Below are 72,089 nucleotides of genomic sequence, written 5' to 3'. Positions count from 1 at the left end.
CCTGCACGGTAAGATATTGTTAGCGTTTGAGAAAATTGACTATGTGTACCGTAGTTGGAAAATGCACTCTTTCAATTGATTGTTCTCAGTATTTGTTTACCGATTCGTTCCATTTCCGTCACAATAAAGGAAGAGGTTTTAACAGATAGCACCGGTAAAGAGACGGATGGCAGACTGGGCGGTCTCTCCATGAAAACAGTAAAGAGGCTTTCAAGCTTTCTAAACGGCAAAAATGGCAGCCAGAGCAACACGATACGTCTTGCTGAAGAGCTGTTCGGCCAGGGTCCCAATTTAATTGGTTCGTTTCGCCGAGGAAAACTAAATCCAGCAAAACAAGTATTGAAGTTATACTTCTCGTCCAAACGAGAGGATGGCGTTCCCAATCAGGATGCAGTTAGAGATCTTCTCGAGGTTTTCCAGCGTCTTAACATGGAAGAAGCCATTCGAATTGTGCAAGGTAGTTGCTGGCCACAATGTTAACATTTTTAATACGCTAGCTCCGGGTAGCCGCGGCATCTTATTCACAGAATTAAAAATAGTAGTGATTGAGGTACCATTTCTAATGTCCAGGTACTCCTAGCATGGAAGTATTATTCAAGAGTATAAGAGTGAATTGAAAATAATATCATCCTGCCTAAACACAGAGTATACATTTACCTTATTTATATTGTTCTTATTATCTCCTGGTTTTTATTTTGATATCCATTTATAAATCAGAATTAGTCTCATAAAGGACGATTACTAAGATTGTAACGATCAAAACGAAAATATTCAGACGCAAGTTAGCTCCCTTCCCTCTATATTCCTATGAAGAAAGTATTCGTCTTCTATTCATGAAATAATACAAATTGAGACCTGTAGTGAAAGTGCATGGGGGCCATGGGCGTCGCCAGGAATTTTTCTAGAGGAGGCAAAGCACTAATCAAAAGCGTTGAGAAAGTCATCGGCTGCGGACAAATCGAAAAAGGGGACATGATTTGACGCCTAGAGGTGCCGTTCATAAACGTTTGTAAAGGTATTTATGTGAAAAAAAACCCACACATTTTAGTGCTAAATATACATGAAATTAACAGGAACATATTAACTTCCAATCTTTCCTATTCTTTTTCCTTTTTTTCTTTCCCTTCTTTTTCCCCCTGTTTTTTTTTTTTGTGGGGGGGTGGCTATCCCCATCCTAGCGACGCCAATGGCCTCCCCCCCCCCCCCCCCCCCCCCCCCCACACACACACACACCTGACCCTTGCTATAAAACTAGTAAATTTGGGCCAAGAATATTTAGTCTATATTTAGTAATTTTAGTCTTGAATTGCCTTAGACTCATGCATCCCCCCTTTTATACCCCCCCCCCCCCCGTTTTCTGAAAACTAGGTCGATCGTCCCTCACAGTGCTTTAAACTAACACCTATACCTCTTTAATTAGCAGGTTTGAGACGTAAAGCGTCGACGGGTGACAGCAGAAACCTCCTTCGTCCTGCTTCGGTAAACGTCATAACATTATATTAATATGAAGGTCACTAGTTGCGCAGTTCCTTGGTTGTTGATGTGTATACAGCAACGGGGGTAGGGATCTGGATCCCTGGTCAGGCGACAACACGGAGGCAGGCTACCCGATGTTCCCCAATACTTCCCCAAAATCCTCGGGGTTAGGGTTAATGGTTAGGGCTAAGGATAGATGGTTAGGGTTAGGGCTTTAGGTTGGGGAACATAGTTATTGGGGAACATAGGCATGCACCCCTCACTTAATTCCCCTTCATTTATAACAATTTTTTTGGGGGGAAACGTTTGAAATTGATATTTGCCGTCTGGTAGACCTAGTTTCTCATTCATTGTTATAGCCAAAATTCCCTGCTAAGGCCATCGTTGATCGAAGAAATATACTAAGCTCATCTTGAATGGTTTTTCACAGCTGGAAGAAGCTGCTGCAGAGAAGTGCTTCTGGAAACTTGCAGGAAAAATGGGTCCAGAGTGGGAAATGTTGGCTTCGTTACTTGACGTCACATCTGACGAGGTATACAGGATCAAGAAGAGCAATGTAGAAAACGTCGAAAAGCAAATCGTCACCATGCTAGGGCGTTGGTGGAGTCGGTGCGGGGTCGATGGACCTAACTGGGAACATGTACTGGCGAAGACACTGAGGATGGTCGAGCGGGCTGATCTGGCTGAGCTCATAAATACTGGTACGGTATTTTGTCTGCTGTAATCATCTGTAGGTATAGCTTTACTTCTTTCTATTGTTGCATATACTATATTTTTGCGAGTGTATAAGCTAATAGGCTTTGTCTTCATTTCGGGTTATAGATGCTCCATTGTCTTCATTTTGTGTTTTAGATGCTCTATCTGCAGAAGTTGAAAACGCTGCACACGAAGAGCAAGCACAACAGGTCGGCTAAACAACGAGAAAAACGCAGTTTCGAGACCACTGTCCAACCGTCTTCTAATGGTAATCGAGATTTTGTTGCAAGCCTAAGCTGCAGTTATTACCCAACCTTATCTCTATATGATTTAACAGCAGTATACAGTTTACAGTATACAACTTGAACAAACGTAATGAATGGTTAATTCATTTTTGAAACATGTCGTATTAAAACCAATATCTACAGAATAGGAAATCTAGTGTTTTTGGACCTAGTTTAAAGTTTAAGCCTTTTGCGTAAGCTTGTGTCGTGAGAAAAGGGAGCAGTTAAGTCTGTCAAGGCCTTATGCATTGATAGTATGTGCTAGTGTTCGCATACTTTGTTATTCTCACAGGATATCAAAAAGGGTCATGGAGCATGAAGACAACGAAAAAAAAAAGTTTTCTTTATCAAAAATTATTATACAGTTTCCAGCAAACGATTATGCCTGCAAGGCACAAGTAGTTTTGGTTTATACTTATGGTGAGTAGCTATTCGGCATGCATGTGGAATTATTAGCTCGTGTGTTCAAATTCGATTAAGAAGAAGTACGCAATTAAATGAGTCGCGTAGGCCTAAGGCGAGCCATCAGATAACAGACCGTTCGGGTACCGGGTCCGGTATGCTAATTTCTTTCACCCCAATCGGTATGAAGCCAGAAGCCACCCGGTCACTGAAGCGTGACGCCCCAATCGGTCCAAACTGGTGACTCAGGGTTTCACAATAGGCAACATAAATTGAAGTCTGGCTATTGTTCTAGGATTATTCGGCCCACTGGGATTACCAGCAGCAACTTCTATGAAGCTCATCACAGTCATTGTTGCCTACTGGAGGATTAGCGCGTCGCAAATTGGTTCCTTTGTGATGAGCCAGAGCCATGATGCAGAAGCCTGGTGGAGTTAATCCAGGCCGATCGGTTCCATGCCAGGTCCCAATCCCTTCAACATACTGGGCGGGCTCAACCCCGAACGGTCCGGGGAGGGATTCTAATTTGAGGGCTCGCCTAAGCTGAAAGGTTTTGTATTGTCTGTCGCGTTGAGATCGTGTGAATGATATAGATGAACATCATGTGCATTAAAAAAAATTGCAGCAAGTTTTTAGTTTAACACAGCTATAATTTTTCTAAGAATGTGCCAAAATGAAGCTATTGATGTGACGCATTTCGGAAGAGCAATAACATGAATCGTAGCTCTTCAATAATGTTTACTATGTTTTTGTTTTGGTACTAATCGTACATGAAGTAGACACTATTCTCTGAAATTGTATGAATGAATTGCATTGCATTGTATGGTGAATTCTTGTATCTTCTATCATGGTTGATTTGTAAAATGAAGAGTCAAACAGCTGACAAAAATTTAAATTGTAGATTTCGATTGATATACTTTTATGTAATATAACAGTTATTAAAGTAATGGATATGACTTTAGTAATGCCTTTTTATCTACATTAGCAAAAAAATTTATTTGAAAAATAGTAGGGACTGTTGATTAACATATTAAAATTTAGTCTTATAACTTCAAATTACGGTACAGGCAAAAATGTCGTCACAAGTACAGGTTGAGTCCAAAAGAAACTGACCGAATTAGAAAAACAGTTAAAAAAAACTTGTGTGGCTCGCTCCATTTCATATAATAACATAAGGATAACGTAGCTGCTAATGACTACTGAATATGTCACGTCTTTTGCATACTCTATTGCCAAGTTATGTCTGTTTTAATTTTTATTTTTTAAAGATCACCAAATTCAGCTGTCCACCACTGATCACTGTCACATGAACTGATGAAAACCCGCTCAATACAATGAAACATGGACGTTTTCCCACCTCCATGAACGAATGAAAAATTGGAAAGGAAAACAGTCACAAATCGCCATCAATATTCAAGAGGAAAAAAGTTGGCTCGTTCCTCATATTCAAAGGACAAAATCTGACAGTAAAAATAACGTTTCAGCCTTGACTCACCAAATTAAAATCTCATTTGTATTTGAATGCATGTGTGTAATCTATAATTCTCACTCGGCTCAATAGCTTCCATTGGAATGGACCGTACGGTTATAAAAATAGGTTCTTTAAGTAAAACATGCATTATAACTTCTGATGGCATGGATCAATTTCAGTAATTCTTTTTTTTCCATGTGAGTGGAATACCATGCTCTTAAGACCTACATTGTACTTCATTCGTTCATCATATTATTTGATGACTTTTTCTGAAGACAAAATCATTAAACCAGGTTACTTTCATTTTGACACAGCCAGTAGTATCGGGAAGATATATAGTAGAATACGACATTTCTTTATCGTATCGTAAGCGGTTAATCAGAGATCGAAGCACATAATCTGGTTGTGTTTTACTGCATTATAATGATATAAACAGCAAATCTACACTGAAAAATTGCCTGGGTTAATTTTACCCAAGAAAGGGTGAAAACCGTGCAACTACCCAAAATTGGGTTGTTCTATAACCAATTGTTTGGGTTAGAAATTTTTGCTGAATTCAACCACAAATTGAAGTCATACAAGACTAAATTTAATTTGGTTATAGAACAACCCAATTTAGGAAGTTGCCGTTTTCACCCTTTCTTGGGTAAATTTAACCTAGACAATTGTTCAGTGTACATGACTGAATACATTTTTCTTTGTGTGTTACAGTGTAGGATAGGATAGCTGCTTGGACATTTGCAGATGTGGTGGTTTTTTTATGCGCTTTAATTATATTGATTTTCAAATGTAGCACATTATCTCGCAGTTTGAAAATCTGATTCCTATGCACCTTTATGTTAACTGTATTATGATGATACCAAGAAGAGGTTAAGATGCCTTAGTAATTGGGGTTTTTTTTGCAAGTTGCATGCGATTATGTCTGTATGGCGCTTAAACACAAATGTGTTTCTATACTCTATAATGTTTAATTTCAATAGCACATATAATCTATCGGTTTGAAAAAATCTGGCTGTTTACCTATATAGCTATGCTTACTGCACGATACAAGAGGACGTCTACATGTCTGAACAATATTGCTTTCTATATTGCAACGGATGCGTGTACATTTGCATACGTGGTTTTTTACGCTTTTTAATGTTTAATTTCAAATGAAGCATTTTCTTCTAGCGGTTTGAAAAGTCTGGTTGTCCAGCTATAGCTTTGTTATTGCATTTTAATTATACGCTTTCAATTGTTTAACTTCAAACGGTATTTTTTTTTAAGGCTTAACTAGTTGCATATTGTTTAAGCTTTTACCTTTTAATTGATGGATTGATGGTAGGTGGGTAGCATTTGTCGTTTATAGGGAGTTTATTTTCGATTGCTCTGGATCAGGGGGGGGGGGCGGAACGCCCCCCCCCCATTTTCCCAGGCCAACAAAAGTGCCGCTCTTGCGGTCATAAAATGTGCCCCCTCGAGATGAAAACAAAAGTGCCCCTCAAACGCACACATGAAAGTATTATGATCACGCTTACAAATTGTCTCCTCTGTACATGTAATGCAAAAATGCCCCTCAAAAACACAAATATCCATCGCGCATTAACAAGATTGTGAACCTTCTTGAGATGGAAAACTATCCCTCGAAAGCACAATTAAACATCCCTATCGCAATAATGAAATTGGGCTCCTCTCGATATGCGAAATTGACCATCAAAGACAAAAGTGCTCCTCTCGTGACAACTTATCGAAATGTACAAACAAATAATATTGCTCCTCACGCGAATGAAATGGTTACTGAACTGGCCTTCAAAAGTAACAGTGCCCCTCTCACGAAAAAAAATGGTCCCTTTGCATATGGCCTAACTCGTCAAATTCAAGGGCGGAGCCAGAGAGGTTACTGCCGGAGTGTGCCGGAGGCCAAAGGGCTCTCCTAAATGAAAATTACCTTATTTGAGAAGAGTACGGCTATATCGAGACTATTTCAGGAACAGGCCTACACTGTAATTTTTGAGTAAGGAAATTAAGAGTTTTAAAATTTGTGACCCATTTATTTTTAAAGTCTATATCAATGTGGGTATAACATGTGGGTGCTTCTTGAAATATGAACGAAAATAGTTTCACAATTTTCTCCTCTTTCAAACCGACGGAACTTATGTGCCTTTTTTCTGAACAAGTTCCCCTTTTTAATTTTGTTGGTTTCCCCACTTTGAAAAGCGTTCCGCCGCCCCTGCTTTGGATGACATGTAATTGGTCCTGAGGTCGTTTTTACTTAACGTTTAATCATGCAAACATATTAATCTCTAGAGACCTAATCAAAATATGCATTGGATTTTTGTGTTTTAAACAAAGTGGAGTTTAGAAAGAAATAAATCATGCAGCTTGCATAGCGCTAAATATGGAAAGACTCGGCGTCTGTGGGAGTGTGTGTGTCCTTTGCTCTGTTGTTTGTCAGGGGAAGCTTGAGAACTTCAGGTCAGAACTCCTCCAAAAATAAAATCTCATAAAGATTGAGATAAACTAAGTTCGCCAGGGATTGCATTTTTAGAAGATGCGGGGGGAGCCCCCCCCCCCCCTTGGGTGCGCCACTGCGCAGAGAGATAGAGAGAGCGCCCTCTTTGATATTGTACGATCTCGTTTGGCGAAACAATATTCGCAGCCTGAATTATTGCCTGGCAGCTAGTACTTCGAAATTGTGAAGTAAAAGTTCGATGTCATTCAAAAATGTTGTAGCAAAAAAAGAAGAATGAAGTTTAGAAAAGGAATATATTTTTTGGGATGAAACTTGAAAGTAGTACGGGGAACGCAACTTCAACCCCAAAATGGAAGGCTTTTTCAGCAGTTAACTCCTTTTCGTCCTTGGCAATGACGACTTCATTACTCATATCATTGTTAAAATGCATTCCACACAGAAGTTTTCTCTTTAAAAAAAAATCTTGATTGGGATGAAACTTGAAAGTAGTACGGGAAACGCAACTTCAACCCCAAAATGGAAGGCTTTTTCAGCAGTTAACTCCTTTTCGTCCTTGGCAATGACGACTTCATTACTCATATCATTGTTAAAATGCATTCCACACAGAAGTTTTCCCTTTAAAAAAAAATCTTTCTGACAAATACCAAACATTCTAATAAGTATTTAGCCTAATCAGTCAATGCCTTCAAAAGTATTCACGGACATTTTGTATATCACTTCCGTTATTTTTATTGCTCCAAGCCGCTGCCAGAGGCCGAGGACTCTATCGACAGCACGTTGTTTTACATTGGAGAACACCGACCCAGTTCTTTTGTTACATGTGGTGCGCGCCCCGGAAGTTCCTAAAAATAGACTCCAGGGTTAAGTTGTTACTTTGTAGCAAGTTTTGTCTGTTTAAGTTTACTATGGGCGTCAGCACTGAGTTGGCGTGCCTTTGTGAGTTTAACGGTTGGGAATTATTTTCTGCTGGTTTCTTTTTTCTTTGAATTTTTCTGAATTTAGAAAAAAATATTTCCTGCGTTTGGCGAGATTTGGAGGACAACAACTCAATGTGAGCTCACACCACAATAACCTGCCATAAAATAACTGAACTGGACCTTATTGTAGCCTACTACTAGTAAATATCAGTCTCAGGTGGACAGAACTGTAGTGGTGTTATCAGTATATCCGTCCCAATTTAATCCAAAAAGCGCCCTCCATAGCTATTTGAGCGCGCAAGCTCGATGAGGTCATTCGAGCCTGTCCTTGACCCATACCTTCCTGCATGCACACGGTACATCATGTTTTGATTTCGTGGGCCACAAGAGATCAGCTTGTTTCCTCCGTGGGTTTGCAACCCCGAATCGTGCAAAACTTGTGTTCTATTTCATTCGAGAGTCCGTCGAAGGTGATATAAGCGCCAATATCGGTATTGTGCGGCCAGTTCGGAGGTGAGTAGCTCCATGGTAGTATGAACATGAACGTGATATTGATAAAGCTGATAACAACGCGGAAGTAGGCGTACTCCTAATGTGAAAACCGCACGTTATTGTGCCATAGTAAACTGGCCTTCATACATTGTTTGTAATTTGTAGGCCTACGTGTAGTACCTGTATATTTATTACGCGATGGAGCTGATAACGTAATGTAGGCTACAGTGCTTCGCTTGCTTCCATCTTCGAAGAAATTCCCCAAAAAAAAATATTTCGAAGGAATTTCAAGGAAATGAAAACAACTAAGGACATTTTGAGATATTCCCCCAAATCTAAAGACATTCTTCGGAAACTATTAAATTCTGAGCAAATTCGACAAAATTCTCCAAAATTAGTACCAAATTCTACAACATTCTCAATTATTAGGGTTTTGTTTATTGAAATATCCTGCAGTTCTTGCATGCGTCATTTCTTCAAAAGAGACCGGATATTTTGAGCACTGTTATGTACTGACCTCTGTTTCCTCTAGCAATAGCATAAGCCAAGGAAAGCATGCAGCTTATATTTATTAGGCTTTTGGGGGCTTAACAAAAAAGAAGGAAATCAGGGGGAAAAGAAGGAATTTGGGTCTTATAGGGAAATTGTTCGTTTTGATTGTGGAAGCACTGGCCTTCATGAAGGTCCTGCCCATGCCCCTGGCCCTGCATGTAATGAGTTGCGTTTGTTTATGGTGTAAATCGAGAACACACAAGTGCAACATCATCCGACAGGAACCAAATCGAGGACTCCACGGTTAGAAAACATGTACAAAACTAATGAGAGCTGAGTATAACCAAAGAAAAAGGGGAAGAGGAACTATAGAAAATCCTCGATTTACACCATAAACAAACGTGGGTGTACATGTACATGATTGTGCATGCCTACTCACCTTGTTCGTATACACGAAAATAAAACACTTTATTTCTCCATGGTTAATATATACCGCATTCGGCTAAGTACTTATGCTTTGTCAAGCGTACACATTGAATTCAACAGCGACTCTCAGACTAGTGATAGATCAAGAAACGGCCACACTGCAAAAACTGTAGTGTTAATTTAACACCATTCGGTATCTATATAGGACAATACCAGTAAAATTTAACACCAGATGGTCCTATATAGATACCAATGGTGTAAATTTAACACTCCAGTGTTTGCAGTGCATGGTTGTATGATAACACCACAGGAATTTCTCCTGATCAAAATGCAATAGGCCGACATTCATTATAAAATAAGCTGCATAATATAATCATATGGAGGTAGATATAATATTTCCAGAGATTCCACCCAGTAACTCGGGCGCCAAAATGCCTTTTCTTTGAATTTTGTGTGGTCGGTTGTGCTAACTGCCCACCAAAGACAAATTGGAAAAGGGACTTTTCTAGCGCCCCAGTACGTTATACTGGGTCAAAATGAGAAAGCAAAGTACTTAACGGATGAATTCATCAGTCATAATAATAGCCGGCAGAAATAATTCATACTGCTAAAAGTGCCAAAATATTGAGACTGCATAGAAACCCAATACAACAAATTGAGGTTCAATAGGAGCAATCGACCTTTTTTTCTCAGGGCTGGCCAACTAAAATATATAACCCAATAATGACCCACAAAAACCAAACAGTCACCAACCAAAAGAAAGTGGCGAAAATGAAAATTGAGAAAAAGAGGTTAAAGAGGTTGTGGAATGCTCGAAGACATTTCCGTCATTTTTCGGGTATATGTAGCCTAAGGTGTGATGAAATAAAAACGACTATTGTGTCTGTCATAAAATGAGTACAAAGGGTACTTTTGAGAGCTGGTTTTCAAGTCCTGTTATGCCTGTTTCGACCCGAACGTGCAATTTGTGTAAAGGTCGCCGTTGCGGGCAGCAAACAAAACACAGTAAATCGTGACGTAATAAACAGGACTCCCGATGCAGAGTAGCATAAACGAGTCCTGTTTATTACGTCACGATTTACTGTGTTTTGTTCGGCTGCCCGCAACGACGACTTTTACACAAATTGCACGTTCGGGTCGAAACAGGACCTGAAAAATAGCTCTCAAAAGTACCCTTTGTACTCATTTCATGACATGCATGACAGAAACAACAGTCGTTTTTATTTCATCACACCTTAGGCTACATATACCCAAAAAATTACGGAAATGTCTTTGAGCATTCCACAACCTCTTTAAATGGGTTTGGGGTTAGATGGGGTTAAAAAAGATTGTGTGAAAAACCTACATTGTATAGGCCCAAAGAGAGTGATTTTGCACAATAAAGCAGGCGGACCGTAAGGGGCAATGTCTGTGCCTTTCCTTTTCCCACAAATCTTGTTTAATATAATAGCCACTGTGAATGCACTCTGACAATGCCGAGTGTCATTGTCATGCCCCAACTATGGCATCGTCCCAGAGAGTTTTCGTTCCAATTATAGTTGGGAATTCCCCTAACTATTGTTCGGACTGTCCCAGCTATGATTGGGAACATTGCCGTACTTTCATCGTCATACTGTTTCATATAATATTGTAGCGGGATCCTACTGGGCTCTTGTCCGCCAAATCCGGCCAAACGCAAGAAAAGGGGACAGACAGACGGGATTTCTAACTCTGAAGGAAGATCTCATTTATTTCGCCAAGCGGACTCTGCGGGCAACTTGCCACACCACTACCAGAACTGCAACTGATCAATTCCCAGGATATACATGCACAGTTTCACAAAATGTATTACAATGTTACAACTTTACCCAACCCTGGAATCCAGCCAAGTTCTTCCCGCGCAATTGAACAAAAGAACCCCACTTAGCCAACCTATTTGTAGAGCCTATTTCCGGAGCGCGCGCTAGCCAGACCCAAAACCAGGTCAGGTGCGCGCCGCCGGAGCCCCTCCGCCGGAGCACTAGTGCTAGAAAGCAATGACAACAAAAGTGTGCATAGACTGTCCGTTACACTACCCCTCCTTTAATTGGGCCTATTCTCCTGAATAGGGGCACTTATACAACACATTTTACATGAACGTTTGTTTTCTTTAACCAAACATTGGGTGTCCTCAAAGGATGTGGAGCAACGTTGATCTGGTCCCCAAAATGGTTACTCAGATCAAACATTAATCCAGCAATCCATGATGACAACCTCTTCAACAGGGAAACATTTTAGAAACAACATGAGAAATCAAACACTTTACTTTGTTTATCAATGGGTGTCCTCAATGGAAGTTGATCAGCGTTGATTCAAGTCCCCAGACTGGTGCACAGAATCAAACAATGATACAACAAACCGTGACGACTAGCCTTACAACAATTTCAACACATTCTTTTACAGTCTTTTTTCTTGTTCAGTTCACATGGAAACTGTTCTTTTTGTCCTCACTATTTCACCAAACAATGTCCATCCAAGACAGAACTTCTCTCCAGTCTCTGTCTGTGTTGCACTTCGCAAGCTTTAGTGTCTTCAGCCAAGTACACAGGTCACATCGCTGTACTCCTGCCACCTGGTCGTTGACTCCCCAACCTTGCTTTGGCCCCGTTGTCTTCCGTGGTGTCTGTCCACGCACTGTTGTCTTCTCCGGCAGCCTTGTCTTCTGTGGTGCACCCCGCACCGGCGGATTCCCTGTCTTCTTCGGCGGCCTCATCTTCTGTGGTGCACCCTGCACCGGCGGATTCCCAGCCTTTGATGCTCCCTGCATCAACGGGTATCCTGTCTTCTGTGGTACTCCCTGTACCTTCGGCCTCGTCTTCTTTGATGCGTCCTGCATCGCCAGATCCGTAGTCTGTTGGCTTACCGTTCTTGTCCCTGTCACGTGCACCTGCGGTCTGAAAGTCAATGTCGTTGCTTGCTCCAGCGGGGCTGCTTTCGCCGGGGGATCATAGTGCCGCTCCGGCTCGGTTGCCGTCACCTGAACATGAAGGTCAGTGTCTTGTGGTCGATTGTCCGTGGTCTGATTTGCTGTCCCGGCAGTACGGCGGTCGATGAGTTCAGCGGGCTCCGGCTGATCGGCATGCACCAGCGGAGCCGTCCACAACGGTGGATCAGTGTGCATCGATGGAGATGTCCGCAACGATGGAGCTATCGATGTGCAGCTAAAGTTCTCCGCAGCAGTTGGATCCGGACTGGAAAAGTCGGTGCATCCACGAACCTCGATCCGATGGACAGCCGTCATGCTCGCCAGTATCACGGGACGGGGCTCCACGTCAACAGCAGGGCTATCATCGCTCGCAGCGACCTCCCTACTCGTGGTCTCCCGATTCACGCGACAACCCAGCCTAACATCAACTTCTGCCCCCGGACCGCTGAACAGGCTTGCTCGTCCGTCTTCATCCTGATCCGCACTGGTAGAATCATCGGAGCTGTACATTGCTTCCAATTCGGCGATCATTTTATTGATCCTCTGCAACACACCTACCGCTGAACCAGTTGCCTGTGGATTACGTCTGTCCGAGGAATGGGCTGATCCACAAATCTGCCGCTCCAAGGAGTCTCCCACCTTCCGAACGTCAATGATGACATCGTTGATGGCGTCCACGATCTCAACTGTGGCTCGGCTTTCCGTCATTTCCAATCATTAGTCCAAAATCCCGTCAATATCCCACCGCTGCCACCATTTGTAGCGGGATCCTACTGGGCTCTTGTCCGCCAAATCCGGCCAAACGCAAGAAAAGGGGACAGACAGACGGGATTTCTAACTCTGAAGGAAGATCTCATTTATTTCGCCAAGCGGACTCTGCGGGCAACTTGCCACACCACTACCAGAACTGCAACTGATCAATTCCCAGGATATACATGCACAGTTTCACAAAATGTATTACAATGTTACAACTTTACCCAACCCTGGAATCCAGCCAAGTTCTTCCCGCGCAATTGAACAAAAGAACCCCACTTAGCCAACCTATTTGTAGAGCCTATTTCCGGAGCGCGCGCTAGCCAGACCCAAAACCAGGTCAGGTGCGCGCCGCCGGAGCCCCTCCGCCGGAGCACTAGTGCTAGAAAGCAATGACAACAAAAGTGTGCATAGACTGTCCGTTACAATATATTATGTCATGGGTGCAGACCAATAAATCGACTCCCGTTATATAAAAAAACTTATTTACAAATACGCACAACTGTGTAAGGTGTTTGAGACGCCCATAACATCCATCTACATTTACATCTGGATTCTCTAGCAAAACGGTTGATTTGCATCCCACTAGAGTTGGTGTGTCGCGGAGCTATAAACAAAAATAAATTCTATAAACATTTTTTTTTTTTCAATTTTCAAAGTTTCATAATCCCCATCATGAAGAGTGTGGTCAGCAACGGCGGTCTTGAAGTGGTCTGGTCTGGTATTGTTGATGATCGATTCAGGTAGAGCATTCCAGAGAGGTATGGTTTGATGGGAAGAAGCTGGTACTGTACATTTTTGCATGCAGACGATGGTATGAATACTGATGTGATCTGCGATGTGTTTTTCTCTGTAGGGTCAAGTTGTGGTGGATGTCAACAAGTCCATGGGTGATTTTATATAACATTATTGATTTGGATGTACTTCTTCTATGGGCATTATTCACGAGTCGGCCATATTGAATTGAAAGTGAGGTAAATTCTTAATTTTTGGAACTTGCGCAGAGAAATGAAATTACTGGTTAATTCCAGTCTGCTTCAATGAATAATTTAAATTTGTAATTAAAAATTCCCAAAAAGTTCAAAGCAGATTGTAAAAAAGAGAGTAAAATAAGGCCGCATTGTGACTGCATAAACAGTCTGGTGCCATCCCATTAAACAGTGAACACTTAGGGAAATATGTTCAGGGAACTCGACGAAAATGGCCAACTCGTGAATAAGCTTAAGGCCCATACGTTCAGTGGCCAACCTAGTTCCTGTAACATGGCGGTGACGCTTGAATCTGTGGTATAGTTGTTGCAGCACATTCTTGCAGCAAATCTCTGGATGCCCTCTGGCTGTTTCTTTTCCTCTTCTGTAAACGGGGCCCAGCCGCAAACACCATATTCAAGCTTAGGGCAAACCAAAGACTGGTACAGGCGAGATGTTAGTTCTTGATTGATTTGAGCTCCACCGGATGATACCCGTTGTCTGCTTGGCACTACATGTACAATGTAGTTGTGATTCTGCTTATGTGAGACGACCAGCTGCAATCACTGCTGAAGATGAGTCCTATGTCAAAGGGTTGGATCTTGTTTGGAGTGACTCTCCATTGATATACTTACATGTATAGATCTGGGTGTTTTTGTTGGTTGTCATGTGCATGATGAAGCATATTTTATCTGCATCGAATTTCATTTCCCACTTAATACTTTCCCATCTCCAGAGAGCTTTGAGGTCACTTTGAAGCGAGGCAGCATCGAATGGTGAATGTATTTCCCGATACAGTAAGTCATCGTCTGCAAAGATCTGGTTTTTGAAGACACGTAAAATGGAATATCGTGCACATAATAGGAGGAACAAAAGTGGTCCCAGAATCGTGCCTTGGCGTATATACGCCACGTCGGCAGATCTTTCCCCTTCCAGTAGTACTCTCTGTTTGCGTGTTGTTAGAAAGTTTGAAATCCTATTGTAAATGTTGCCAATAATCCCGAAGTGCTTTAGTTTAAGAAGAAGCCTTTGATGAGATACACTGCAAAAACTGTAGTGTTAATTTAACACCATTCGGTATCTATATAGGACAACACCAGTAAAATTTAACACCAGATGGTCGTATATAGATACCAATGGTGTAAATTTAACACTGCAGTTTTTACAGTGTACGTGATAGAGCGCTTTTGGGAAGTCAATTACTACAGCGTCGATCTGTTTACCTTTTGTCCGCTGAATTAGCAATGCCATCCTCTGTGATGAGCACTTGGGTATCACAGCCTCTATTTTTCCTAAAACCGTGTTGGCAGTCGGTATAATTATGTGGTGACGTTCAAGGTAAAACAGGGTACGTGTTCCAAAACTTTGCACAGAACGGACGTTAGTGCAATGGGGCGATAATTACTTGGGTCGCTCTTTATGCTCATGCCCTTCTTATAAACAAACACCGCAGTAACATTGGCAGTAATCCAATCAGGAGTTGGCCCCGAGCTGAAAAATTGAAGAGAGCTGTCAGTAATGGTGCCAGTTCACAACTGCATTCAATGAGATTTCTGTTAGGTATATTATCTGGACCTGCTGCCTTTGATGGACTTAATTCATGCAGATGTTTCTGGATACCTTCAGATGTTGTATCAAGTGTTGTGGCTCAATATCAGGGAAGATCTACTGAAGATTGGCAAGCGTTGTGGTGTCCTGCGTGAAGACCGACTTAAAAAAATATGAATTTAAGATGTTAAAGCTAGAAATTAAATCTTGCTTCATCATCTTTCATAAGCCGTTCACTTTTCGGGGGAACTTAGCTTTTGGGAGAATTTTCCATGCAAAGATGATCACCCCAGCTTCCACCCATATTGTTTTTACAAACCCTTAAGTTCATGGCCCACAATATGCTCAAATAACGAAGGATGTGAGGGCATGCAAATTATGATTTAGCTGGCGTAGGCGATTTTGGACCGATTTACTGGCCTGCAACCTTATGGGCTTGTTGTTACTGGTCTGCACCTGTCAACGATTGAAGGAAGAGCGTTAGGCCAACAGGCTATTGCGTCCCCATTCAGCCACCACAACTACAGTTGTATACAGCTAGTGTTAACCACAACGACGTAAACGACAATGGGTGCGTTCCTTTGATTCAACCGGGTTGACACGGGTCGCCAAACTTTCGCAATAACAACAGCTGTACTGCAAAGCCTGTGCTCGTGGAGCAGAGTCAGTGGTGGAAATACGGCACACGCATGTGTTTGTTCATTCCCTAGAAACGGACAAATAATGGCGGCCGGACGGCGGAAATCTCAAGTGGGCTTAGAAATAAATTTTATTTGAAGTCTAAAGATAATCATTTATTGAGTTCATTGCGACTTGTGAAGCTATGATTTCATCCTAACTTTGACTGAAAAGCGCTTAATTTCAAACTAAAGCCCAGTCCGAAATGGGCGTTTTATCACTGGCTACGGCCATTGCTACGTTGTCGTTGCTATGGGCGTAACGTGATGATGATGGCCCGCGGTTTAGCGTTCGATTAGCCCAGCTGTCGTTGCTAACCCGTCTGCCTTTACCCGAGCTACTCAAACGCACCCATTGCTCAACCCTCCCATGCAAGCACACATTCTGTACCTATTTTTTCTTTCAGTCAAAATCAATCGAGTGACCGTTTTCAACAGTTAAGAGTTCCCAGCCTACATAAAGCAGGATAATTGCTTGACGTGATCTGACTGTATAAGAGACATGGTAGTTGAAGTGAATTGATATTTTGATGGTCCGTGACTGTTTAAATAGCAGGAAGGTCACCCCTGATCAGTTACGACAATCCGAACCAGGAGACAATTCAAGTTCATTCAGAATTTTTATTTAGGCTCTCGAGATATATCTTCTGTAGGACGCAGATTATTCAGTGTATACGTATATAGATTTCCCAAACAAACCTGTACAAAAGAAGAGGTTTCAATAATTAAAGATGCATCTCAACATTAATTTTCTCTTCTTGTTTCAGGTAACAGCCAGCCAGTAATAAGTTTTGTCATCGACGCGCCAAGTAGCTCTGTGTCAACACAAGACATCTCCATGGGTTGCCTTTAGTTGGATGCAGTTTGAAAGTTACCTTCTATCTGATGTCTTCCGAAGGCGCGTGCACGTTTTTCAAAATAGGCAACACGTTCACTTATGACAATATTCCAAGTATTCATTGACAGATCACTGCTATTGTTCAAATGTTGAGATTTTACGGACATTTACATGTACGCTCGTAGCGTGCTTTTTGCCAATGTCGTTTGCATGCCTCCCCAAAAAAATGTTACATCGTCCATAGATTGTATGGGGTACGCCATTAAGTCTATAACACAACTCGGTGTTTCTGTAATGTAGAGAACATGACACTAAAACTGGTGTCAAAAGTTGCAGTCTAAAATGGCCATGTGTGGGTCAGCCAAGAGAACCCACAGACTTCAGTTTCGAACCGTACTGTGGCTCATAGTGCTCTTGTACATCTGTACCTTCTGCGTCATTCTTCCGCTCTCTTGCTGGAACCGACCATTCTCCCGCTTCTATCTGAAGTCTAGCCGCACCGTTGAGGGAGCCATATTGAATGACGTCACCCAAGGTCAAAGGGCAGATGATTATTTTGAGCGTCTCGATTCAGAATCGTCGCTTGCGTTCCACACCAAACCTCTGGTGCAGAGGCAGCAGAACCCGCCCAAGTACGCCATCGGGGTCATCACTGTCAAGCGAAAATCGTCACACTATAAGAAGTACGACCCCAGATATCTGACCCGAGTCGTTGCCGAGTTCGACAGATTACTGAAGGAAGTTGAGCGGAGAGACGTTGTGTTACTCGTATGCAACGCGGAGAGCGTGCCAGGCCACCACAAGGAGGCAGAACGTCTCGCGAAATACGTGCACGTCGTGAGCAAGAGAGGACACGACCCACACCCGTCTGATGACGCCCGCGAACAGGAAAAACGCGACTACGTCTTCTGCATGAGTCAGATGGAGACCTTCAACGCAGAGTACACCATACTGGTTCAGGACGATGCCTTGCCCTACCCACAATTCTTAGCGTCCCTGGATCGGCTCCTGGACACCCGCGTCGAAAATAAGATGATACGTGGTAGGCTGGTGCCGAACCCGGAAACTTGGGCGGCGGTGAAATTTTACTTCCCTGAAAAGTGGCAGGGGTACGGAAACGAAGCCTTCCTCATCACTGAATTATTATCGGCCGCCATTTTTGGAGGCGGAATTTTACACGGACTTTTAAGACTCCTCGTTGGCTCGGATCTCAACTGGATTCAAACTTTCTGTATTTTTACCCTCTTGTGCATTTTTTGTGGTGCTTTAATGTTCGTTATTGGACGGCCGTACTTATTGATGCTACGTCGGCTTTCGGTCGATTTGTACTCGATGCGCGGCGCTCCCGAGTGTTGCATACCCGCTGTCCTGTACAGGACTCAATCGCTACCTCGCATCCGGGAGCATCTCGGGGGCATCACATGCAGTAATAAGCGCCCCCTCGATATTGAAATCAGTCGGTGTTTACACAGTGTCGGGGTGAGGCAGTATCTTGTCATGCCGAATTTGTTCAACCACATTGGCATGGTTTCATCTTTACACAATGATGTTAACAGTCCGCACTCATTTCTGGGTTGAATGCATGGCCTTGAAAAACATGTGATGTAGTCTACTGGATCCCTAAAAAATGCCACACGCAAAACATCATTACCCTTTTTTTTTAGAAAGTGGACGCAGTAGAAGGGTAAAAAAATGCTTAAGGGTGACAAGGTGGCACCCGTCGGAATATTGATCTGAAAGGTCCAAATGACAAGAAAATGCAAAAGGGGAATTCCACGGTTACTCACGTTACATTTTTGATGTACTTTTGAGTTTCCTTGGGCTGTAATTACCTTACTAAAAAGGTTTAATAACTGTAATCCCCATGATAGATAGCGTAGACCTAGACCTACCTAAGCACTAAAGATGACGTCCAGAAAAATTGTGTTATGTATAAACAAGATGCACAAAATCGGTTACTCACGTTACATGTTCGTAACGTGAGTAACCGATTCTATGCGTCTTGTTTATCATACATAACACATTTTTCTGGATGTCATCTTTGGTGCTTAGGTAGGTCTAGGTCTACGCTATCTACCAGGGGATAACAGTTATTAAAGAGGTTGTGGAATGCTCGAAGACTTTTCCGTCATTTTTCGGGTATATGTAGCATAAGGTGTGATGAAATAAAAACGACTATTGTTTCTGTCATGAAATGAGTACAAAAGGTACTTTTGAGAGCTGTTTTTCAGGTCCAGTTTCGACCCGAACGTGCAACTGTGTAAAAGTCGTCGTTGCGGGCAGCAAACAAAACACAGTAAATCGTGACGTAATAAACAGGACTCCCAATGCACAGCAGCATACACGAGTCCTGTTTATTACGTCACGATTGACTGTGTTTTGTTTGCTGCCCGCAACGACGACTTTTACACAGTTGCACGTTCGGGTCGAAACTGGACCTGAAAAAACAGCTCTCAAAAGTACCTTTTGTACTCATTTCATGACAGAAACAATTGTCGTTTTTATTTCATCACACCTTAGGCTACATATACCCGAAAAATGACGGAAATGTCTTCGAGCATTCCACAACCTCTTTAAACATTTTTAGTGAGGTAATTATAGACCAAGGAAACTCAAAAGTACATCAAAAATGTAACGTGAGTAACAATGGAATTACCCAAAACCGTTTTGTGCAGAACCTAATTCACGGTCCACCTCCAAATTTGGGTTTGACACGCGGACTACACCTAAATCCAACCTAGGACATGGTAGGGCGGAGAGTGGTTGATTTTAGCTGCTTTGCGCCGAAATGGCAGCTTCCAGCTGTAGAATCCCAGGGAGATGGTATTTTGAATGTTACATTGGCCCAATGAGCAGGGTAATAATGATATGTAGCGCCTTGAGCACCAATATTTTGATACGTGCGCTTTATAAATACATAGTGCCCTCCTGTCGTGTCCGCCAAGCACACCATCAAAGGCTATTGGGCTGAACATGGAATCCTCTCCTGTTGACTGCACGAGCATTTCGTTTGCTTATTTGACCATCTGTGCCTACGTGTTAACGGTCACAATCTCAATTTTTTTTTTATGAAGAAGTCAAACGATTCACTCTCCCCATTTTCACCATGTTTATTTTCAATATCAGGTATGGATTATTGAACATGTAGTTTCACACAGAAGATGATACATTTTAGATCATATACATGATGTCAAATAGTTTGATCGGCAGTGATCTTTCACAATTTCTTCGAAAGAAGCTAGATCCGACACATTTTAAAAAAAAATCAGTTTTTGGCTAGTTTAATATCCTTTGCACTGTAGAGCGCAAGATAGACGAGAGTGGAGAGCGAAAATTTGTGGAGCCAACGTCCTTCGGGACATGGTACAAGATTAGATTAGATAAGCATCTGACGTCACACCAGAGGGCAGCTGGGCCCAATTTCATAGAGCTGCTGAAGCAGAAAATTTGCTTAAGCACGAAAAAAACATTGCTTAGTAAAATTAGGTTACCGGCCAAAACTCCACGTGATGTACATTGCTTGTGACCGGTATTTAGCTGTTGTTTACTTAGCACAACAATCGCATGGAGTTTTGGCCGGTAACCTGATTTTATTAAGCAATATGTTTGTGTGCTTAAGCAAATTTTGTGCTTAAGCAGATCTATGAAATTGGCCCCTGGTCTTTGTTCCTCCAAGATGCTCATTAACACAGCCTTTTGTATGTATTAAACGGCCTTCAGTGACCACGCACTATGCAAAAATACGTGCCTTTCACTCTGCGATGCGTTTTTTTTTTTTTTTGTGGCGCACTGTTATGAGGTTGATCCCTCCTTCGCAAGTGCCCTCTGCCACTCCAAGGGCTCTGACAGGTTGCAGCTAATGTCTCTGAGCAACCTCTCACTGGATAGGTCCAATAGTAAACTGCTGTGACTCAGGACGATGACGCCGCATGCGAATTTCTTTTCCGTAGTTGGGTTTTGCTCCAAACTTCATAATTTAATATCGATCGGGCTAGTATGCTTATTCATGAAACAGAACAATGATATTAAGAGCGTTGTTGTTATTTCGTCAACCAGTTACAATTAAAGCTTTTTAAAGACCGGTTGTCATCAAGCTACCCCACACAGTATAGTCTGCAGACTATACCGATCTTATGGCTCATCTCGGCGCTATCCACCAGACGTCTGGTGGATAGCTCCGAGATGAGCTATAGATAAAAAGATCCCTGGTTCGAATCCATGTCGTCGCTGCTCATTTTCATTGACTATTTTTCTTCTCAGAATTTGTCGTAGAGATAATTATATTTTGAGGGTGGGGGAAGAGAACGAGAACCTAAGTGTCTTGCGACGATTCATCAAAGCAAAACTGAATTATGCATGATATTCTTTTGAGTAACCCACCTACGGAAAAAAAAAGTCGAACGCTGCGCTTATGCTCACAGAACTTTAATGTTGTATTTACCAAGACAGTTGTACACTTGCTTCCAAAAAAGGGAAAAGTTTGATGTAGACATTATGCCACAAGGCAGAGCCAGAGGGCAATGACTTTGCATTGCTAGGATCAGCATGAGTAAACCTTTTGTGAATTATTCATCGTTGCTAGATTATTATAACAAATAGTAGCCTCTGAGACACCTGCAACCACAATAATCTATAAACCGTTCCAGCTTGGTGGAAATCGCCTTACTTGAAAAACTTCCTTTTTAAGGACAATGCTTAGGCCTAAGGATCAATCATGGATCGTTAATTGACATGTATCAAGTCGCGGAACTGGTTGTTTACATTTTCGAAATGATTGAAAATCATGTTTCAGATTGTGATTAATAATTTATTTTGCACTTCTAAAGGACGAGCTGCACGATTGAAATCAATGTCTATGATTGAGTTTAATAAAGGGAAAAAGTTTCAGAAATTAAAGCACATTGTGAGTGTTACTATTATGTCTATTTTTGAGACGCAATTTGCCTTTTGAGATATGGCAGACACAAAACGGAGCTCATTTTGGAGTAGGTAACATTATGGTCAGGCGGGCCCACTCTAAATTGCGCCCTCCTTTTATACTTTGGCTACCATTAGTTTTCTTTAAAAAAAAAAATCATAGCATGTTGCCATAAACCATAGATATTTTTTATTCTATATCTATGCTGGTGACCAAGCCGGGCACGCAATGTTCTTTCATGGGAAACAATAGATGTTTGACAATAGATGGCGCTATTCCATTTCCGCGGGACGTGCAGCGCACCAATTCAATTCGTTGAAAATCAACTAAGTTCAGGGCAAAATAATATGCAAGCCGACATCACTGGTGTTTCTCAAACAAAAATTCAATTATAGTCTTGTCCTTCATTTTTCCATTTTTTTCAAATTTGGGTAGACTATAGCTAATTACATTTTTAAATATTCACACCAAAACAAAATCACCTCCCGAAAATTAAGTGATAGTTCCCGGCAAAGCATCAGAGTGCATGTAGCCATTTTAAGTGGCATCCCTCCACTTTCTTAGGCAAATAGGACCCATTTTCAACCGTAATTCTATCAAGCCTGCCCTCGGATGGAAGCACAAAAACCAGGGAGTTGATCCTTCATATACACAATTCCAAAGTTTTTAAAGCCAAATATGGTCTCCTTTTTCAAAAGAAGTTGTAGGGGCACTTGCGTAGAAATTCTCAGTGTGGCTAAGATATACAGGCATTCGCGAAAAAACTCAGAAAACGTGAAAAAGAACAATCATAGCTTACACCGTGGAGTCCCCCCCCCCCCCCAGCTATACGCCTCTGTTTATTAGTACATGTATATGATTGGTCATTGATTGTGTATCACCCGAGGGCAATTTTCGCAAGAATAGTGTTCGTGATCTGCATGCAGCTATTCAGGGTGATCACACACAAAAAACCGAGACCTGAGTGGTTGTGTTTAAAATTCTGTAACTTGAAAAGTACATGAGTGATTTGAATGATTCTTGTACTAAAAGAAAGCTTATGAATTGGGCTTTCATATCCTAGATTTTGAAAGTGCAGAACTTCAATAAAACCAACCATGGGCGTCGCCCAGGATTTTTTTCTAGAGGGGGCAAAACATATTTTTCCCAAAATATTTTTCCCAAAAAAATCCTGTATTTTCAACATATTCTCGATTTATCGGTTTTAGAGGGGGCAGGGACATTTTGCCCCCCCCCCCCCCCAATTAAGTTTACACCACTGACTTCGCGCCTCTTTTTCTTTTCTTTTTTTCTCTTTTTGTTCTTCCTTTTTTTTTTTTTTTTTTTTTTTTTGCTTTCCGGGCGGGGGAGGGGGGGGGGGGCAATTGCCCGCCCCCCCCCCCCCCCCCCCCCCCTTCGCGACGCCCGGGTCCCAACCTCGGGGTTTCGGTGTTTTTTTACTCACCCTGTATGAGCTGGTCAAATATGTAGGCCATAATTATACATATTCATTTAAAAAGGTCTAACGTCTAAAAAAATAACATAAGGAGGGGATACGAGTTGCCGCGTTCTACATGTTCTAGTTTTAGTCCAATTAGTTCCCTGACGATTTGCCCGTCATCATCGCCAGTGCCAAGCCAGACCTAGCCCCATAAATGTGGCCTATTTACTGGACTGCCTCCGTAAACATAGGCCACACATCCACATGTACAAAAATCGTGTCGACGGAGCCAAATTTTGATTTTCACATTTAGGCTTAGTTTGTAGGTTTTTTTTGCTTTAGAAGCATACTCACCCTCTTTATAGGCTAATCAGAAAGTGCTGCCTTTTTCAGATGTCTAATTTTTGTGAAATTTCATGTTGAAATTTTGATACGCAAACGTGTAAAAATGAATCTGGAAATTTCACGAAAAATATACATCTGAAAAAGGCAGCACTTTCTGATTAGCCTATAAAGAGGGTGAGTATGCTTCTAAAGCAAAAAAAACCTACAAACTAATCCTAAATGTGAAAATCAAAATTTGGCTCCGTCGACACGATTTTTGTTCATGTGGATGTGTGGCCTATGTTTACGGAGGCAGTCCAGTAAATAGGCCACATTTATGGGGCTAAGCCAGACCTAGCGGAGACTAGCCTAACGCTCGAAACATCGCCCTCACATATTATTTATTGCTTTTAATTTTGGACTGCCAAGCTGAGTAGATGAAATTCGAAGAATCTGTGTAGTTTTTCCGCACCCCGACCCCTCTCCGTTAACTGCAACGGCGGTTCTCCAAATAATAATTAAAGCACTCATGGTGGTTGGTTTATAATGACCTGGTTTTTTTTTTTACCAAACGTCGGCTTTGTTCCCGTTTAGGCTCCATAAGATTGGAGGCCTTTAATTGGAGCGGCTCCGGCTTAAATAATACTGATCCATGTTCTGCTCCAGGGACATCAAATAAGAGTATGATAACGATGGATTTGTTTTTATGTGGTCAGCTCAGGAAAGCTTTTTAAATGACTCTGGAACTATAAATAGATGTGGAGCACAAGCTGATATGATGCCGGAGTTTAAGCACACCAAGTATATTTGGTACCCAGACGTGGACGCACGTTATTATTTGTTGGGGCTTTATATGGACTTGGCACCACGCTGAAGGTGCAGCAGGTGACATTGTACATGTACATTTGTACACTGGCATGACTGGATGTACACACGCAAGTTGTGGGCAGTGTTTTTTTGCTGGAAATTGCGACCACAAAAGCTGGTAGATTTTGCGCATTAATCATACAATGTTCTCCATTGTAGCTCTGCAGTCTGTTCTACCACTTGAAAAAGAAAAGGTAAGTTGAAACTCTGGCTTGAAATGTGTTTTCTTAGGGTCGTTGGAACTTTGAATCGGAGGAGCGCTCAAAAAATCCAGGCCGGGGTCACACGCCGGACTTGCACGTGTTCAAATGAGTTGGCCGCCTCAACACAACACTGTATCAGTATGACTATCAACGGCGGCCGGGGAGCTCCGGAGAAGAACGCAATTCAAACTCAGGACCTTGAAAATTTCGTCGTTGAAAAGCTTCAAATTTTTATGTAATGACCTAGCAACCATCAGAAAGCAATAATAATATGTCCTAAAAAGTCAAATTTAGCAGGGAAAATATTGAAGCACACTTTTCAATACCGAGAAAACTTAGGAGAATTATTCAGACCATTCTCATAAGAGTCATAGTTTGCTTGACTCTCCATAGTACTAGACTTTGTACACAACCGCTGAAGTGGCGTCAGGTTGCAACATTTTTTTTTCACACAGGGTGTGTTCGTGAATAGTGTCGTGAATAGTGATGTTCAGATATGGAATTCTTTCCTATTTTACAAAAATATTTTCAATGTATTGTATGTATTGTCTTTTTGTAAAACAATGTTACAACCTGACGCCACTTGTTTCTTCATACGCCCTATCATCTCAATCATTGTCAATGAAGGTCAGTCATGCAAAAATGATATGGATATTAAGACATGAATCTGGGACTGAGAAACATTTCCAGTTTTGTTTGGAAATACTTTACAAATTTGCTTGACTCTCCATGTTTTACTACTACTAGACTTTGTACACAAACGCTGAAGTGGCGTCGGGTTGCAACATTTTTTCCGTCTGTTTTATTTGTTTCAAAACAAACTGGGAAAGAATGTTGCATCCTGAAGCTACTTTTTTTGGATAAAATGTTGCAACCTGTTGCAAAAAATGTGAAAAAGACATGAATCTTGGACTGAGAAACGTTTCTAATTTTGTTAGGAAATACTTAGAAAATGTTCTTGACTCTCCATAGACTTTGTACACAACCGCTGAAGTAGCGTCTGGATACTACATTTTTTCCTGTTTGTACTTCATGTATTAATTATTTGTTATCTCAATGAAGGTCAGTCATTGCAAACATTTTGAAAAGACAAAATTTGGGACCGCATTTCCCGTTTTGCTAGGAAATACTTTGAAAATGCACTGAACCATAAACTTTGCACACAACCTTAACCACAAAAGTGGCGTCGGGATAGCCTACACATTCTTTCCTAAAATTGTTGCATCATTTTTTTACGGCTCCTTTCGACACGATTTGCTATCAGCAAAAGAGTTTGAGAAAATGGAAAAATCCACAATGTCTTAACAAATCTGCCATGCATCTTCGGGAAAGAAAGGGAGGGGGCTGCTTCAATCATTTTTTTTTTTAAATGCAGACATTTTTTTAAAACTCGGCTTACACTGTACCTACAGCCTGCACGCAACTGCATAAATGTGAAGCTAAATTAGTAGTACCGGCAATCGTGTAGTTAAGGACCCCGTTCCATGTAAGCGGATGAAAAGAATCCTCTTTGATTTGGGACGTAATACCTAAACATTTGGCAATGATACAAGCAAGAAGTTGTCACTTTACATACATGTATGTATGGAATCATCTAAATAGTTCGCTAAGATACCATGCTGAATATCAGCTAGCTTAAAATATTGTGGAAAGCTGCAGGGTTTCCATTAATTAACCTGAAGTTGTAAGGCAACAGAGAGGTGTCTTAAACTAAACAACTACAGTATCTGTAAGTGTATTACTCATTTTTATCGTACTTAACCCTACATGTATCTCTTTTACTACATGTAAGTACTGGACCAAGTCCGCCAAAATCGTTTGCTTTAGGCCAAGAAAAAAAATTAGTCGGTCTCTGGTCAGCGCGCGCGTAGATTTTAATCATGCGCGTCGATCTTTTTTTTTTTCCAAAATGCTCCACGGTAGCTCCAACAGTGCATTTCCGCACCTCCGAATTTTTTTTTTACCAAAGAGCACCAAGGAATGGGAAATTGCACCAAGGCAAATGATCGAAAGCACCAAGGCAAATTATGGAGGACACCAATGTACATGTACATTATGAGGACACCAAAAAAGCAAAATACATGTACATGTAGTTCCCCACCTTGTCTGTACAATCCAAGCTTGAAGAAAAAAAGAAACAAAGTGAAAAAAAAAAAAGCCGCGTGGCCAAGTCAATTCCGGAACTTTGGTCTGACCAGAGACCAAATATTCTTTTTTTTTTGGCCTTACATGTAGGTCTCAGGCCCAAGTCCATCATACTCCATCAATTGATATTTAGTTAAAGCAGGCATGCAGGACCAAGTCCCCCAAACTCATCCAAAATGGATTTTGATGGAGTTGGGGAGGTAATGTTTAAAGTACATATGTACAAAATGTATGTAGTTTTTAGAGCAACAGTTGGTGTAAAATTCAAGTGTTGTAGTCAAGACCCTGCAAGACCATCACAAGACCTTCAGGCTCAATTCAAGTCACAAGCTATGCAAATGAACAACAACAAAGGCATTCCTATGTCACTGTTAAGTCAGTTGCTGATCCAGGGGGTGCAGAGAGATGTCCCTCCTCCCTCCCCGCCCCCTTTCAGTGACCAAAATTATTGTGAACTAAGGTAATTTTCCACTTGAGAGAGCCCCTCTGCTCCCTCTCCCATGTAGATGTACAGTCATCTATCCATAGATAAATCTATCTACATGTAAGTTTATTCCAGCCTTACTCCTGTCGTTTACTTTCCCAACACCAGTTCATTTGAGAAAATCAGTCACCAGCATGGCGATGGGGAAACCGACAGATGCGGCAGCGAAGAGCGCCCTCTATGTGTCCGCACCAGGGAAGGTGATACTCCACGGAGAGCACGCCGTCGTCTACGGTAAGACGGCACTGGCGTCGAGTCTGAACCTACGGACATTCCTGAAGCTGAGGCGAGTCGTCGATGGGGCCTCCGCCTCCTTCAACCTACCGGACATCGGTCTGGAGCGGACTTGGAGCACTGAAGACCTCGCCAAGACTTTTTCAGATCATCTGCGAGAGAGATCGCCTCTGGATGCCAGTCCACCCACAGCTGCACTGTTCAGTAAGATGAAAGAGTTTGCAAGCATCTCTGAAGACGGGAGCACCCGGGATCTTGCAGTGCTGGCAGTCTTGTACCTGTACTTATCCATCTTTGGCACGGGTCCCCCGTCCCCTCTTCCTTCTGTCGAGGTTCAGGTGACCTCTGAGCTCCCGACCGGAGCAGGATTGGGGTCCTCTGCTGCCTTCTCTGTGTGTCTGTCAGCAGCTTTCTTACTCCAAGGAGGAATGGTTGCGTCTCTGGATGAAAACGGATCCGGGTCGCCTTTATGGAATAAGGACGATTTGGTCCTCATCAATCGTTGGGGGTTTGAAGCCGAACGGATAATCCACGGTAATCCGTCTGGGATCGACAATGCCGTCAGCACCTACGGTGGCGCTCTTCGTTACCAAGGCAAGGTCATCCATCCCCTGTCCAAAGTCCCCCTCCTACGCATCCTGCTGATTAACACGAAGGTACCGCGCAGTACCAAAACTCTGGTTGCCGGTGTGCGCGACAAATACAAGAAGTTCCCAGCAGTCATTGGACCGGTGCTGGACTCGATCGAGGGGATTTCTCAAATGTGCCAGTCCCTTTTTGAAAAATTTGCACAGCCAAATGAAAAAGAGGCGGGCACAGCAGAAGTAAGCAACCAACCAGATCCTCCACAGCTGTCAGGTGATCAGGCCGCTCCAATTGGAGAAGGGACTGGGGTCGCAGCAGACCAATCGTCTGCCTTGTACCCTCAACTGGAAGAGTTGATTGATATGAATCAGAAGTTTCTGGAGATCATCGGGGTTTCGCACCCCTCCCTGGAGCGCCTTTGCTCCCTGACATCCAAGTACGGCCTCCACTCCAAGCTCACGGGTGCGGGAGGGGGCGGGTGTGCCCTGACACTGCTGAGGCCAGACACGGAGACGGACACGGTGATGCGTGTCAGAGAGGAGGTGGCAGCCGTGGGATACGACATGTGGGAGACCAGCATCGGTGGAGTTGGTGTGGCTGTGCATTCCGATTTGGAGCAAGCCAAGGAGATGGGATTTAATGTGCCTGAGATTTTTCTTAAGGAATAGAAGGCACAAAAACGTAGACCAGGGCCCAATTCCACGGCGCTGCTAAGCACAAACATTTGTAGAAAAGCAGGTTATCAACCAAAACTCCATGTGATTTTCATGCTAAGCAAACAACAGGTGAATACTAATCACGAGCAATATAAACGTCACGTGGAGTTTTGGCTGGTAACCTGCTTTTATAAGCCGGACTTTTTTTGTGCTAAGCAAATTTTGTGCTTAGCAGCACCGTGAAATTGGCCCCAGAACTGTGCTTGTATATTTCAGCTTGAATATGGACTGCTAAAAACTGGCACACTTGCGCACAAAATGTATGAGTTATTGTATAAACATGTATGTTGGGTGAATCCACAAACCTACGTACATGTATGGTGAAAAATTGGGGAAAAAACACAGGAAGTCCTCGGCCAAAATGTAATGTGTTCATTTAGAAACAAACAATTCTCAGCTGTTTCATGTGAGTGTAGTATGCACTACCAGTGCAAATTTTGAATTTAACCCTAATTCCCTAGGCCTTTTTGCTAGGATGTAACCTCAATCCTGCAAAATCCTCCAACTGCCTCCTTGTAGCAAAAGCATATTTTGTACATCTGCAGCCCTAATCCTGCAAAATCCTCCATTATTTCTTGAATGTGGTCCTTGGAAAGGATGGCCAAAATGCCCCTAACATGCCAAAGGGGGGATGGATTTTGATGGAGTTGGAAAGGTAAGGGTTAATTTGAAAAAAAAAAGGAATTGAAAACACTTTATAATTGGGTTTAATGTAGCTTACCGTACATTTGAAAAATACAATTACGGTATGCTGACCCAAGGCAAAGTCAGTTATTGAGGTTTGAGTAAAATTCATCTGATGTTATTAAAATATACAATGTACTTCATTGTATATTTTAATCTATTCTAATTTTAATCTATATTTTCATACATATACACATTGAATGTATGTATGATGTACATATACATGTATGAATTAATTACATTCACATAAGGCCAAAAAAAAAAAAATATTCGGTCTCTGGTCAGACCAAAGTTCCGGAATTGACGCGGCCACGCGGCTTTTTTTTTTTTCAAGCTTAGATTGTACAGACAAGGTGGGTACTATATTGCTGTTTTGGTGTCCTCATGTACATTGGTGTCCTCCATAATTTGCGTTGGTGCTTTCGATCATTTGCCTTGGTGCAATTTCCCATTCCTTGGTGCTCTTTGGTAAAAAAAAACCAGGAGGTGCGGAAATAGAGGGCGCTGTTGGAGCTACCGCGGAACATTTTTGAAAAAAAAAAGATCGACGCGCATGATTAAAATCGACGCGCATGATTAAAATCGACGCGCGCGCTGACCAGAGACCGACTAATTAATTTTTCGGCCTAATATTCATGTTATATGTACATGTTGTGTACTTGTACAAGTACAAGTACATGTATGTATGTATGTACATGTACATGTACCTTACATAAAGTTTGCTTTTTGATGAGAAAATGTTTCAACTGTTATACTGTACGACTGTAAACCTGGGCATGGTATACAGTATTAATGTACATATGTACATGTACCACTGACTACATATTTAGTCTCCATGAAAGCATCGGAATTGTGTATGTATTGGGAGTAATTGCAGAGTACCCCGCCACTCGGAAATACACCCTAAAATCTCTGGCTACGCGGTTCGAATCACTGGAAAAGAAACAATTTAGTACATTGCCAGCTACGCAGATACGGAGTGGGGGTCCATTATGTGAGAACGAAGCAACACAAAAGGAATGGGAGTTGCTGAAAATTTTAAGTCCAAACCAACCACCCTGTTGCCGGCTACACGGTTACGGTGTGGGAGTGCCCTTGAATATGCATGAGAACGAAGCAACACAAAAGGAATGGGAGTTGCTGAAAGAAATTGTAAGTCCAAACCAACTACCCTGTTGGCGGCTACGCGGATATGGAGTTGGAGTGCAGTGGAGCATGACACATACAAGTAGCGCTGAGAATGTTTATTGAGGGCAATCAACCGTGACTCCGTAGCCAGCTACGAGGTGGATAGATCGAGTGGCGGGGTATTCTGCAATTGTGCCATTTATTGTGTTCTTTTTGTGCACCTCAATTTACCGGCAGTATCCACTTGAAAATAAAATCTGATAGTTAAATTAAAGGGAATATACATGTACATCATTTACTTTTGCTGTAATTTTCAGAAATGGATGGAATTGGGGGGTTGGAAGTATATAGCAAATATAGTTATATGTACACTGACTTTTTTGAGGTTTTGGGTTCGAAAATGCTATAAAAACCAAGAAAACAATCGTTTTCCTGTAGTCTGGTTCCCTGACTCCATTTAAGAAGAAACAGAGCAGTTTACATTTTTTGGGGAATTGTAAGGTCAGGGAACCAGTCTAGCCGGCTTGTACCCGTTCATACATGTAGGTGTGTAATCGATTGCAAACAAGTGCGATGGTCAACTGGGGCCAGTATTTGAAAAAAAAGCCAGTTTTTTCCAACGCTGATCGGCCGATCAGCATTGGAAATTGATACAAAAAGACCACTTTTCTTGAAAATGACAGTATACCAGGTGACATGATTTTACAGGATGCTTTACACTGTCATTCACTAACAGTCCAGCAAGGTATTTCAAAATGATTTGGTAGTTTTATTGTTGATGTTTGCAAATGTTGTATTTTCCCTTTAAAATAGTAAATCAACCGATAGGTTATCTGGTGGACTTTGTGTTTTTTTTTCCCTGAAAATAACTTTCTGCATTGAGGCCACCAGGTCATTCTATAAATTTAGAGACTTGATTCCATAAGATACACATATCATATGTATGTTTATAACACCTCACCCACAGATTCTGTGTCTTGATTGGCCGAGAGCGAGTCACATGATACTTTCTATTTTTGCTATCTTTCAGTGCACGACCAAAAGTACTATACCCATAGCAACCAAAGTACTATTAGCAACCAAAGTACTATTTCCACGGCACAGTATTTGTGTGTAAATGCATGCTGGTGTGCGCGTTGTGCGTAGCGCATATTGTTCCAAAGAGAGCGCGTCGCAGAGTTGGGTTCAAACATTTCGTGAAGGGGTAGTTTGGAAGAGAGAAATCCATTTTCCGCCAATTTTGTATTGAAATAGAAGTTATTTCAACTGTGTTCAGATTTAGATAATTTAAATTATAACACCTCACCCACAGATTCTGTGTCTTGATTGGCCGAGAGCGAGTCACATGTTACTTTCTAATTTTGCTATCTTTCTGTGCACGGCCAAAAGTACTATACCCATAGCAACCAAAGTACTATACCATTAGCAACCAAAGTACTATTTCCACGGCGCGGTATTTGTGTGTAAATGCACAAGACTTTTGTGTGTTAAAATATTAAAATCAAGCAGAATCTGTGGGTGAAGTGTTATAAAACAAATACTGAATGCTTTATCTCGTGGTGAAGTAAAACTAGCCTCCCTCAGTGATCCATAGACCATTCTATTTTCCCTCGGCTTCGCCTCGGGAAAATAGAATGTCCATGGATCACCTCGGGAGGCTAGTTTTACTACACCACTCGAAGCATTCAATATTTGTATAATATCATAGCCAAGCAGAATCTGTGGTTGAAGTGTTATAAAACAAATATTGAATGCTTTATCTCGCTGTGAAGTAAAATTAGCCTCCCTTGGTGATCCATGGAACATTCTATTTTCCCTCGGCTTCGCCCCCGGGAAATAGAATGGTCCATGGATCACCTCGGGAGGCTAATTTTACTACACCACTCGAAGCATTCGATATTTGTATTTATAGAGGCATGCAACTTTTCCTCGGATCCGTTGATTTCCTCCTTTTTTTTTACTCATGAATGCCCTAACAAATTGAAAAATACTGTTCAAAGTCTTGTTTGGTTTGGAGTTTACTCATTTTTTCTAAATTCCCAGTTGCATGCCTGTGTAAATGGTACAAAGATTATCAGGGGCAGTGTTAAAGATATAGTCCATCATTTGTAATTTGTGCATTTTGTTCGTTAAAAGCAACAAAAGTGCTCAAAATCTCATGAAAGATACTAAACAACTAACCTGATGAAGTTTCAGCTCAGCTTCAGCTGTATATTCCGAGAAAAATAGCATTCTACGATCTCAATTTCAAATCAAAAGTTGCTGAATCATGTTTTGAATTCGTTTTGAATTGTAGCTATACGCGATGTCGCGCACTGATCCGACGAATTATAGCAACCGCGTGCGCCTATGCGTCATTCCAATGCTTGCGCGCGCTGCGCCGAATAACAAAACGAACTACTTATTTACATTTTCCTACGGTGCGCCTTAAGACGCACCGTTGGAAAGGCCTTCTTTCGTTGATTACATGTACTTCAAAATGACAGCTTGCCAGAAAGATTAATTTCACAGGGAGTTTAGTCCACAAGTTTACTATCTTTCAACCAAGTATGTTTTTCAACACTAATACGCCAGTTACTTTTTCGGATGGCTGCAAATGATGGACTTTATAGCTTTAATTTTTTTCTAAATTCCCAGTCGAATGCCTGTGTAAATGGTACAAAGATTATCAGGGGCAGAGTTAAAATCTATTAACCTAACCGCCCTGAATCCTCCAAAATCATTTTTGCAAATTGGAGGAATTTGCAGGATTGAGGTTACATGGCAAAAGTGCGTCGGAGTACGCAATGTGTCAAGGTCTTGGGCCGGACCTTGTGTTGTTTATGCTCAGCCGTGCACACATTTAGTCCTTGATTATACTCGACATCCTCCACACTGCTCCAGGATGTCACTGCCTCTGCCTCAGCCTATCGACAGTCATCATGGTCATACATGTAGCTGGAGGATTTTGCAGGATTCAGGCAGTGGTCACCCCTCCATTGACCATATTCAAGAAATAACGGAGGAATTTGCAGGATTGAGGCTACATGTACATGTGCTATTTTTCCATGAGGCCAATTGGAGGATTTTGCAGGATTGAGTACATCCTACGTACATCCTAGCAAAAAGGCCTAGGGAGTTAGGGTTAAAGTCCATGAGATGAACTTCATTTTGTGCAACTTTCTATCATCAGCGACACCATGAAGTAACGCCCAAGTGGACTTGAGTGCCCATATTTTACAGAACCGACTGATTTTCTTTTTCACAACGTTTACACTCATACATGTACCGGTACACTGTGCGCCCAATCAGTCATTTTTGTTTTCACGAAGTAACACTCATCTTTATTTCACCAGTTTGGAGGCTTTTTATTAAAATTTTCTGTAATCCTACAAGAATACGGATTAACCCTAACTATCCCAAATCCTCCAAAATCCTTTTTGCAAATTGGAGGAATTTGCAGGATTGAGGTTACATGGCAAAAGTGCGTTGCTGATTTCAGAGGATGCACTGTGTCAAGGTCTTGGGCCGGACCTTGTGTTGTTTATGCTCAGCCCAGCATAAATTTAGTCCTTGATTATGCTTGAAATCCTCCGCACTGCTCCAGGATGTCACTGCCTCTGCCTCAGCCTATTGACAGTCATAGCCGGAGGATTTTGCAGGATTCAGGCAGTGGTCACCCCTCCATTGACCATATTCAAGAAATAACGGAGGAATTTGCAGGATTGAGGCTACATGTGCTATTTTTCCATGAGGCCAATTGGAGGATTTTGCAGGATTTAGGCTACATCCTAGCAAAAAGGCCTAGGGAGTTAGGGTTAATTACATTCCTGTCAAACGATTTAGACTTTGTGAAACCAACATTTGTGGCGATTTTCACAAAGTAACACTGAAGTGGACTTGCGTCAGTGGGTGTTACTTCATGGTGTCAGTGACGAAATGTATGAGAATTATTTGACTTCCTTTTTGGGTTAATTTTATTGAAAAAAAAGTGCACTTTTTTAAACATTTCAAACTTTCCACGCTCTTTCCGACAACTGAGGGTGCCATTGCTGTGATGTCATTTCAGGAAGACACTGTTTAGTTTATGGGTTTTCTGCTCAAATTGGGAACCCAAACATGTATGACATGCCATGTACATGACACAACAATGAATCACCAAAGAAAAGACAATTTACGACAGAAAAATATCCAAAATTCTGCCAAAGTTTGGTGCTGCAATAGCTGTAACATTGCCTGAAAAGACATTTTATTTCTTTCTGGTAATGAAACCAAGGGTCCCTCAAAAGTGCCTTAAGCACTGTAGCCCAGAAGCCTGAAGAAACCTGTAGAGAGAAGACAATGAGAAGAAATTACAGTTTTAGAGGTGGGAGGAAAAGCCCAGAGGAATATTCTGAGGAAAACCCACGGAATCAGGTATAGGGACTGAAAACCCAATCCACATATTGGCCCAGGCGGGATTGGAACCCGGGTCACAGCGATGGAAGGCGAGGAAAGTACCGCTACGCCAACCTGACTCCCCTGTCAAACGTTTTTTTCAAGGACTGCATTTTAAAATTTACATTGCATTTAACTGTTCACATCACACATTTGCTCATGAAATTGGAATTGACATAAAATTTAAAAAGGCACCAAAACACACTTGAAAATGACAAAATGAAAATTGGCAACAAGGTTACCATGGTTACATTAACATTGTAAATGGGACACAAAAGTGCGTTTTCAAGGACTGCATTTTAAAATTTACATTGCATTTAACTGTTCAAAATACATTGTACATTGCACATCGTACTGGTATGTACATGTACGGTAGTCTGAAATGAAGGATGGAGACTGCAGCTCAGTTTTTAAATCTCGGACAAATTTAAAACCATTAATTTCATACCTTGTGTACTATGTTTAAAAATGTATGTCTGTCCAAAAATAATAAACAAATAACTACCACATCCTTGTGATTCCTAATCCTGGAAATGGAATGAAGAAGATAAGGAATATCTGGCCCCTTGGAACATTTTTCATGGCATACAATGTAGCACCATCAATATATCGTTATTATTGGATTACCGGTATTCGATATTATTATTTATATCAGGCTTCCAAGTTCCAATGTTGAAAATACATGTAAATCAGCGCATTGTATGTTTTCGTAAAGAGTACCCGGATGACTGCAACATTACATGTATGTCAATAAAAGTACCCAGACATGCCAGATGACTGCAATAATATTACCAATCTTAAAGGGAAAATACAACATTTGCAAACATCAAAAATAAAACTACCAAATCTTTTTAAAATACCTTGCTGGACTGTTACTGTTAGTGAATGACAGTGTAAAGCATCCTGTAAAATCATGGCACCTAGTATTCTGTCATTTTCAAGAAAAGTGGTAGTTTTGTATCAATTTCCAACGCTGATCGGCCGACCAGCATTGGAAAAAACTGGCTTTTTTCAAATACTGGCCCCAATAAGCCATTTGCGTGTTACCTATAACCTTTGGGATTTACATTTGAAAAACGTCTGGTACAATGACTTGCTCAGAATGCTTGGCACATTTTAACTGTGAATTCTCCAGACCACAGACACTGTTGCTAATCACATGATTCGGGGCAAGCTCTTGCGTAGTTACGTAAGAGACGCTCAGCACCAATACATCGTTCACAATGGGTGAGAATGGCACAAAGACACCAGACCATGCCGGAGCTGGGGGTTGCTAGCATAAGGCTTGCCCCGAATCACGTGATATAGTAACAGTCTCTTTGGTTGGGAGAATGCCAGGTTAAAACGTGCAAAGCATTGTATTAAGTCAGCGTTCCAGATTTTATTCAAATTTAACACGCAAATGGCTTATTGACCATCGCACTTGTTTGCAATCGATTACACACCTATGAACGGGTACAAGCCAGCTAGACTGGTTCCCTGACCTTACAATTCCCCATTGTATGTAAACTGCTCTATTTCTTCTTATATGGAGTCAGGGAACCAGACTACAGGAAAATTATTGTTTTTCTTGGTTTTTATAGCATTTTCGAACCCAAAACCTCCAAAATGTCAGTGTAACTATATTTGCTTTATATTTCCAACCCCCCAATTCCACCCATATCTGAAAATTACAGCAAAAGCAAATGATGTATACATTGTATTCCCTTTAATTCAGGAGTTTTGCTTGTTTGTTACAAGATAAGAAAAATTGTTTCTATTACTTAGATAATTAAGTCTACATGTGTATGTAATTTATTCAGAAATGAGAACTTCCTTGAGATAATTTGTAAGTTACGTAAGTAAACATGGTAAATATAAAATGTTTATATCTCGGGCACAATAAATCCTGTGTCCTTGGCTTGTTCCAAATCAAAATAATCAAAATATAAAATGTTTGCTAGTTGTGCAACTCTGTAGAAATGAAACATACATGAAAAAGTTAAATGTAACATATAAAAACCCTGCTATTTTTGCAGATAGGTGAATCAGCTGAGTATAGTTCAGTATGTGGATACGATTATGGGAATTGAAATCTGAAAAATGTAGTGCACACATGTAGGCCTACTATTGTAATGTGGAAAGTAGTATTGTTGGGTATAAAAAATAAAATCTGAAAAATAACCAAAGCCATGTTGTGTTAATGTAATTTTTTACAGAGTTATCTATGGCATACATGCATAAGTGGCTTACATCCATTTGGGTGTGTGTGGGGGGGGGGGGGTGTCAGGAATACTTATTCCCCCACCTCCCCTCCCCAACCCACCCCCACCCCCGTGACATTTTGTTCTTTGTTTTTGTTATGTTTCCAAAAATGAACATGCACGCACTTCACAACAACGTCCAACTGCTAACTTCCCCTGTGTTTGACCATTTCTATAAACAAAGAAAATCAAAATGGAGCACATTTTTAGATCAAGTACTCATTTAACCCCCCTCCCCCCCCCCCCCCCCCACCCTCTGGACTAAAACGCTCCATATGACAGGGGCACATTGCCATCAAGTTCATCCTCAAGTCTTCATCCATCTTTTCTCAGGATGTGGACGACCTGTTCAACAGTGATACAGCAGCCGGACAAGTCCATTCATTGTGGGGAAGCACCGGCCACCTGTTTGTGTCCCTTAATGAGGGGCTGGCCCTGAAGGCATTCGACACAGCACCAGTTGATCAAAAGGTATGGCTGAGAAGTGCTACTTTCACGTTTCACACCCCCGTCCCCCCCCCCCCCCCAAAAAAAAATTATTATATTTTTTGAATTTTAAAGTGCTATTTAAAAATTGCTATTTGATAAAAACCAGGAATACCCTCACCTGTTTAGACCAGTTTTAGTTCATTTGAAGCCTGACCTCTCTTATGGGCTCCGTGCGCCAACAAAAGAGGGCGCATTTTTACCTCTTTTGGGAGGACGGGACACACAGCGTGCGCGTACTGTACTGTACTGGTTCGCGCGCGAAGTACGCACGACTTCCTGAATGTGCAAAAGCTATAGCCACCGGGTCTTCACGTGAGCGCATCGACGGCGCGCGCAGCTGTTTGAATTCAACTTGCGATGGTCCCCGAGACTAATCGCCGCCTCCAATAACTTTGATACATTTGAAATACGCAGTGGATGGATCGGGAACCAGTCTAGGTCACCCCCAACTCTCCTTTTCTGGCCGTTGATGGGGTACTTGTGCACGGAGCCCATATTAAGGTTCTGATGTATGTTCTTGGCTTACCAAACAGACGACTGTCTTGCAGGACAGTTTCTCACGCGTTTCGTCACTCTAAGAAAAACTCCACAATACTCAAATGCTGTGTCTACACAATCATTAGTTCAAATCACTAACGTAGGCATCTGTCTAACTGTTATTCATGAAACGTGAGGCTTCAAACGTCTAACGTGAAACGGGAAACGGTAGAAAAACTGTTTCTTCGGCTCGTATACTCAAAACAACTGAATATTCAATTTGAAAATGCATTTACGCACGTCGTATACCAAAGAACTAACTACGCAGCGTATCACGTCTTCATCTGTACATGCGAGAGGCAGCGTCAAGCGCAAATCTTACACCCTCAATTAAAGAGGTTGTGGAATGCTCGAAGACATTTCCGTCATTTTTCGGGTATGTACATGTACATGTATGTAGCCTAAGGTGTGATGAACTAAAACCCACTTTTGTGTCTGTCATGAAATGAGTACAAAGGGTACTTTTTGAAAAATGTTTTTCAGGTCCTGTTTCGACCCGAACGTGCAATTTGTGTAAAATTTGTCGTTGGGGGCAGCAAACAAAACATAGTAAATCGTGACGTACGGTACTAAACAGGACTCCCGATGCAGCGTAGTATAAACGAGTCCTGTTTAGTACGTCGCGATTTAGTATGTTTTGTTTGCTGCCCCCAATGACGACTTTTACACAAATTGCACGTTCGGGTCGAAACAGGACCTGAAAAACAGCTCTCAAAAGTACCTTTTGTACTCATTTCATGACAGAAACAATAGTCGTTTTTATTTCATCACACCTTAGGCTACATATACGAAATGTCTTCGAGCATTCCACAACCTCTTTAAATCAGTCTCACTTCCCCCTTGGTGAACCCACAAAGAAGTAGAAGCCAGTGCATCTGGTACTGTACAATTCTAATGTTTCATCCCAGGTACAGAAAGGAAAACGTGCCCTTGCTGTTCATCAGACGGCATCTGAAATCATAGAGGTCTGTGCCTTGAAGAAAAAGAATGCCCCAGTCTACATTGTAAGTGTCTATAACATGTGTTTCCAATACAGTCGAGTCTCGTTAATACAAACCCATTCGGACCTAGCCAAATTGTTTATGTCAGAATTTTGTATTAAAAGGAACATCAGTCCCCTTCATTGTGCACATAAATGCACAGTCGGGACCAAGGCTTTATGTTTGATATAACCAGAATTTGGTATAAACAGAGTTGGTACTAACGAGAGTCGACTGTACTGCCTGTTTTCAACGCACGTGTGGCATGTGTGGAAAGAGTTAGTTTTCATGATTCCCTTCTTCGTCGCATTGCACCACAATCTTATGTGATTGTTTTAATTTTTTTTGGCTGGTCTGAGAAAACCATCCCACAGTCATGACAGTACTACTACCGGTACCTGCAGAACTGCAGTACCGTTCATGCTTAGAAATACACGTCATGCATAATATGGGAAATTTCATGTACATGTATACTGGTGCCAGCAATTTTGTGTTTAGGAAATGAACAGATCAACACATCAGAAACGGAAGTCTAGATTTCTATTTCTAATTTATGCTGGCACAAGCATTTATTTACTCTAACTCCTTGGGCTCTTTTACTAGAAAGTGTCCCGAATCCGCCAAAATCCATCAATTTTGCCATGCGAAAAACTGTTGGTGGCCAGTGTGTCCATCAGAATCCCCCAGGTTGCTGGGAGTTACCGGTAATCTATTGAGATCCTGAATTTGCCAAAGTCCCCCAACAGCTCAATATAGAGGTATCCTGAATCCATCAAAATCCTGCTGTTCCGCTAGGGTTCCAATCCTGAATCCATCAAAATCCCCAGTTTGTGCAATATGGAGGTATCCTGAATCCGCCGATATCCCCTGAAACAGGGGTGTGGATTTTGATGGATTCAGGTACGTTAGGGTTAATAATACTGGCTACCATTACTATTGAAAATCTACTCTGTATAATTTCACCTACTGTGCTTTGATGTCTTGGACAGTTAAAAAAAAATTGGAAAAAGGAAGCATATGAAAACATTGGGTTTTTTCAGGTACTTCTGAGAATGTCTTTTGAATCTCTGGCAGAAGCTTCTACATGTCACTTCGTGGTCGGTTGGTCAGTCTGTCCCCAGAAAATTGACCAAAAACGGGCCCCCTAATAACTTTCCCATAAAATATAACTGGGTCATTCCACCGGGTTGGGAAGCAGTGCATGTTACATCCATATATTTGGTTATACTTTTAAAAGTATCAATGCATTCTAAACAATTGCTCAACTTAATTTTTGCTCATATTTTTGGCAAAACACATTAAAATCATTTCAAACTTTCTGCAGTCGTGAAACACCCAACAACAAATATTATGTAGAGCAACTGCTAGCAAGGCATTCATGCTTTTCTTAATATGGTCATATGTCACACATTGTTCCCCAACCCGGTGGAATGACCCAACTACCAATTGACCAAAAATTGACCAAATGCAATGCCGTCATCAGCAAATGCACTCTTGGTGAAAGCTAGGCCCCTTGGTCTGGATCGATGCGCATGTGCGTCTATTTTGAATGAGAAATGAAGCATTCAGAAACCAGGCCAGAGCTTATTGTGCACTCACACAGTTTGTTCATTTCTACCGGTATCTGAAGGCAATTTGAAGTTCACTATATGACTACCCAAACTACAAAATAAACATGTGGTGTTTACATGTAAGTCCATGGTTCAGGTGTACAAAGGTATTATGAAGTGGTCCCCAATGAGAGTTGTGTGTACTTGCCCTATCTGATCAAACTCAGAACAACTGGGGTCAATCAGTATGCAAACTTGGACCCTGATCCAGGATTTATAAACCGACCTTGTCAATTCCTGTTAAACCCAACCTCGCTAGTAAATTTTTTTCTGCAATTTTTAATTGTTAAAAAGAATTTCCTGAGTTGGAAAAAATTCCATCTAGTGACTTGTATATGTTTATGAGCCTACCGGTATTGCCTGTGTAGTCACTTAAAGCTATAGTCCATCATTTGCAGCCATCCGAAAAGTAACTGGCGTAATTACTGTTGAAAAACAAACTTGGTTGAAAGATAGTAAGGGAACTAAACTCACTGTGAAATTATTCTTTCTGGGAAGCTGTCATTTTGAAGTAATCAACGAAAGAAGGCCTTTCCAACGGTGATTCTTAAGAAGCACCGTAGGGAAATTTAAATTAGTAGTTCGTTTTGTTATTCAGCGCAGCGCGCACAAGTATTGGACGACGCACAGGCGCACGCGCGGTTGTTATAATTCGTCGGATCAGTGCGCGACGCCGCGTATAGCTGCAATTCAAAACAATTCAAAACATGATTCAGTAACTTTTGATTTGAAATTGAGATCTTAGAATGCTGCTTTTCTCGGAATGTACAGCTGAAGCTTAGCTGAAACTTCATCAGGTTAGTTGCTCAGTATCCTTCATTAGATTTTGAACACTTTTGTTGCTTCAAACGAACAAAATGCACTAATTACAAATGATGGACTATAGTTTTAATTCACAGGCTGTACTTGCTGCACATGTGCAGTGTGAGACATCCGCTAGTCTTCGCATACATGCGACATTTTACCAACATGTTCTGGCACTACGGTGGCATAAAATGTCCAAAATTTCTATTAAATGAGTTTTTCCAAGTTATACTCCGCAAATGTATACTCCAAACAAGTTGCCAATGAAAATTCACCACATAATTATCGGGGCTACATTTTTTTTATTAGGAATATTCATTGGCTTTTTTTTTCATGAAAATTGACTGTGAATCACATTGCATAAGGAGCAAATCAATAATTGTGAATAGAAAAACAATGTAGCTCCCTATTTTTCACGTAGAAGGGAATATTCACTTTGCTGGTTTCGCTTCCATAGGTCTCACTTATTCCTAAAAACTCAGATTTTTACTGGAAAAAAAATAAATATCGTAATCAACAAAAATCACTGCTTATGAAAAGACTACTATTAAAGTCATTTGAAAATGGAGCATCAGTAGACCTATTGAAACAAAAATTAGAGTAAGAAAAGACTGATTATGTCATGCTGCATTTAAACCTTATTCATAAATACCTCAGACAGTTTAGCTATTCCTATTGGTCAAGAGCCCGTCACGTGGCCGGTCTTAAACGGATGATAAAGACATGGCTAGCTGGGCTTAAACACTTTTCCAGTGTCACAATAAAATGTGGACTCCTAAAAATCCAGTGCCTCTTACCGTTTCATTGGTTGAACGTTCACAATCCTCACGTAGGCATACGCAACACTACCAGCGAGTCAGAATTTTATAGTTCTAAATTCAAAACGCTGGGTGCTGATAATTACCCTCGCCTCCGGCTCGGGTAATTATCAGCACCCAGACTCTAAGCAGTCTTAAACAGAGTGATTAAAACCTCTCGAGCACACATTTATTCCCTTAATAAGTACTAGGTGTTGCCAAGTATGTTTGTGCCTGCCATTTGGTTTGTCTATTGTGCCCAGGTATCCCACTAGATGCCAATAAAAATTTTTTAAAAAAGCCGCGTCGCTGCACCACTTTTGGGGCAAGCTCCAAACCAGAAACTGGAGACTTTTTTTTTTTGGCCTGATCCTCCGTTATTTCTTGAATGTGGTCCTAGCTGGGAGGGGTGATGACCAATACATCAATCCTGCAAAATCCTCCAGCAATCACTTTCAATACAGATGAGACAGAGCCAGTTACATCCTGGAGCAGTCATGGCAGTGCGGAGGATTTCAAGTATAATCTACAATGTAGGCCTAAACTTATGCACGGCTGAGCATCTATATACAGAACACAAGGTCCGGCCGAAGACCTTGGCACAGTGCATCCTCCAAAATCCGCCGCACAATTTTGCCATATACATGTAGCCTCAATCCTGCAAAATCCTCCATTTTACAAAAAAGGATTTTGGAGGATTTGGGAAAGTTTGGCTTAATGTACTTTTTTAGCTGGTAATTAAAGCGGCTGAGCAAAAGTTCTGTTAAGAGCGGTTTGTAATGTGGCCCTCAACATTTTCAGGCTCACAGAAATGGCACTCTCAAAGCGTGGTCGTACTCTGACAGCGGTGGTTGGGTGCATCTGGGCAACATCAGCCTGTGTGTCAAGCAACAGGCAGAGCTGCACACTGTCACTATTGACGAGGGCAGAGGTCGCGTGATCTGGGTCGAAGGTCAATTGCGTAGCAACCAAGATGGCTGCCACTACAGCATCTGCACCAGAACAATGACATTTGGTGAGTCGAGGCACAAAACCTGCTAAATGAAATACGTGCATTAGGTTTTTCATTCAGCTGTGATTTATTTTTCTGTGGATGATGTTGTGTTTTACTATACCCCCGAGGACAATGCTTTGTGTTTCCCTTTGTCCCTGTAATATAACACTCTCCCATAGACTAAGCACATAACCATACGTTCAAGGACCATTTTCAACTGAAGACCCAACGCCCGAGGACGGAAAAGATCTGTTGTTCTCCCTTTGTGTGTCTCTGTCCTTGGGGTTAAATGTAGTACATGTAGACGTACGGTATTCCTACTACGTGTAAAAAAAAACATGTCCTACTTTTGATCCTAAATAACTTGGTTGTTTACTAATGGAATCAAACCAAAATTTTAGATCATGTGAACAGGCCATGACAAATTTTATGGAGTGACTTTCATCACCTTTGTGCAAGATGGTGAGATTTAAAGGGGCATTAGGTCCTGAAATCCCTGAAAATTTTATGTTTTGGATTGTTTACTTTTTCAAACATCTGGTTGAAAGGAAACCATCCTAACAATGCCTAATGTCTTACCGTTCCCAAGAAAAGACAAAAACGCCCCCTTGGTTACATCGGACACGGCAGAGTACGAATACATTTTTTGTGTCGTTCTAAGTGTACGATATACACGTTGTGTGTCTCAGGACCAATCACCAATGCAACGTCCGCAAAATGCGAACACTTTACGAATGAAATCACAACTAGCATCCAAACAGCTCGAATTTATGGGGTCGCAAAAGTGGACCCCGAAATTCATTCTCGCACGCATAATACAGGAATAACACAAAAATCGCCCAGTTTTGAAAGGATAGTTGTGTGGATGTTTATATCCTACTTTTAAATGTTATTTCCGATTAACATCATCTTGTTCAAAGCGCATTTTGTAGCCCAATCGGGCTGTTCCAAGACCTAGTGTCCCTTTAAACGCCATCCGAAAAAAAAATCAGTCTTTGGCCGTGTTTCATTTCTTAATTTTTGTAATTGCTTGCAGAGTCCACGGATGTTAAGCACAGCGTCGGGCCAGCACTGACGCTGCTGCAGAACTGCCCGAAGTGTGCCCTCTATTGTTCTCCTCTTGCGGTCAACATTTGGCCCAGGTACTATATGTATTTTTTGTGGTATATGTACAAGGGTATTACCTTTTTAAAAAAAAAAAATCAACACACATTCCAATGTCAGGCCGATGTGTGCGAGGCGGGTACAAAAATGGAACGCATATCTCCAGAAATATCAGTAACCTGCATTAACCCTAACCCCCTAGGCCCTTGTTGCTTACAACCATCCTCAATCCTCCAAAATCCTCCAAAATGTTGCAACTCCGCCTAAATTTTTCAAAATTGTCAGACAGTCCTGCCTCAAAATGCATTCATCCTCAATCCTCCAAAATCCTCTTGTGCTTCAATCACCATTCATCCTCAATCCTCCAAAATCCTCCTGTGCTTCAATCACCATTCATCCTCAATCCTCCAGAATCCTCATTTGATTCAATCACCATTCATCCTCAATCCTCTAGAATCCTCCAAAACCGCCAGGAGGATTTTGGAGGAGTGAGGTGGGTTAGGGTTAATGTAGAACCCATGATATATGACCAAAATGCAGTATGATGGGCAAAATCTGTTCCGCTTTTAGAAATGTGATCAGAAGATGTGGAAGCTGTTCAAAAATGTGTGTTTCACACATTTTTTTTAGTGTGAGGAGAGGACACTTTTTTACCCTAACCCTGCTAGACGCAACACAGTGCATCAGGTGGAAAAGTCTGGTGCACTTTGATGCATTCAGCTATATCAACACCAGTGCATATGAACTGCCACTTCTGAGATGATATTCCCATTGAACAATATGTCACAGTTGTATGAGACTTTTGGCCTGACTGCCTGATGGATCTTGCTCCACTGGGCAGGCTTGTCACTTAGACAAATGCATGTTGCTGCATTGAGCAGGGTTTCTAGCCAAAATACCCTGGAGGGTTAGGGTTGAAGATCCGTCACATCAACCGTTGAAGATTATACATGTATATACATGTACCCTGTGTAGCGTGAATATCCGACTCCATGAAATGTGGTAGTACTGCGCACGCGTGAGTACGATACTATGCTATTTTTAGGATCATTTGGGGAGAGTGACCTGTCACGTGCGAGGGATTAACCAATAAAAGGGAAAAAGGGGTCCGATTTTCATAGGAGTCGGATTTTTATGTGACACCGGTATTTGAGACAATCTACCGTAATTTTCGGAATATAAGCCGCGCGGCGTATAAGCCGCAGCACGCAAAAATCTGCAAATTAAGATTTGAAGTCGGCGTATAAGCCGCACCGGCGTATAAGCCGCACCAACCCCAGCGGTTCAACTTTGTAAGGCCTCCAAATTTTAGTCAAAATGCTCTGAACTAGTTCCATTTGCACTACGAAGCTATAAAAAGGGCCACAAATGTTGTGTCAAATCATTTACAGTCGATTACTCTTACAAAAAAATATGGAAATTGATGATGAGAAATAAAAAAACGGGAATTGCTGCCGGCTGGCTCGTCAGTGAGCCTGTGCCGGCGAATGACATTATTTTCCCCCAGCACTTGAGAGAGTATGCAACCCACCATGTGTTGTCTGACTGGAGCGCTACAAATCCTGCTTTGTGGCAACAGACGCTGAGTTGTTTTGTCCTAAAGGATAAACAAGTCCGTTTTTACAGCAAAACTTATCAAATTGTTGTGATTACTAACGAATAGTAACGTCAAAACTTCGAGGTTGGATCGTAACTTTCTTCGAAAACAGTCAACACAATGCCGAGATTTTTATGGACGAATCCATAAACTTCGTAGGGGTGGTTTCACCCCTGTTTTGAGTTTTACATCGTTTCTTGAATACATTTCAAAAAAATATATATATTGTGACGTTGAACAACTGATTATCAAATAAAGATATGTTTCAAACTCCATAAAAAGTATTAGTTGTCTTTTTCCTTTTTATAAACTGGGGAAATATTGGTAATTATTGTTCCCAAGAAAGTGCACCCCTTTATTACCACAAATAGTGTGGTCCATGGGGAATCCATGCGCTAGCAGCATGCATGCAGCAAAGGCAGCATCACGTACGGCCGGTGGTTGTCGTTGTCCAAGGGACAGCTTTCACTAGCCGTACTTTTTACCGCTCGGTATCTTTTTGTGGGACGTGCTTTCGGTTTGTTAATGACTTTCTTAATTGATAATTATTTCAGCAACACATCTCTTCTTGTACCAGTACATTAAATACACATGTAAATGTCATTTTTATTCTTCAAGTCTCGGCGTATAAGCCGCCCTGTGTATAAGCCGCAGTAAACATTTTCATGGGCAAATTCAACGTATAAGCCGCGGCTTATATTCCGAAAATTACGGTACAACATTGAAAATTTAAAAATTGAGAGTTTCAGCTGTGAAAAAAACTATAAGTTAAAAATCTGCACCTCCCCTTCAGCTTCTGCCAAAAGCCAGATTGTAAAGTTACATCAATGAGGGCAGCAAACAGCAAAGGAAGCATTTACTTATGTTATGGTACAGCTCTATAGCATGTCCACAAAAAACAAAGCTGCTCAGCCTGTATTGGTTTCCACAGCATTAAAATAAACACGATGTGTGGATGCCTCTTTTGTCACTGAATTCTCAAGCTTCCCAAACATTTTATTAATTCTGCCAGGGAAAAGATCTCTGTGTAACCGTTGAAATATTTGAAGCATATTTCAATCACATTTTTGGCACCCTTTAATATAATCTAAAATAATATTTTAGATCCCAATAGACGGCACATGAGTTTTGGACTGTTTTCATTTTTCATGTATTGAAATTATTATTATTTTCTTTGTTTTGTGTACATTTTATCATGGAAGCTGTTTTTCTTTATACCGTAGTGACCCCTGTCCAAAGGGAATGTACTTCACTTGGCACTCGGACGCCTACCTTCTCAAGAACCAGCTGGATACACACATTCTGGGCCATGGCCGGTGCTTGTCCGAGGACCGGGCCAGTGCCGCGGTCGACTTCAAGACTGCTGCGTCTAAGCTGCGGCATATCTGGGCACGGGTAAGGTTTGTCGTCCGAGGTACGGGAGTTTAGGCTATAGTCCATCATTTGCAGCCATCCGAAAAAGTAACTGGCGTATTGTTGTTGAAAAACATACTTGGTTGAAAGATAGAAAGGGGACTAAACTCCCTGTGAAATTATTCTTTCTGGCAAGCTGTCATTTTGAAGTAATCAACAGGAATATACAGCTGAAGCTGATCTGAAACTTCATCAGGTTAGTATCCTTCATTAGATTTTAAACACTTTTGTTTTGCACAAATTACAAATGATGGACTATATCTTTTAAAAAAAAACAGGCTGGAAAAATTGGAATTGAACGTTGCTAGCAATGCTCCTAACCCTAAACCCTCCTCAGTCCTTCAAAATCCTCCTGGTGGTTTTGGAGGATTTTGGAGGATTGAGGATGAATGGCGTTGAAGCACATGAGGATTTTGGAGGATGGTGTTTGAAGAAGAGGAGGATCTTGGAGGATTGAGGATGAATGGCGTTGAAGCACATGAGGATTTTGGAGGATGAATCCAGGTATTTTAACACGAGGATTTTGGAGGATCGAGGATGAATGGTGTTTGAAGAAGAGGATGATTTTGGAGGGTTGAGGATGAATGCATTTTGAGAGGCAGGACTGTCGCAGTGTGATGATTTTGAAGGATTAATGAGGTGCTGGGTATCCTTCAGTTGAACGTAAAAACTTCAAATTTTGGAGGATTTTGGAGGATTAAGAACATTTTCCAGCAAAAAAAAGGGCCTAGGGGGTTAGGGGTAATCCCTAACTCTCCTCAATCTTCCAAATGTGGCAATCTTTGGGTAGGGGGACTTGAGATGATTTGAGACATTTGAGGACAAAGGTCATGTAGGGGTCAAATGAGGTCATTGTTGATTTGGTTGTCAACTGAAAAGTGCAGTCACATGAAAAGTCAGACTTCACTCTCAACAAAACTTGGTGGCAATCATCTTTGCGTAGGGGGACGTTAGGGGTGCAGACCAGTAAATTGGTCCGAAATTGCCTACGCCGGCCAAATCACGATTTGCATGCCCTCAAAATCTTCAGTATTTGAGCATGCTGTGGGCCATGAACTTGAGGGTTTGTAAAAAATATGTGTGGAAACCGTGCACAGGACTGGGAGCTTGCAGTTCTGTGTAATTTGGATGTAATTTGGACCCTAAAAGCGCTCTATTTTGCAATGGAGTTGCAAGGCATCGTTTTTCAAAATGGCGATGGGCTTCAGGACTATTTTCAGGGGTGATCATCTTCAGATGGAAATTTCTCCTAAAAGTCATCAGTTGAGCCCCCGAAAATTGAAAAGAAAATGAAAGATGATGAAATAAGCTTTAATTTGATGTGTGTCTCGAACACCTTGGAGAGTTGTTAGAATTTTTCCCGAATTTCTGAAGTAGGAGCATTTACCATTGGGGTCTATGGAAGTTTATTTACTGGTCTGCTACCTATAATGACTTGAGACATTTGAGGTTAAAGGTCATCTAGGGGTCAAATGAGGTCGTTGCTGATTTTGGTTAGGTCAACTGAATATTGTGCTTACTAACTGACTGTATTTGTACTGCCAGCATGCCAGGGGGATCGCGCAAGTTTATAACTTGCAGTATTTTTTTTTTGCTTTTGCAGAAAGCCACACAGCCAGACCTGCAAGTGGTTGCTAAGGCCTGCCATCTGTCCACCGGTGTGTTGTTTCTCGTCTCCAGTAATGGACATGTGCACACGCTCAGTGGAGCTGAAGGTACAAAGGTCAAGCAACTCAATAAAAAAAAAAGATTTTTTGGAGCTGCAGAAAAAAGTTGTAAAAGTCCTCTGTTAAACCTTTGATAATGACTTTAATATCAGCTATACATCAAAATTGTCTCCAATTTTCTGCAGCATTTTGATGAATTAAAAAGTGAAGAGACTACATGAGTTTCCATTACTTTATTGTTTCGTCCTATTTTGGCTAAAAGACAGGCATACAAAAAGAAAACAACAAATCTGACATTTCTGTCCAGCAGCTGATTTCAAGAAACAGTGCGTAACCTACACCATGTGTAGAACTTACGCAACAATTTTTGTGTGCAGCTGCGCAATAAACTTACGATCGATTTCACAAAAGTTGGCATATAGCTGCGTAACATTTCCAATAAATCTAAACACCATGGACGAGGATAATAACAGCGTTTGTGTATCTGTTTGTGTACGATTTTGTTCGTTCATGAAACAGTCGTCGAATCATGTACCTCTGGCCGCCATTTTGAAAATGTTTTAGTTCGCCTTTCTTTGGAATTGACGGCAACTCTAAAAATTCTGTCACGAGTAATGTAGCAATTCTTTTACTTCAAACAATAAAGCTGTGAGTGTCTTGTATCATCCTGGATAAATGTGAACTAACAGGATCCACAGTGATCACCATTTGCTGGTAAAATAGGTCATTTTTAGTCGCTACTCCACAGCTTACGCCACCTAAAATGATTGCACAAGTTAAAGGGAATGTACAACATTTGCTTTTACTGCAATTTTCAGAAATAAATGGATTTGGAGGATTAGTATGTTATAACAAATATTGTTAAACTGACTTGCTTCATGTTTTGGGTTCGTAGATTTTTAAAAACCCAAGGAAACCAACCATATTCTTGTAGTCGGGCTCCCTGATCCCACTTAAGATGAAACGGAGCAGTTTATAGACTTTGGGAAATTGTTAGGTCAGAGAATCGGTCTAGCAGGCTTGTACCCCTTCACAGGTGTGTAATCAATTGCAAAGAAAATGCGGAATAACTAAATATGAAAAACTAGGAGCTTTTTTTGAAAAAAAAAACCAGTTTTCTCTAACGATGGTCTGCCGACCAGTGCTGGAAAAATACCATTTTTCTTGAAAATGTCAGCACACCAGGAGCCACGATTTTACAGGATGCTTTGGACTGTCAATCCAGTAAGATATTTAGTGATAATTTGATCATTTCGTTTTTTGATGTTTGCAAATGTTGTATCTTCCCTTTAAGCTAAAATTTGTTGCACAAGTAGCGGACTTACACACTATGAAACTTTCATGAAGTTGTCATATTAAACTGAAATGTTGCGCAGTGTGAAATGTTATGCAAACTTATGCAATAAATTATGGGGCAAGTGAAGGTTTAGTCCATTGCAAAGTTTTGTGAAATTGGCTGCAGGACTTAATTTTATAAATTAAATGCAGGAGCTGCTGTCTAACAGAGAAAATGTTTGCGGTAATTTTGTTGTTCTCAGAGTCAGTGAATGCGTTGAAGTTCCCTGCCTCTGTGAATGTTGCTGATAGTACCGGCTGGTTTGCGTACAGATTTGTCCTCGGAGCTCTGTTTAAAGATCATGTGATCAGGTACAAAGTTTAACATTTAATCCAGTTTTTTACTTCAGTTCTTTGAAATACGCCAACACATTAGATTTTAAAGTTCTAAATTCAGGACACCACCGTAAGTTCTCTAGTAATGCTTGTTTACTGTCATCCTAGGCCAAGTTCGGGCAAGAACCATTAGTCGACTAGTGGTTGATTTGTGAGGTACCTTACGCCTGCGCACTAATAGCAAAGTGCGAACGTTTCTAGTCGAACGCTGGTCAAAATGTCATTGCAAAACGTCTGGATCCTGGCTCCCTGCTGTACGTTATGAACGCGCGCGGCTATGGTTACCAGCGAAGCAACCAGCCCCAGTAGGTTGGTTCCAAATAGTCGACTAGCGTAGTTAACCATCGTCGACTAGACAGAGTTTGGGCAAGCGTTAGTCGACCAATGGTTAACTATAGTCCTTGCGCGAAGTTGCCCCTAACCTTGGAAACCATTGGTCAGGCCTTGGTGGGGTGCTGTGGTCCAGTGGTTACGGTGTTCGACTCGTGTGCCGTGGTACGTGGGTTCGAATCCTGACCGCGGGAATATGGTGCTTGTGCTCTTGAGCAAGGCACTTTACCATTATTGCTTCGTCCTTCGGATGGGCCGTAAAGCCGTAATTCCCGTGTGTTAATTGTGTAATGCACATTAAAGAACCCAGTAACACTTGTCGCTAAGAGAAGGGGTTTGCCCCTGTGTTTCTGGCAGTGGCTGCAATATGCGTCGCAGCACCTTGTAAATAACCCTTATAAGGTGCTACATAATGGGTCTCATATTTCTCATAAGCTTCATTTACCTGTCTTCAATAATAGACATAATTTCCAGCGCCTTGAGTACCTAATTGGTGGTAGATACGTGTGCTATATAAGACTACGGTATTGCAAGTCATAGCAGACTTTTGTAAAGTTGAAATCTCAACTTCCAGCTTGCAAGGACTGGGGATATATTTCCCAAAGATTAAGAAGTCCAAAGTGTTTTACTCAGTTACACATATTCCTTCGAAACATTTTGGTCCAAATTAAAGCTGGTCCCAGAGAGCCAGTCGTCATACATGTCATACCTGACGGATGATGGCCTGTCTCTTGTGACTTTACTGTTGGCTAGTGATGAAGATAGTTGGGCAGTGCTATCTTGTAGGATTACCTCGTAACGTTGGTTGAAATGAAAATGTGACCCGTTCCACAAAAATGAGTCTGTTGTGGCAAAACTGACATTTTGAGTTAACTACATAAATAAAATGGGAATGAAATAAGCTTTCATTTGGTGTATCATGGACCTCTCTAGGGCGCATGGTTGCACTGTTGTGCCTTTTTAAAATTCTGTCAAGTTTTTGCAAAGCAAGAAATGTCTCAATGAAGAAAAAAGGGTTTAAAAATTACAAATACACTGTAACTAACCAAGAAAAGCACAAAAAATCATAAATTTGTTAGTCTTTTTCTTACAATATTTAAATTTCTGTGTAAGATATCTGAACTAAAACTATCAAACAACCAAAATAAAACAAAAACAAAAAAATCCAAATTTTGAGCAAATTTTCACTGTTTCCATTTAAAAGTGGTGAAAGCTGGAATTCAAGCTATGCGACATCAGACTCATTTTTGCAGAGCGGGTCACAAATATTTGTTTATTCTCTCTCTGGGTACCGACATACAACTGCCCTTTAATGCCACTACAGCTGGCTGGTGCCCGCTGGTTTGGGATCCAGGGTCCTATAAACCTTGACAAACTAAATGATTTCTTCTAGTGAGTTCTAGGAAACTGACAAACGTTGTTTTCGCGATCCTTTTTACTTCCGGGTATCTAAAATTGTCTCTTGAATATTGACTATGGGTTTATCCACAGCGTTGACTGTAACGTCGGTTTAAATGAAAATACTTGTTCATTCTCTCTCTGGGTACCGACATACAACTGCCCTTTAATGCCACAACAGCTGCCTGATGCCACATCAACTATAATAAAAAAATACAGAAAAGAAGTAAATAACAAGTGTATAATGAACAGCCAAAATTAGTATAACATAGAGCACGGAACAAGCTCCCAAAAGTAATAGTATGGAACTCCATCCCAAGAGGGCGCTGTTGCCTAAAACGGCAACGTACGTTACGAACTGAGCCCCATGAAAATTAAATCTATCCAAAATCACTACAATTTAACTACAGATGTTCGGCCTATGAGTTGGAATAATTAGATAAAGTTGTGATAATGATTGTGCAAGGGACTGGGCCAAGTCTAACAAAGTGTCACGATACAAGCATACAATAAAATGCACTACCTTTATAACTGACAATAAAACCCATCCCTTGACAAAACATCGCCTATTTTTACCTCCCAAACTTCCCTTTTAAATCTTCAACACTACAAAAAGTCCACTAAATACAGAGCATTCAGAAAACCCAAGGAATCTCCTTTCCGCTGGTTTGGGATCCAGGGCCCTATAAACCTCGACGAACTAAATGATTTCTTCCAGTAAGTTCTACGAAACTGATAAACGTGGTTTTTGCGATCCCTATACTTCCGGGTATCTAGCGCCCTCTGTTGAATGTCACATATGCGAAATCCATCCCAAAACACTCGTAATTGGCAAAATAAAGCACAGTCTGTAGATCAGATACATAAAAGTGCTTCCAGTGAACAGCCATTCTAAATCAATTTATTGGTATTGTGTGCCCTCTGGCAACAGCTTTACTGGCCTTTCCTTGTTTTGTTACAGTTTAAAGCTATAGTCCATCATTTGCAGCCATCCGAAAAGTAACCGGCGTAATTACTGTTGAAAAACAAACTTGGTTGAAAGATAGTAAGGGAACTAAACTCCCTGTGAAATTATTCTTTCTGGGAAGCTGTCATTTTGAAGTAATCAACGAAAGAAGGCATTTCCAACGGTGATTCTTAAGAAGCACCGTAGGAAAATTTAAATTAGTAGTTGTTTTGTTATTCAGCGCAGCGCGCACAAGTATTGGAACGACGCACACGCGGGCGCGGTTGTTATAATTCGTCGGATCAGTGCGCGACACCGCGTATAGCTGCAATTCAAAACAAGTCAAAACATGATTCAGTAACTTTTGATTTGAAATTGAGATCTTAGAATGCTGCTTTTCTCGGAATGTGCAGCTGAAGCTTAGCTGAAACTGCATCAGGTTAGTTGCTCAGTATCCTTCTTTAGATTTTGAACACTTTTGTTGCTTCAAACGAACAAAATGCACTAATTACAAATGATGGACTATAGCTTTAAAGATGACATGTTTGGTAATCTCTTGGCCCGCAGGTTGATGAGTAACACGTCAGGCGATTTGCTGCAGGAGTTGGACTTATCGTCGGTCTTCGCAGACGCCGACTTCAAGCTGTGGAGCATCATGGGAATGATACCAAGAATCGGATTCTGGAGTTCAGAGGGAATATGGGTTCTTCAGGTATGATGCCATTTTTTTTCGGGGTAGAGGTACAGGGAGCGAGGGAGGGGTGGTAATGGTAAACGTCAAGGGGGACGAACCTGTTCTCACAGGAACGGAGTGCCCGTTTCTCTTTCAAAGCAATTGGGCCAGACTCGAGTCCATGAAATGCTGCTGTGTGGCGATCGCCATCCTTCCTCCACAGCGAGTCTGTTACCTTCCCAGCACTGAATAATGCCGGTACCCATTTAACACCTGGGTTGAGAGGAGTAATTGAGGTAAAGCACCTTACTCAAGGGCACAACTCGCATGGCCACGACGATTTATGGGTTAGCCACTTTTTGATGTGACAATGGCAGGAAACTGTTGAGCAACTCGGTGGCTTACCAATAAGCGTCTTTCGGTTGTTTTCAACATACCTCTTGAGTAAAAGTAAAGGACACAACATATGGCCAGCAGCTGGATTTGAAACCCTGACCCTCTGATCAGGAGTTACGAACCCTAACCGCTATGCCACACTCCCCACATACCTCTTAGAGGGTATATACAACATTTGCAAACTTTGAAAAATAAAACTACCAAGTATTTAAAAAATACCTTACTAGGATGTTGGTAAATGACAGACCAAAGCATCCTGTAAAATTATGGCACATGGTGTGAAGTCATTTTCAAGACAATGGTATTTTTGTATACATTTCCAGCGGTGGTTGGCCGACCACCGTTGGAAAAACCTAACTTTTTTTCAACTACTGCTCCAAATTTACCTTTTTTTTTTTTTCAGTCCAAATTTTGTTTGCTATTGGTTAGATGTTCATGAACGGGTGCTGGCCAGCTTCACTGGTTCCCTTACCTTACAATTTTCCGGCATCTATAAATTGATTGATTTTATCCTCAGTGGAGTCAGGGAACCAGACTACTGGAACAATAGTGTTTTTCTTGTTTTTTTCCAGCATTTTAGATCACAAAACTTCAAACATGTCAGTCAAGTCAGTGTAAAACAATATTTGACCTCACCTATTATACTAACCCCTTAAATAGTTAATTTCTGCAAATTACAGCAAAAACCAATGATGTACATTTCCTTTAAGTTTTTGTAAAACTCGGCCCCTTTACCAAGCTCTAAATCTCATTCTTGAACAGATGGATAATATCGAGAATGTGGCATCAGGAATGAGCTCCCCAGAAGCCGCCTCTACCCTGCGTGATTTCAGCGAGGATAGACTGGCTGCGCGGACTGCCCTCCAGGGGGCCTATGAGGCTTACTCCGGCCGGAGTAACGACGAGGGGCGAGGCAAGGGAGTGGCTGTCCCTCAGCAGGGGTTTCAGAATCCTGGCCTCATGGTGTCTGTACTCCAGGTGGGTTTTTTTCTGTACTTCTTGTATGAAACTTGTAATTCAGTATTGGATTTTGCCTTCACCAACATTTAAAGAGGTTGTGGAATGCTCGAAGACATTTCCTTCATTTTTTGGGTATATGTAGCCTGAGGTGTGATGAAATAAAAACGACTATTGTTTCTGTCATAAAATGAGTACAAAGGGTACTTTTGAGAGCTGTTTTTCAGGTCCTGTTTCGACCCGAACGTGCAATTTGTGTAAAAGTCGTCGTTGCGGGCAGCAAACAAAACACAGTAAATCGTGACGTAATAAACAGGACTCGTATATGCTACTCTGCATCGGGAGTCCTGTTTATTACGTCACGATTTACTGTGTTTTGTTTGCTGCCCGCAACGACGACTTTTACACAAATTGCACGTTCGGGTCGAAACAGGCATGACAGGACTTGAAAAACAGCTCTCAAAAGTACCTTTTGTACTCATTTTATGACAGAAACAATAGTCGTTTTTATTTCATCACACCTTAGGCTACATATACCCGAAAAATGACGGAAATGTCTTCGAGCATTCCACAACCTCTTTAACAATTGTTGACTGCTGTGATGTGGGATATGACGTTTTCCCCTCGGGTGCTATGCACAAAAAACAGCACATCCCACATCACAGCAGTCAACAATTGTTCTGTTATATAGTGCCAATCGGTCAAAAAGATAATTTGAACGACAATTCTTGAAATCGCAGTTTGGATGAAAGACGTTTTAGTGTCATTGTATTTAAATGGTGATATACTTCGAACGAATTGAGCAATTTAAGTAATTTTTCATGTAAGGCCAAAAAAAAAGTCTTCGGTTTCTGGTATATGGAGCTTGCCACAAAGTGGTGCGGCAATGCAGTTTTTTGGGGGTTTTTTTAATATTTTTTTTTTCCTTCAAATGTCGGCTGATGACTGCAAATGGTACCCGACTACATTTAGTGCAAAATGTATGGGAGCCCAGAGAGGCCACATAAACTTATACTCGATCGTAACCCCTTCTGAAAACACGTTAAAATGGTGCAGCAGCAGGATTCCAGTCAAACCAGTGAGTTTGGCGGTTTTGAGACATCATCTTACATTGAAAAAAAAAATAATAATCTTGCGGACGCGCATGGCTACGGCGATGTGCGCGCAGACCAGAAACGGGAGCCTTTTGGGGGGGGGGGGGGCCTAAAAGTAGTTGATGAAATTGCCTTTCCAGTCGCTATTATGTTTGGTACAACCAATTTTTTTTTTAATATGAAATAATTTTTTCCAGGATTGGGTTCCGCTTTTTTTTTTTACTCACCCTGTATCAGCGAAGGGTGAATCCCAATATAAGAAAATTAAATCTCCCTATAAGGAAAAATTCCATTTTTATACTTATCCTCAAATTAGGTTTTGCCCTTCACCGACGTTTTTAAACACTGTATACTCAGTGTGTTACCTCCCGAGTGAAAGTTGGAAAAATCTAATTTGATTTATATCACCCTGACGCAAAATTCCATCTTATAAAAATGTACTTATCCTCTCAAATGACCTGGAAATCCTCATTTTCGATCCTAATAAAGGGAGCAGATGCAACCCACAAGCCCCAGGCCAGCCAAGCACTCCAGTCACTGTATGAGAGGAGAGAAGATGGCGCGGAACCAGAGACGAGATTGAACGATACCATCGGACCCCTGCTGCAGCAGTACTGGGCGCTGCACCGAGAAAAGCTGGGCGTCTGGGATGCCTCGTCCGATGTACGTGATTCTTGGGAAGTCCTTTTGATTTACAAGTATATGATTAAAATCTAACTGCAGAGGGTGAAATTATGGTCAAATGCTCTCCAACTATTTGCCAAAAAAAAATGTGAGGCGTTCTAGCAAATCAAAATGGAACTGGGCAAAGGCCGAAGCAAAGAAAAATGAAAAAAAAAATGGTGGTGATTTTTTTTTTGATTTTTTTTGATTTTCAGATTTATATATGTAATCATTGATATGTCTACCACAAATATATTAAAGAAATAGTACCAAAATCGTAAATTACATGTAAATGTGTTTTTTAACCCTTACTGCCCTGAATCCTTCAGAATCCTCTTTGCCAAAGTGGAGGAATTTGGAGGATTGAGGTTACATGGCAAAAGTTACTGATTTTGTAGGATACACTTTGTCAAGGTCTTGGGCTAAACCTTGTGTTGTTCTTGCTCAGCCATGCATAAATATAGGCCTGCATTATGCTTGAAATCCTCCGTTCTGCTCCAGGATGTCACTGGCCAAGCCTCAACATACTGACAGTCACTGCCGCAGGATTTAGCAGGAGTCAGGCAGTGGTCACCCCTCCACGGACCATATTCACAAAATAATGGAGGAATTTGCAGGATTGAGGCTATATGCTATTTTTCCATGAGGCCAATTGGAGGATTTTGCAGGATTGAGGCTGCTTCCTAGCAAAAAGGCCTAGGGAGTAAGGGTCAAGGAAAAACAATTGGCATCTTTTATTTTCAGAAATGCAAAACTCAAAACTTCAGACTGAGGCAGTATGTAATTTTAACATGGAGACAGTTGGAGGATTTTGCAGGAATGCGGTTACATCCTAGCAAAAATGCCTAGGGAATTAGGGTTAATAAGATGGCTCCTAACATGAACATATGCCATCTTTCGTTTGCATCATCTAGGAAGCACAGAAGCCATTCACAATTCAAGAGGCTGTTTTGAAACTCTTGGACAGCTCCTCAACCCTCTCGGCCCATCTCAAGAGGTCTGAGATGACTTATCTCAGCCTGAACGCTCCGGTGGCAACACTCGCCTGTTTGCTGGATGCCCTGAACATCGGCAAACTGGATGACAATGGTAATGGATTGAGGACTTTCACTACATTTTGGAAGAAATTAAACTTAAATATTCCTTAATGCACATACATGTACATGTATATGAAACATTACCAATTTTAATTGGAAATCCAACTTTTTTTCCAATTTATTTCCAAAATTCTTATTTTTCTGCTGATCTTTTCCCCTCCAGGCTCAAAATCTGATTTTTTTTTTAAATTGAATATAAATGGAATTTCAAAACGGCACTGCGACATCAGATTGTACAGATTGTACGGCTGAAGCCCAGATTGGAGTACTTTATGGCTGAAAATTATTATTATTATTATTTATTCAGCACTAAAAAAAAACATACAAACAACAAACATTCACAAAATATTAAAACAAAAAAAAAACCAGAAAACAAAAAACGAAAGCATTGAGCTTATCAGGGGTGTGAAATCTCAGCTTTAAAGCTGATTTCAGCTTTTTTTGTTTTGGATTTCAGCTTTTTTCCCTCACTTGCTGTGTACAAAAGAATAGGAGATTCCCAAAGTTCAGCTTTTTTACACCTTTTTCAGCTGTTTTCAGCTATTTTCATCAGTGGTCACTCACACCCCTGTTTATTTAAGCAATAACCTATGACATGCTTGAAACTATGTATAGGTCTCGTTCAAATGCCGTCATTTCCTACAGACCATCCACGTGCATTGGCATTTTGAGCTTCAACTTGCACAACGCGCATCGTCTGCGTCGTATTTCGAACACATTTTGAGCGACAAGCGCGCGTGTTTGGAACATTTTCAACACTGGGCAATGCGTGCTTGATTGTGTAAAATACACAGTTGCAGTTCTCCTACAGAGATGGCCATCATTGAAAGAGCCCTATAGAGCTTCGAGGCGGTATGTCACATGTGGAGTTCGACTACCTTGACAGTCTGAAATTGTGTAATGTCCGACCAAAAATTTCAGTGTTTTATACAGGGGTGTAAAATCTCAGCTTTTAAGCTGGCTTCAGCTTTTTTTGTTTTGGATTTCAGCTTTTCCCCCTCACTTGCTGTGTACGAAAGTATAGGAGATTTCCAAAGTTCAGCTTTTTTACACCTTTTTCGGCTGTTTTCAGCTATTTTTATCAGTGGTCACTCACATCCCTGTTTATAGGCAGGCTCTAATCAAAATTATCTTGAAACAGGAAAGCCATCAGCCTTCCCATTGGTTGGCAGGGTGATGTGTTGCTAATTAGTGAGGTTAATGGCCCCTGAACATGAATACCAAATTTGTTTCCCTTTTGTTGCAGGTCACATCGAATTCCATGCAATCCCATTGGATCAGGAGGAGTTGGATCCATCTCTCCCTCCCGTCTCATTGGCTGTGAAGGCCCCTGAATCTGAATCGGGACTGCCGTTGTTTGAGATTGTTTGCAGGCTGATGTTCAGGGAATGCCCTACTCAGCTGGTAGGTTAAAAAAATCACTCTGTGTTTTATAATCTTCTTTATTGTTTAAAGTTCCTGCTGTCTGGCTATTGTCACCAACAGTCAGATCATAGTTTCAAGTAAGCACTGTGACTAGTCAAATTCAGTCAACCGACAAAAGCGGGCAAGTGGTAGGCACAGCTGGCTTATCAATCACCTACCGTCAAAGCATAGCTGGATCACGTTACATAAACAGCCACAGCCAGTCCTGCTATGTAGGCTGGGAACTCTTAACTGTTTAAAAACAGTCACTTGATTGATTTTGACCGAAAAGACAACTTTGCACAGTATGCTTGCATACATGTAGGGGGGTTAATACAAATACATTTAGTAGCATAACGTTTGGATCCATTTAGAATCTAATGAATTTGTCTATTATCGAGAAGAGTATCACCAGTCACCGTAAAGAAAATGACAACAGATAATTCTGTTCCAATGTTCGGTTTACACAGGTTCGACACATACCTCACCATTGTGTCAAACGTTTTTTGTCTTTCCGTTTAGGTTGAGTTCGTGAACATGTGCCAGCAGGCAAGGGACAAAGTGTTGGACGTCTCGGCCTTCTCAAGAAAGAAATCAACAGTAAGTCCTAGATTATCACACTTCCCATCGGTATACATCAGCTTTTACAACTTCCAGAGTCCTGACTCAACCAAAATATTGGAAAATGAGGTGTTAAAGTTTAGAAAAGTTAAAGTAGTAAGGGTTAATCCCAGTTGCGATTCCATGAAGTGCCGTCAAATAATGTGGGTCTTAAATGTTTATTTTATGCACATATTTACTTTTTAACCCTAACTCCCTTGGCCTTCAGTTTTTGCTAGGATGTAGCCTCAATCCTACAAAATCCTCCAACTGGCCTCATGGAAAAATAGCATGTGCCTCAATCATGCAAATTCCTCCATTATTTTTTCAATATGGTCTGTGGAGAGGTGACCACTGCCTGAATCCTGCAAAATCCAGCGGCAGTGACTGTCAATATGTTGAGGCTTGTCCAGTGACATCCTGGAGCAGTGCGGAGGATTTAAGCATAATCCAGGCCTGTATGTATGCATGGCTGAGCAAAAACTGAACAAGGTCCGGCCCAAGACCTTGACAAAGTGCATCCTATGAAATCAGTAACGCACTTTTGCCATGTAACCTCAATCCTCCAAATTCCTCCACTTTGGCAAAGAGGATTTTGAAGGATTCAAGGCAGTTAGGGATGATACATTATTTAATGAAGACATGTAAATCTGACTTCATATCCTAGATAAATAGGGTTAAAGTTATACACATCTTTTTGTACAGTCATAATCCTCATTTCTGGCTTTCCATACTTCCATAATTCCATGATGTTAATCTTGGTATTGTAGCAGCAAACTCCCCTGTGAATTTCATATGGATTTGTCTGCATCTGACATCCTCTGCAGGTTCAGCTGTGTGATATTGCACTTGGCAGCTTGCCAGGACCAGACCATTCTAGAAATCAGGAGGGTGCAGTACTAGCCACAGCAAAGCTATTGCAAGTCAGGTAATTCAATATTCTATTAGTTTATGTCTTGATTTATAAAAGTTGCAAAAAAAAATTGACTGGAACGGGGTTTGAACCTGCGACTTCTGGATTAAATTCCCAGTGTTCTACCAACTGAGCTATCCAGTCCTATGTTGATAGTTCCCCATTTTGTCATTGTCTTTGTTCAAGGGCGCTATTTTTTAAACATTTTAAACGGCAGAATTTTTGTAAACATGTTATATTTTGATGCAGCCAAATCACAAATAACCAGAAGTCAATCATACATCAGAGGGAAGTGTGGCCTTGTGGTTAGGGTTTGTCCCCCATTACCAAAGGTCAGGGGTTCGAATTTGGCTGCTGCCCTGTTGTGTCCTTGGGCAAGCCCCTTTTCCCTGACTTGCATCTCTCCACCCAGAAGGGAACAGGCATTAGCTGGGGAGTATCTTGCAGTGGGCTTGCATCCCGTCCAGGGAGAATAGAAATATTCTCGGTCATTTCATGCCTAGGAAACCAGAGATAACACTAGCCTCATTAGCCCTATTGGCTCAGGACATACCTGACTTTACAGTCATAAGTCAACTGCATGTATTTTCAGTTTTAATAACAAGCTATTAACGAAACTGTGACAAAACCATTACTTTGTATACTGTTCATTTCCTAAATATTACTTGTAAGCCAGCTTGTGATTTGGCTTGTGATGGATTTGATGGACTTGTGATTTATTCATGATTGACTTGCGATTTAACTGCATTGACTTGTGATTTGCATTGATTGACTTGTGATTTGCATTGATTGACTTGTGATTTCACATGTTTGACTTGTGATTTGAATTGATTGACTTGTGATTTGACATGGTTGTCTTGTTGGTTGATTTGTGATTTATATTGATTGACTTGTAATTTGACATGATTGACTTGTGATTTGACATGATTGACTAGTGAATTGACATGCTTGACTTGTGATTTGAATTGTTTGACTTGTGATTTGACATGGTTGTCTTGTTGGTTGATTTGTGATTTATATTGATTGACTTGTAATTTGACATGATTGTCTTCTGATTTGACATTATTTACTAGTGATTTGACTTGTGATTGACAATTTATTGATTCGATCACATGTCCATCTTGAAAGTCTGATACAGCGAGGTATAAGTTCTCGGTCTTCATTTCCAAACAGTGCAATGTCTCACGGTTCTCTGAACGCACTGAAGCTCCTTCTGAAGCACAAGCTGTGGTGTGAAGCCATCTGTCTAGTCCAGGAGAAGGCTGACAACACGCAGACCCACTCAGAACTCTTCCATGTCCTGCTGATGTCCATACTGCAAGTACGTAAGAGTGTAGTCAAGTACCAGTGTTGTTTAATATCAAGTGGCTGTATGGAAGCACTCATGACAACATGTAACTTGAGCCACCCGACCCTCACAACCGGCCCATTCACCCCTGATTATCCTCTGGCGTGTCTGGGGTATCTCTCAGGCCCCAAACAGCCGTTAAAACCACAGACTTAACCCCATTTGATATTCCATTTTGGTCACAGGGGTGATCGAAACAATCCCAATGTATATAGTGCATTTGTACACAAGCCTATGTAAATGTGCACAAGCACACAGGGTTTTCCCGCCAATTGTCAACCCCTCCAGTAGGATCACAAGACTGACACCCCCTCTGGTGGATGTACCTTGGTCCATACTAGGATCTAGTGATAGATGGCCCCGGGTGGGTATACCACGTGGCCAGGACAATATCAAACATGAAAATGTGGACAATCGTAATTCCCAGGTGAATCCTGCTTAGGTTAATAGTGATAATAATGATCATAGAAAAGGATTACAAGGTGCGCAGATTCTAAGTGAGGGATACGATCAAGCAAAATGAGTCATTTGTCAGGAACTTTCATTTTGAGATTCAGGCAAAAATAGAGCCATTTCATCACATCACTTCATCACATCTCTTGGTGTTCCGACTAGTTTTCACACCAGTAATGCTGAGATTGTGCTCTTCTCAAATCTGTAGAAAGAAATTGACCAGGGTCGATAAATGGCTCATATCACCTGGGGCTTTGTTCAGTATCAAATGAGGGAATACAATGTAATGCTCACGATTGTGATTTTTGGCAAAGTATGCACCCCTGTAGTTTGAAAATATGTGATAGCATTGCAGCGGTGGCAGCTTTTTGGGTGCTATCCCTTTAAAAAAAAATGGCGGCCAAAACATTGTTACCACTTATAATTAATCCAGTAACAAGTATATTGACAGCCATTTTGAAAAAAACAAAATAAAAGTGACAACACCCAAGAAACTGCCACCACTCGCACTGCAAAGCTATCACACATTTTCCAACTCTAGATGTGCATACCTTGCCAAACATCGCTATGAGCATTGCTCCTTTCAATCATTTGATACCGGTGGCCCAATTTTTGGACCGAAGCTGATAGCCTACAAGGTGGCAGGCATGCAACTTTTCCTCGGATCAGCTGATTTCCTCTTTTTTTACTTCCCATGTGTGCCATTGAAAATAGAAAAACAGTGTACAAAGTCTGGGATAAATTTGAATTTCCTCTTTTTTGTGATTTCCCAGTTGCATGCCTGAAGGTAGGCAGATTCTAATTATGAAAAATCATTCAGGGGTGTCAGTTCATGAAAAAAAGTCCCTAGTTGTAAGAGTAAAAGTTGGTTACAGAGGTGATTCTTCAGATTATATTTGAAGAGAGACTGGTCTTGAGTTGCCCTCAGCGCATCTGATAGAGTTTCAGAGTTCCGTCGCCATATGATTCTTAGAGACAAACATTGGGCCATTCAATTTTGCTTGAAAACTATGCTGTGTTTTATTGATGGGGGGAATACCTTTTACAAATTGGAGTAATTGCAGAATACCCAGCCGCGTGAAAATTACCCCCTAAATATAAATGGCTACGCAGTCGGAAAATGTTGCAAAAATGTCCAAAGTACATGTAGATGTCGGGAAGTGGATATGCAGATACAATATACGGGGTGGATTTGAGCGCTGAAGGGTCTAAAGAGGGCGCTATTTCCCTGTATTAAGAAATGCGGCCAGCAGGGACAACGTGAATTGAATGGGGAGCAGGGGTTAAATAAATCTAAGTCCAAAGTAGGTGCCAGGAAGTGGATACGGGGATACGGGGTGGACTTTATTTTAAGCGGAGGAAAATATTTTTGAGAACGAAGCATCCATATCCATGTTGGAAAATAACAAAGGCAGAGACAACGTGAGTTGAATGGGGAGCAGGGGAAAAACGTCTTAAGTCCAAAGTAGGTGCCGGGAAGTGGATACGGGGATACGGGGTGCAGGTGGCACACGCGTGTGGTTTGGGGGAAAAATGTCTAAGTCCAAAGTAGGTGCCGGGAAGTGGATACGCGGATACGGGTTGGCGCACGCGTGTTGTTTTGGTTGAGCATCCAAGCGTGACTCCGTATCCGAGTATCCAGATACGAGGTGGGATAGGTGAGTGGCGGGGTATTCTGCAAATGTGCCTCCAAATTTGTTATTTCTTTGAAACAGGATCGGGAAATAGTTCCAGAGTATTACGAAAGGCTGTGGGCTTGCCTACCTCAGAAAATCAGGTGTGTGTTTTGATGATTTGTGACCGGCTCCACAAAATAGGGTATTAAGTCGCGTTGTGCATTATCGTGTAATGGCCCGCTCAACATTGAGAGGGTGAAAATTTTGTCAAAATGTGATTTTAATTTTTGGTCATGAATGACATCTTTAATACCTACAGTTTCAGGTTTCAATGTTGATTTTGATGAACAAAGTGGAAAAACAACCATTTTGTGTGCCTCGTTCTGTTGTTCTACATCAGAGCCAGCTATTTCAAAGCCTGTTTTCTCAGTTGTGTAATTTGAACTCCATGGAAGTAATTCATATGCAAATACGTCATATCCCAAATAGTCCATCCCAGATTGGGATGGACTATGGAGCTCTATTATATACCAAATGAAGCTTACGTTGTGGGCTTTCCAACCGTACTCAATTTTACTTTTTTGCGACATAATACCCTTTTTTTTGTGGAGCCGGTCTCATTTTAGCATTTACATAAGAAACAAGTGCAAGTGCACAATAAGCTCTGGCTGTCTTCAGGAGAGTGCCTAAGCTCTAAGAAAATATACACATATTAAAGTATGAAGTGCAAAATCAATGAAGAGTGAAGTTTCTTTTCAGAACCATTCTCTTAGTTTTAGATATTTTTCGCACATGGTGTTTCCGCATGGTGTTTCCGCTTTCATTCATTAGTACCTCCACCAACATGCAAAGCCTCAAAGCTTACTTAAAGTAACAGTCCACCATTTATAATGTGTGCATTTTGTTCGTTTGAAGCAACAAACTTGCTCAAAACCTAAAGAAGGGTGCTAAACAACTAACCTAATGAAGTTTTAGCTCAGCTTCACCTGTAGGCTATATTTCGAGTAAAATAACATTCTAGGATCTCGATTTCAAATCAAAAGTTGCTGAATCATGTTTTGAATTTGGCCTGAATTCAGCGTCCGGGACACGTTCTCACTGAGCCGATTTTAGCTACGCGATGTCGCGATGTGTGCTTCATGTTAACGATTGCGCGCGCTTCGCCGAATAAAAACACGAACAGTCTTTAGACGCATCGTTGGAAAGGCCTTCTTTCGTTAATTTTTTCAAAATGACAGCATGACAGAAAGAATAATTTCACAGGGAGTTTAGTCCCCTTACCATCTTTAAACCAAGTTTTTCAACAATAATTATGTCAGTTACTTTTTTAGATAGCAGCAAATGATGGACTGTAGCTTTAACTTGATAATCATGTCTTTTTCTGTTCTGTGTCAGCTCCCTGGAGTTCCTGAAGCTACTGACCACCCACCACCAGCCCAGCAACCCCAGAATCCACCTGTGCCAACAGGTGCTGTGTCGACCCCAGGATGACCTCCAGATAGGCATGGTCAGGGAGCAGCTCATCAGTCTGCTCGGCCGAGAAAAGCTCACAGGTCAATGAACCGTCAAGGTTGCTCCAAAGAAAAAATTGTCTGAAATAATTTGTGACCTGTTCTGTCAAAAGCAGACGCTTCTGGGCAGAGGTTGAAATCGAGATAGGGCCAAAAAAACGCTGTGGGGGTCATTTTTATCGATTTTCAACTTTTTGCATATTTGTTATCCTTAACATGTCTAAAATATATTATAAAAGTTTGAAACCCTAATGTGAACTCTACATACTATTTTTGATGATTTTGATAAGGTTTATCAGTTAAAGAAATAAATAAGTTAAATGGTTTTTTTTTTTTTTGACGTTCGTGACCATTTTCTCCGTTTTTTACTTTTCGACACAATGAACTTCAAAATAGCATAACTCTGCCCAGTAATGACCGGTTTCAAAAATTGAACCACCCATTAAAAAGGAAAAAGAACATATGCTAACAATATGTAAAAATATCATTTTTAACCTTATGCCCAGAAAAGTCTGATTTTGACAGAACAGGTCACATTTGTGTATGTTGCCATTGGATTTTTGATTTTGATGGTGCTTTCGAAAATAATGGCATGATCCAAATCTTTTAGTGTTAATTGATGTGCAATCCAATCAGTATTCGTTTTTGGTCGTGAAATTTGGTGCCCATCCAGATGGGATGTAACTGTTGAAGGTACCTCTATATTTAAATGAATGTTTTCTGCAGCACCTTGTCGTCCGATATGTTTAATTATGAGCACGTGTGGTCTAGCGGTAGGGCACAAGATTCATGATCGTGAGATTGTGGGTTCGAGCCCCGCCGAGGCATGCGTGCTGTGCCCTTGAGTAAGGCGCTTTACGTCAATTACTCCTCTCAACCCAGGTGTTAAATGGGTACCGGCATTATTCAATGCTGGGAAGGTAACACGCTCGCTGTGGAGAAGGTGTGGCGATCCCCCCACAGCAGCATTTCATGGAAACGAGTCTGGCCCAATCGCTTTGAAAGAGAGATGGGCACTCCGTTCCTGTGAACACAGGTTTGTCCCCCACCTTACTTTACTTACATGTGAGTCTTTGCATGGCAAGCTAGTATATGCATGTTCATGAACATGTATATCTCCCTAAATGAGAGGCGCTCTGGCAAAATGAGGCAGAACTGGGCACAGGCCGTAGTGGAGAAATATAGAAGATAAGAAATTGAGGGTGATTTTTTTTTCTTGATTTTTTCAGATTTTTGGTATTTTTAATCTATGATATGTCCACTAAACGTACTTTAATGATATATTAAAAAAAATTGTGAGTGAAAGTGTTTTTAAGGAAAAAACAATTGGCATGTCATTTTCACAACTGTAAAACTTGAAATTTGAAAGGCCTTTTTCTAACTAATCAACATTTTCTTACATGTCGATAAATGCGAACTTTAAACAGCCATAACTTGTCACTGGAATGTCTGATTGAAGTGCAATAAAGAGTATTGTAAGGAGATTGTTACTCTCTGTCGTAATACACTCAAACCTCATTTTGACCTCTGCCCAGTTCTGTCGCATTTTTCCAGAACGCCTCACAAATGCCTAAACTGCACAGGTTTATGAAACCGAAATAGCTCTTGTATGGTACTTTATTGTATTGTAGTACTCTGATAAATCCATAAAACCATACAGTGCTTGGGCGGTTCGTTCGCGTGGTTCAGGGTGGCATGGGTAGCTTGTGCGTAAAGTGCTCGCTTCTCACTAAGGTGACCACGGTTCGAATCCTGGCCGTGGATCACATGTGAGTAGAGTTGTGCGTTGGTTCTCTCCTGTGCCACGAGGGTTTTTCTCTGGGCCCTCCGGTTTTCCTCCCTCCGGAAAAATCAAACACTTACGATCTCAGGCTGTGCTCCGTAGTCATATATGGGTTAGCCGTTAGTGTGGCCGGCAGCCATAGGCGCCTTTACGTGCCAGCGGCCCGACCACGTTGTAGCCGCGTCCTTCGCAATTCAGCATACCAGCTGCGAGTCAGGATGATTAGCCTCCCAAATTATTATTATTATATTATTATTATTAACACGCAAAAATGCTTTGGGATAGTACAGGAATCAAAGGGTTAAATGGTACTGAAGAGGTTAATAACTTGGTTGATGTAAGTTATGACCACTTACCGATCGTGTGTCAGTATCAATATATGTCCGGACTCCGGGGACTCCGAGTCCAATCGTCGAGCACAGCAAAACAGTGTGAAAACTGCTCCCACGCTGGGTGTGGTGAGTGTCGACCTACAGTCGAGTGTGTAATCTCTACATACATGGTTTTGAGAAATTCGTGCGATAGTTCGTCGAAATACAGTCCAAAATACTATGAAATCCTTGACAAGTACAGGTCACAAAACTCACAGGATAAGAGTTGATATTCATTACGAGGACGAAATGTAAAAGTTGCCGAAGTATCGTAGGATAACTTGAAAAAAAGCTTAAGAAATCACTCAACAGTCACAACATGTCGCTCATTTCCAAAGACCAATTGGAAAGTGTGTAGAAGCCTGTAAATGTCAGAGCACTTTTCCATGTACACTGCATGTAGGAAATCGTCTGGCATCCCGACTCCAAACGTCATGTGCTGAGTACTTAGTGCGCATGCATACAAGTTCCAAATAAGACGCGCGGTACTTGTATTAAGGAATGTAATACAACAAAGTTGCTACAGTACATACGGGTACGTGTATACCAGGTCTTTTGTAGTAATAGTGGCTGTGGATGGACTTTATAATATTGGTAATCAATCAAAATCATACAAGTTAATTGAATTTTTCGGCAGATTTTTGTTAAGGTTTGTTTTGTGGACTGATCTTCAGCCCTTTAGCTCTGAATAACTTTGTCATCGTGGTTTGAACTTAACAAAGTACTGTATAGAGTTCATCCTCAGAATTTGTTGCTGCTTCTGATGATTTTACGCCCTTGATGTGTGACAGTGGTAGATCAAGGGCAAGGGTTGATACAAGGGGGGAGGCTAGCTTAAACCCCTTCGTTACTTTATACCCCCTACCCCAAATTAGCCCTTTATATATATTATATTTAAATTAGCCCAATTAGCCCTTTACAATTAGCCCCTCATGGAGGCCGCGCTCGCCAGCGAAATCACACAAACTCGGAATATATCACACACGAGACCAGAAATTTTGGTCGTAGGAATCATTATAATTGATAATCTTGGCAGTCCTAATTTCATCTCACAAGCCCCACATAAGTTTAAGCTACAAAAAGAAAGTGGCATTACAAAACAAATGTTAAGGATGCTCCACACAATTTACCAAATAGATAGAAAGGAAACCACAAAGTATAACATATGAAACGTTGGGGAACTCGATGGAGGGCGGGGGGTACAAATTATACAAAAATAACAACTAGCTGGTCAGGCATAGTGTTAGTAGACTCATCAGGTTGCATGGCATTTGATGAAAGCTGGGGTGCCCCTTTCTGTTTCGAATGGTCTTCTTAGGCTTGGTGGCACTCGATTCAGGCCGGATGATTCCTGACTGTTTGTGTATCTTAGAAGCAGACTCATTGTGTTATATGACACTATCTTCGATGTTGCTTTGTCTTCTTAGGCTGGGTGTGATGGGCCGTTGTTCTGATGTGGGCTGTCTGTTGGTGCCAGAATCGACCACTCTTCCAAAACATGGTCTTTCGGATGGTCTTCTTAGGCTTGGTGGCACTCGATTCAGGTCGTATGATTCCTGACTGTTTGGGTATCTTGGAAGCAAACTCATTGTGCTGTTTGACACTTGATGGAAGCTGGGCTGCCCCTCTTCGATGTTGCTTTGTCTTCTTAGGCTAGGTGTGATGGGCCGTTGTTCTGATGTGGGTAGTCTGTTGGTTCCAAAATGGACCACTCTTCCAAAATGAGGGGCCTCTCTGGCACTATCATGGAACAAGATGAAATGAATTGCAACACTCATTGCGTGTAACCATGGAGCTATAAAACACAATAGTCAATTCAGCAATTTTTTTCAGCACCTTTTACAGGCTTGGTAAAAAAAATTACTTACGCGCAACTTTCTGGTGGTGTTGTTGTAGCCCCGAATTCTCCCAGTTGTTCCTTGTCGTCTTGATGAGATGTGGCACATTCAGGGTCAACTGGGCTTGGTGTGCAGTAGACATCTCTACCCGTGTCATCTTGTGCCCGGTTCAGACGGTAGAACTTCCGATTCTGTGACACACCATCAGAGACGAGTGCTCGCACAATGAACCCTGCAGCCTCAAGTGGGAACGCGGTGTAACAGGGGCCAGTTTGTTGACAAAGGGATTAACAAGATAAGAGTGTACTGCTAGAAGTACTGTATTCTTTCCGAGTTTAGCCCTAACTTGGAAAGCTGCTAGAAGCACTTACACCTGAAGGATGAGATTGCCCTTTCGTCATATCCATGCAAAGAATCTAAGTACATGTACATCAATAGCTTCATTGGATGCTCAACCAAAATGAGAGCCCAGTGTGAACCTCCAACGTTAGTCGGCATAATCCAAATGTCACCGGACATCGCTTCACTCTCTTGTACCCGCCTCGCAAAGCAGTGTGTCTTCATGCCTATTTGCAGCCATTCAGCGAAATGAACCGGGAAAATACAGACTCTTTGCCCAGCTCCTTGCAGTATGTGGAAGTGATGCACAGATGTTTAAGAATTCATTAATTACTTGATCGTCAAGCCAGTTCTTATCACTCAGTGGCTTCACGAGTTCCAAAAATGTCCCATCTCTCTTCCGTGTACTGGCCTTAGCCTTGGCTTTTGAGAATTTTTGCAGTAGACTGTTTTTTTCTCTCAATTGAAAATGCAAGACAAAATGTGAAAATGTAAGAAGGTGCAATGCACTGAAACTAAGCTGTGATTACCTGTCTTTACAATCACCAAACAAGCCACTCACATTCACAATTCATTTGCTGTTTCCTTACAGCTTACTTGCTCTTCGCAACTATTTGTATCTATACTCTCGACAGGAATTTAAGTCGCAACAGTGGAAACCGTTTAAAGCATGAGCTTTGTTGTACATTTTGTAATACTTCATACGCAATAACTTCAGCCTCTTGTGTATCTTCTTTCTGATCGATTTTCTGTAATAAAGGTCAGATAATTTCAATTACATTAATGTATGGGCCTGCTTTGGAAATGTCTAGTGGATTTGCTTCTGTACTTTATTTTGAAACTACTTTAGATTGCTTGGAGCAGTAGCTGGGTGTACATTACAGTTTTCTTTTATTATGTGTGACAGTTGCTTTTTTTGCACTTCTGGAGAATTTCGTTTTTTCAGAGCACGTCGATAGAAGCTGTCATGGCTGTGGCGCCTCTCTTCAATGATGATTTGTCTTTTTAGGCTGGGTGTGATGGGCTGTTGTTCTGATGTGGGTAGTCGGTTGGTGCCGAAATGGACCACTCTTCCAAAACAAGGGGCTTCTCAGGCACTTTCATGGAACAAGATGAAATGAAATGCAACACTGATGAGATTGCCCTTTCGGCGTATCTATGCAAAGCAAGGAATCCCTGCTGCTTGCCAGCACATTTTGCTAGTTAAAGCATCTGATAGAAATGGAGTACACAAACTTGATCAGGACTCTGTTGCATTTCTTCGGACAATGCTAACAGTTCTTTCATTCTTTGCATTACTATGAGAAAATCAGCAAAATGAAAACAATTCACACACATCCCTTGGCAGAAAATGACTCAAGCAAAATCACATCATGAAATACAGGTAAATCAACCACCTGCATGCATATTTGTTCCTGATTCTGGGTGAATACATTTATGAAAATGATGACCTTGATTGATCAAAATTAACTATAGCCTCTTACAGTTATTGG

The 72,089-nt window shown here is 41.4% G+C and overlaps 2 protein-coding genes across 2 annotated transcripts; both read left to right on the top strand.

Annotated features, from left to right (window-relative positions):
• Window positions 1-17,103: 17,103 nt before the first annotated feature.
• On the top strand, window positions 17,104-18,775 carry LOC119736231 (post-GPI attachment to proteins factor 4-like). Its single transcript, XM_038210269.1, has one exon. It carries the CDS (start codon window positions 17,179-17,181, stop codon window positions 18,412-18,414), a length of 1,236 nt encoding a protein of 411 aa, XP_038066197.1. The 5' UTR covers window positions 17,104-17,178; the 3' UTR covers window positions 18,415-18,775.
• Window positions 18,776-24,419: 5,644 nt separating this feature from the next.
• LOC119735970 lies at window positions 24,420-66,426 on the top strand. Its single transcript, XM_038209948.1, has 18 exons — window positions 24,420-24,559; window positions 37,537-37,674; window positions 39,138-39,233; window positions 43,222-43,435; window positions 44,451-44,556; window positions 47,339-47,510; window positions 49,132-49,243; window positions 50,734-50,842; window positions 54,108-54,252; window positions 55,372-55,587; window positions 57,150-57,323; window positions 58,238-58,412; window positions 59,667-59,824; window positions 60,347-60,424; window positions 61,252-61,352; window positions 62,511-62,658; window positions 64,854-64,915; window positions 66,150-66,426. The coding sequence occupies exons 1-18, from the start codon at window positions 24,509-24,511 to the stop codon at window positions 66,313-66,315; spliced, it is 2,421 nt and encodes an 806-aa protein (XP_038065876.1). The 5' UTR covers window positions 24,420-24,508; the 3' UTR covers window positions 66,316-66,426.
• The last annotated feature ends 5,663 nt before the right edge of the window (window positions 66,427-72,089 follow it).

Source organism: Patiria miniata, unplaced genomic scaffold (genome assembly GCF_015706575.1).
Source record: "Patiria miniata isolate m_02_andy unplaced genomic scaffold, ASM1570657v1 HiC_scaffold_29, whole genome shotgun sequence".
Taxonomy (NCBI): domain Eukaryota; kingdom Metazoa; phylum Echinodermata; class Asteroidea; order Valvatida; family Asterinidae; genus Patiria; species Patiria miniata.
The sequence above is the reverse complement of the archived record's forward strand: the minus strand, read 5'-3'. Positions and strand labels throughout refer to the sequence as shown.

Excerpts from the sequence above, each read along its gene's own strand:
- LOC119735970 (XM_038209948.1), top strand. The coding sequence starts at position 24,509 with ATGTTCTCCATTGTAGCTCTGCAGTCTGTTCTACCACTTGAAAAAGAA. Across the intron at positions 39,234-43,221 it reads AGAATGCCCCAGTCTACATT|GCTCACAGAAATGGCACTCT; the intron begins GTAAGTGTCTAT and ends CAACATTTTCAG. Across the intron at positions 59,825-60,346 it reads GGGAATGCCCTACTCAGCTG|GTTGAGTTCGTGAACATGTG; the intron begins GTAGGTTAAAAA and ends CTTTCCGTTTAG.
- LOC119736231 (XM_038210269.1), top strand. The coding sequence starts at position 17,179 with ATGGCCATGTGTGGGTCAGCCAAGAGAACCCACAGACTTCAGTTTCGA.